This window comes from Simochromis diagramma, unplaced genomic scaffold, assembly GCF_900408965.1.
Source record: "Simochromis diagramma unplaced genomic scaffold, fSimDia1.1 OVJJ01000322.1, whole genome shotgun sequence".
Taxonomy (NCBI): Eukaryota; Metazoa; Chordata; class Actinopteri; order Cichliformes; family Cichlidae; genus Simochromis; species Simochromis diagramma.
The window spans coordinates 1255039-1326961 of record NW_024386731.1 but is presented as its reverse complement, the minus strand read 5'-3'; the positions used below and the strand labels follow the sequence as shown (position 1 = coordinate 1326961).

The 71923-nt window shown below is 41.5% G+C and overlaps 3 protein-coding genes across 7 annotated transcripts; all 3 read left to right on the top strand.

The window, feature by feature from the left end:
* The first annotated feature begins 2451 nt into the window (after positions 1 to 2451).
* nmi (N-myc (and STAT) interactor) lies at positions 2452 to 9928 on the top strand. 2 transcript variants are annotated; one of them, XM_040026549.1, is made up of 9 exons: positions 2452 to 2661; positions 2758 to 2820; positions 4017 to 4175; positions 4273 to 4389; positions 4974 to 5145; positions 5955 to 6061; positions 7174 to 7360; positions 7496 to 7599; positions 8978 to 9928. In XM_040026549.1, the coding sequence occupies exons 1-9, from the start codon at positions 2623 to 2625 to the stop codon at positions 9185 to 9187; spliced, it is 1158 nt and encodes a 385-aa protein (XP_039882483.1). In that variant the 5' UTR covers positions 2452 to 2622; the 3' UTR covers positions 9188 to 9928. The 2 variants fall into 2 exon arrangements, with proteins under 2 accessions (XP_039882483.1, XP_039882397.1); XM_040026463.1 differs by having other exon boundaries at positions 2454 to 2661; positions 2755 to 2820.
* A 9880-nt stretch (positions 9929 to 19808) lies between these two features.
* Positions 19809 to 27004, top strand: mmadhcb (metabolism of cobalamin associated Db). The gene is made up of 8 exons (XM_040026340.1): positions 19809 to 19986; positions 21124 to 21173; positions 22653 to 22797; positions 23078 to 23295; positions 23967 to 24075; positions 24201 to 24331; positions 24774 to 24860; positions 25738 to 27004. Exons 2-8 carry the CDS (start codon positions 21165 to 21167, stop codon positions 25930 to 25932), a joined length of 894 nt encoding a protein of 297 aa, XP_039882274.1. The 5' UTR covers positions 19809 to 19986; positions 21124 to 21164; the 3' UTR covers positions 25933 to 27004.
* Positions 27005 to 31337: 4333 nt separating this feature from the next.
* slc37a1 (solute carrier family 37 member 1) lies at positions 31338 to 54212 on the top strand. 4 transcript variants are annotated; one of them, XM_040026024.1, is made up of 21 exons: positions 31338 to 31487; positions 33711 to 33960; positions 37803 to 37884; positions 38926 to 39046; positions 39251 to 39329; positions 40138 to 40273; positions 40871 to 40947; positions 41599 to 41765; positions 42013 to 42065; positions 42269 to 42343; positions 42796 to 42834; positions 43718 to 43840; positions 44214 to 44304; positions 45731 to 45793; positions 46238 to 46323; positions 47129 to 47177; positions 47969 to 48042; positions 48173 to 48251; positions 48650 to 48747; positions 49420 to 49484; positions 52478 to 54212. In XM_040026024.1, the coding sequence occupies exons 2-21, from the start codon at positions 33905 to 33907 to the stop codon at positions 52491 to 52493; spliced, it is 1629 nt and encodes a 542-aa protein (XP_039881958.1). In that variant the 5' UTR covers positions 31338 to 31487; positions 33711 to 33904; the 3' UTR covers positions 52494 to 54212. The 4 variants fall into 4 exon arrangements, with proteins under 4 accessions (XP_039881958.1, XP_039882034.1, XP_039881788.1 ...); XM_040026100.1 differs by lacking the exon at positions 42796 to 42834 and having other exon boundaries at positions 31340 to 31487; XM_040025854.1 differs by lacking the exons at positions 31338 to 31487; positions 33711 to 33960 and adding an exon at positions 33967 to 37489.
* Positions 54213 to 71923: the final 17711 nt, after the last annotated feature.

Below are 71923 nucleotides of genomic sequence, written 5' to 3'. Positions count from 1 at the left end.
TGTGTTGTGTTTAGTATGTTGCTTTGTTTTTTGTTTTTTTTGCTTGTTTTCTATTCTTCTTCTCTCAACAGGTGATCCAGGAGATTTTTTTTCTCCCCCCCTTTCTCACTGTCCCTCTCCCGTTCTGTTTTTCTTTTCCTTCCTCTTTCTTTCTCCCTTTCCTATCCCTCACTCATGTTGTCCCGTCTGTAACATCTGAAAATAAATATAAAAATAATAAAAACAAAGGACGATCAAAGGGACCAATACGGCAATGCCACGATGATCCATTTGGCAAAGTAAACCATTGGGTACTTGTTGGGCTTCAACACATTCTTAGCTGCTTACACATCACCATCCAGGAAACTGACTTCTTTAGACTGTGCCACTCTGAGCAGTAACAGATGAGCTTATTGACTTCTTCTTATTTGTTGTTACTTCTGTAACATATTTACTTCTGGAAAAAAAAACGTCAACATTGTTCCTCCTGTGTGGCAGCAGAGAAGCAGACGTGAGCTTTACCAGAAGAAATTTTGCTGTAAAGTGCAGCCTGGAGCTGCAGAAGCAGCACATGTGTGAAGCACGAGCAGAATAAAAGAAAGGCTATGTGAACAGCTGAACAGTTTCCAGGGTCTCCCCATAACGGCCAGTGATACAAATATAAATTTGTTGTTTTTTATCAAAAAATTGATAAATAACTCTAACAATGTCTTATATTTTAGACTCCTGAGAGTAGCCACCCTTTGCTTTGTTTTGGCTGCAAACCCTCGGCCTTCTCTTAATGAGCCTCATTATACTGTCACCTGAGAGTCATGGTTCTGGGTCATGTTGACCCAGCATTCTGAGTTTCTTGTGTTTCGGTGTTAATTTGTAGTATGTTTATGTTTTAGGTTTGTCATGGTCCTGGGCCATGTTGGCCCAGTATTCTTAGTTTTCTTGTATGTTTGTATTTTGTTCCCTATTTAGGCCATGTTTCCTGAGTTGCCCTGTTGTGTTGTTCCCTAAGTGTTTTCCCTTCGTTTCCCCAGCCCATTATGTCTGTGTTTTCCCCGTGCTCTCTCTCCTCCTGTCTGAACCTCTGTACTTCCTGTTTGACTCTGCCCGTCTCCCGTCAGTGTTAGGTTCACTCCGCCCTGTCTCGTTATGGTTATCTGTGTCAGCTGTGTTCCCCGTGTGTTCCCACTTTCCTCGTTAACCCTCTGTGTATTTCTGTCTGCGTCTCCCTCTGTTCAGCGTCGCGTTCTCCCTCATGCTGCGTGGATTTCCCTGTGTCTCTCTCCGAGTATTAGTTTATTGTTCCCAGTTTAAGTTTTGTATTTTCCTGTCATCTTGTCAGCAATAAAGCTGCCTTTTGAGTTCATCCCTTGAGTCCGTGAGTTTTGCGATTGGGTCCTCATCCTGCCTGCCACGCAGCGATACATGACAAGGTTCATCAGTAGTCTTAAGTCTCGTCTGTTTTGAATTTCTTATATTCTTATATTACCTGCTTTCTAGCCTGAATATGTCTTAAAAGTATTTTGTCATCCAGAAAGAGTAATATTTCAGACACCGCCACTCTGCATTCCTCCACAAATGCCTCGTTTGAGCTTTGGACGAAATGCATACTGGGATGTTTGCCTGGGTTTGGCTACAGTAGCCAGTGAGCTGATGGTGACCAAAACAGCCAATGAGAATTTTTTTCATCCAAGTCTGTGATTTTTTTGGTTTTGTGGCACAAATATAACACTGTACAGATAGAGTTGAGCGTGCAGGGGCAGAGATGTTGAGAGCGTGAGCAACACATTGCGAGCATGTCCGCAGAAATCTGAGCAAGAGCAAATGCAAAAACTGAGCGAGAGGGGCTGCTATTGTGTGTGTATATGGATAATAGCAAACACTGAAATACATTTTTTGTATGCAGCAATGAATTTTGTTCACTCAAATTTAGATTTTCCTTGCTCAGGAATAAATTTCTCCTCAAAATGCAACACTTGTACTCGCAATTTCTTTTTACGTGTGCTCAATTTTTTTTTAATGTGCACTCAGAATAGTGACACAAAAATAATGCCATAGTCTTTGACCTCTGTGTCCCTCCCTGTGTGTTTGTGTTTATGTGTGCATGTGTGTCCTTGTGTCTTGTTTCCCTTTTCTGTTTTCATGTTTCTCTTCTTTCATTCCACATTCCCCCCGTCTATGGATTCTTTAAGTAACATATTGGTAACACATTTAAAATAAAATACATGTACAAAAAATAAGTAAAATCGTTTTGGGTTTTTTTGTAAAAACATTGCTTTTATTTGTTTGTATAATTAATTGGGTTAAGACTTTTATACAAATTTTTAGCCAGAAAATTGCGTGTTATCTGGCGAACATGTTTTGTCCTTTATCTAAAGAATCAGTAGCTTCTCACACACACGAGCCGTTTTTATTAATTTATTTGTTTAACTGTGAACTTTTGTCGCAGTTGGTCTTCCATACCGGGAAGCTCGTCACACCAGGCTGTAACTTTCACTTTTGATTTGGAGCTGTTTGCCGCACAACAGGGGCACTTTGTTTTTTTCTGACTTCGACAGAAAAGAGGCAGTGCAGCCACAGCTGGCTGATTTTTGGATCGTAGCTACTAAGTGAAGTTTTCATATCTGTTTCTTTTCTGTCAATCAGATCATGGCTGAGGTCTTCGGCAGTCGATCGCTAAATGATAAGGTGAGTAATAATCTGTTCGTCTGTTTGCTTGTTTTAGCCCGTCTAGGAAGAAACAAGTGCTCCACAGTTAACGATGTCTTTCTTTCTTGGCAGAAGGAAGGAGGCCTGGATAAAGACGGTGAACTAAAGGAGGCCAGGCGAGAGTTGGAGGAATGGAAGGTAGGCCGGAACTAATGCTGAACTACATTTTCCATTTTCAGGTGTGAAGTCGCGCAGCGTTTTAGTTCAATAGTAAAATAAGTTCACGACCGTCAGAATAAATTTATGAGAAAACGCAGAGAGCTGACAACTGCTCAGCCGGAAGTGTCTTCATCCTCCGTTTATAGAAGAAGGTGGTTTGTTTACTGAGTACTGTGAGTGATCTGAGTGATTTAAATAGTAATTACAGTTCTCAGATCTCTTATTTAAGTCGAGATGCAATCCTGCATCGTGAATGCAAGTCCGGAAGTATGTTCTACAAATAAACGTACTAGACTGAAAAGCCTGAGAGAATCTATCTAAATGCCCATATTATAATAGATGTCATTATTTTCATTGATATACATTTATTAGCATTGAGACATCATTGGATACATTTTATTTACGCATTTGAGCTTAAAGTTAAATGGTTACTTATATTTGGTTGCACAGAAGATGCAGTTTGCAGTAAACAGGGAGAAACCATAAAGCAGCTCATTTCAGCAAGTGAAAGTCAGACGGAATGGGCTCAGGCAACATTCCGTAGGTCTATATTTGCTCAACTAAAAACTATTTTGATGGCTCACACTTTAGCAAACGAAGCGCAGGTGAAGTGAGCACAACCAAAAATGAATAAACACTGTTTTAGTCTTTTGTTTGGGGGGAAAGATTGGTCATAGTTTGTAAAGGGCAGAACCATTATCTTGTGAAACCTACACAATTGCAATGATCAGTACATATCTTGATTAGTGATTGCTCAGGAACCTGTTTATATAGAAAATAAATAAAGGTACATAAGGTTAATGTCAACTAAAATACAGGCATACAACACCAGGGGGATGCAGCACGAATACTGAGTTTCATCAGTGAGTCAAGTGCACAACATTGTTTAGGATTTCTCTTTTAAATTTATATCAAATTTATATAAACGCTTCAGTTCTTCCATTTTTTCCTCATAAAGACAAAAACTAAGTAAAGCTTTGTTTCTCTTCCAGTTCTGTACTTTTCTTACTTACCAGCAGTGGTATTATATCATTCAGAATGACTTGAGTATATTTGGCCATGTTTAAATATCTGTCAGTGAGAGGATAATTTTATTTGAGCAGCTTGTAGTCTCTTTGTAGACTGCCCACAGCTCCAGTTGTATTCTCTCTGAACACCACCTATTGCTCTTAAAGGCTAGATTCGAAAAAGCGGATGATGTGAAAGCCAGGCTGATACTGGAAAAGCTGACGGAAGATGATGCCAAGACAAATGCACAGCAGGAGATGAACGCTTGTGTCAAAAACCAACAGAAGACCCAGGATGAATTTAATGAAAGCATGAGAACAGTTCAGGTACACTTATTGTCATCTGTGTAACATCTACACTACACTCAGAGAAACTGAGAGTACATAACTCTCACCAAATATTCCACTTTATTCTTTTCCATAGGATGAAATCCAGAAGCTGACTAGATACAATCAAGATTTGCTGGAGAAACTGAAGAGATGTCAGGATGAACTGGAGGCTAAGAAGACAGAGTCCCGCAAGTTAGAGCAGAAATTCAAGGTGAAAACCAGGAACACTTTCAGATCTGTCCATCTGCTCACATTTACGTACACTAATCACGGGCATTAATGTGATGGTAATTATGGGATTTCCACACATGGAAAATCCAAAAGTAATCTTATAAATACATCACCAAACATATCCAGATGTCTCTTAGCAAGTTGCATTGTGATGAGTTATTTTGAGATGGCAGCAAATTTACACTGTTATACAGGCTGTAGACTGTTACATTGTATCAAAGTGTCATATCTTCAGTGTTGTCCCATGAAACTATATTACAAAATATTTACATAAATGTGAGGGGTGTACTCACTTTTGTGAGATACTGCATAGACGTACAGGCTCGTATATATTCTTTTGAGTGTGTGTGGATTCAATTCAAACTTGTGCATCCAATCCCTGTTTTTAAAATTCCTTCAAGAGCTATGCTCTACAGTCATTCCACCCTGTGAAAGGCAGTTCACGGCCCCAAATAAAACTGTGACATTCATGTTCCTGATCAGTGGACACAAACGCCTGACCACAGCTGTATACACATTGAAACAGATAACGGCCTGTAACTCTGTATTGTCCCATCTGTCCAGATCTACGCCCAGATCCCAGACACAGAGGTGAAATTTATTTCTCAGAATAAAGAGACAAGGGAAGAGGGTGACGAGGACAGTCAGCCAATCAGAGGAGTGTTTACCATCAGCCAGAGAGCTGCTGTGCTTCTGCAGGGAGGACAGGCTCTCATCACCTTTGAGGAGGAGAAAGGTAGACGTCATTTGACTTCAGTACTCTATATGGTTCATTCTTACTTATGTTAATGTTAATAAAACCAAAAATAAGGAGTCCTCATGGTTTTCCATGCTTTGCTGTGTAAGATATTTATACAATGACAGTTTGCACTGTCACTTGGAAAAAGACACATACAAGACAGTTAAATGCTCAAGTGAAAAAACAGAATTTCAATTTCAGATATTAAATATGAAATTATGATTTCTTATTTTTAATATCACCTGAAAAGAGCAATTTAAATGAAGACAGACAGATGGGTTTTTTGGAGGTGTGGTCGTAAACTTTGGATCAGCTGTAAAACAGCCTGTTTCACTTTAAGCGTTATTTTCAGTACATTTCATGCTCAAGAAAATGTTTTGTCTCACTCCCATGGCTTCTTGTGGCATGCTGTAGCTCTAATTGGAACCTTGTGAAGATCCAACCATGCAAATTATGATTTTTATGCCATTTTCCAAGTGGTCTTAAACGTTTGATTGGGACCGTATCTGAAACTGCCACACGAATGTTCATCTCTTTAGTTTAACGTACATCATGTCAGCATAAAAAGATCAGATCAAAAATCTCTGCAACAACAGCTATAATAAAATCAAACACTTGAGAGACAAGAATAAAGAGACAATGTCAGCCTATCATAGTGTGTCTATACTACACCTAGACAGATTATTCTGTGATCAACCTGCTTAGCATGTCAAAATGAACCCGATCATGACTCAGACCTTACAACATGGAGTTCTCAGTACAACTGCAAATGATACACATCTTTTTGTCATATTCTTGGTGTGCAGTGGCTCGCCAGATCCTGAAAATTGCCAAGTGCTCTGTGTCCTGTGAGAACAGCAGTTTGGACGTGAAGCCGAGAAGAATCACCATGGATCCTGCTGTGAAGTTTGAGGTAGATGCTGCAACAGTATCATCGGGTTTTTTATGCTTCAGTTAGAAAATGAAGCCTCATGTTTCAAAATGAAAAAGCAACTAGAGCCTTATTTTTTATGTTGACTGTGTCTCTAGTTTCCTGTCTATAGTTTGTACAGTTGTAACACTGTCAGGTCATTAAAATCTGTCCACAGAGTAGGAGTGAGACAGTACACCTCTCCAGGGTTACTTATTGCTGTGATGACACACAGAGAATACTTTCCTAAAAATACTTCTTAACTAAAGCCAAAAAACTTTGGCTTTAGTTAAGACCCTAACAATACAGAACTAGATCCATCCTGAGTCATTCCCATGGAAAATATGGCCTTCTGTGCGTGTGTGTGTGTATGTGTGTGCGGCAGGGTCAGAATTAACAAATTAAAACAGGAAGTAACTAAACAAGGAACACAGGAACGTAAACTTGACACGGAGAACACAAAAGAGCAGGAAAAATGACCTCCTGGGACAAACAACAACTAGAACTACAACCTAATATCCAGAAAATGGAAAATTAAGCTGGAATATGAAAACCTAAGTGACAACATAAAGAACATACTGTACAGTAAATATAATAATTAATAAAACAAAAATAATAAACTCAAAGCATGAGGTCAGCAAACGGATATATAGGACTGCTTTCTTCCACTTATAATTTTTTTATATATATATATATATATATATATATATATATATATATATATATATATATATAATTTTAAAATCCTCACAAACCCTTGAATAATCAGGCCCCAACTTATCTTAAAGACCTCATAGTACCATATACCAAAGTACATCACTTTGCTCTCAGTCTGCTGGTGTACTTGTAGTTCCTAGGACATTTAAAAGGAGAATGGGAGGCAGAACCTTCAGCTCCCACTTTGGATTTGTGAGACAGACACTATCTCTACTTTTAAGATTACGCTTAAAACTTTCCTTTTGGATAAAGCATATAGTTAGGGCTGGACCAGGTGACCCTGACTCCTCCTTTAGTTATGCTGCAATAGGTGTAGACTGCTGGGGGACTATGTTACACTGAGTGTTGTTTTGTAATGATCAACACCCTGTAAACAGTGTGTGTTCACACCGATGTAGGTCCACCTTGACGTTTCCAGAAAGGAGCTGAAAGTTTCCAACGTCCCTGATGTCATGCCAGAAGAGAGAATGAAAGACCGACTGGAAATTAGTTTCTCCAGGCCCAGTAGAGGAGGAGGAGAGGTGGAGAAAGTGGAGTATGACAAGAACACCGGGACTGGGTGTGTCACATTTCTCCAACCTGGAGGTAAAACTCTATAAGATAATTGTGCGACATTACACATTATTCTTAGTTAGTTGTTCTAAGTTATTCTGTATCATTACAATAGTTGTAGCCAAGCTAAGTATGTTAATGCTCAAATGTATGTGCATTTGTGTGCAGTTACTGAGAGCCTTGTCCTGAGGGGAAGGTACGACGTAGAGCTGGACACTGAGGTGAAGGTGCAGGTTGGACCTATTTACGAATACCAGCTGCGCAGATTTCAGGTAAGTTACAGCACTGAGACTAAAAGCACTTTGTTAACTTAGTTAAAAGCACAATTTATCACTTGTACAAAATTTAACTGGACAGGCTGCCAGTCTGTTGCAGGACTAACACAGAGACACAGGCAACATTCATGCTCACATTTTAGACCGGGAGTCTCCTTGAAGTCACCAGTGCATGCCTTTGGACTGTTGGAGCACACAGGGGCCCACGCAGAGAGGCCCCACACTGGCAGTTTACCTTTAATTCCCAAGCTGACTCTTTCAAACCTTTTTATTTTTCAAAATACAAAATATAAAAAAAAATGTATTTATGACTCAGAAAACTATACTTACCAAACCCCACATACCTTTAAAGGTCATGCTACTAATAGAAATCACTAACTCAATTAACAAAATAGCCATTGCTGCTGGATAATTCCTTTCTTTTACTTAGCCTAGTCGTCAGAATCCACAACGTGTCATGAAACTAATTTCTTAAAATTTCACCAACAGAGACATATGGAGAAATTTTTCCTGTTTATTTTAATATTAACATTATCCAATAAAACCTCTACATTTAGGGAGGCTGTGTCTTTTTGCAATTATGTAAATGCATCCATGCAAGTTTAATGAAAGATAGTTATTTCACTTTAGCACTAAAAATGCTTAACTGGTATAAAACTTTGCATTCAGTTGCCTTCAGATTAACAGAAACAAGAATACTTCTAAAAAAAATAGTTATATTTTACTTCAAGCTATCTTGGTATTTGTTTTTTGAGGATTTTTAAGTTGTATTGAGAGCTGATGGGGTGTTACGCACACCACAGGTGCGGCTACCAAGTTTAAATCTTAGTGACCGAGACATCAAGTCAAGGTCAGAGATCAAGTTTTCTGAAATGCCATAACTTGAGAACAGGGTGGCGTAGGATTTTGAAATTGATACTATGGGTGTGTCAACTATGACAGTGAGGACTAACACTGGCAGTTGCAAGTCTTCTTTAAATTTAAAAGCCTTTTTTGTTACATAGTCATTGTGTATTATGACTTAAAACATTCATAATACATAATTATTATGGCTATAGTAAAATAATTATTCTCTGACAAAAATATGTAATTATTTCACAACTTGTAACAAACATATAATTATAGAAATATTATATTATAACATGTAAGTGTCAGTATTTGCATTTTTAAATTTTTTTGCAATTACTAAGTCTGTAGAAAAACAGTGTTAGCGGGCTTTCTTATGTGTTCAAATACACACGCGCCTACATGAATACGTCTTAACGACACCCCCCACCCCCACACACAAGTTGTTATAAAACTTGTGTGTGTTGTTGTAAAAGTTGTTAAAAGTTTGCAGAGCAACAATAAAGCAAATTTTTATGATTTATTTCAGACCTTTTGTGGCTGTCCGAAGCGAACCATCCTCCTGGATGACATTCAGGACATGGTTGATGAGGAAGACCTCCAGGACCATCTGGAAATCCATTTTCAGAAGCCCAGCAACAGTGGTGGTGAAATAGAGAGCATCAAGTACATCGCTAAACCGAAAGTCCTGCAGGCCTTTCTCTGTGAGAGCACAGAGGAGAAGGACGACAGTCTGTGAACCACCATGAACTGTCCTCTAATACATATAGGACATGTAAGACGAGCTCCACCTGTATTAAAGTATATTTCTAATCATTTCCAAATGTCTTGCTCAACCTGAAGTGATACATTGTAGAGATTTCATTTATTTGCTCTCCTGCTGGGTTAATCGGGACGATACTTTATCTCTGTGCATTTAATACATTTGATTACAATCTTCCATGTGGTAAAGTTGGGGGGTGTTTGAGTTATGTTAAAAGATAAAACCAAGAAATTCTGAATATCACTTGAAAAAGAACCTGTGTGATATTTTATGCAGTCAGTCAGTAAAATTAATGACAACCTACACAAAGACAGTACTACTTATAAGAACATGTAAACACTGGGATGGGTAGTAGGCTGATAGTAGGCTGAAAGCCTCACATCTCATTATCTAATCACTTATTTTAGTCAGAAAATTGTATTTCCTTTAGTTAATGTAACTAACTGTAAATCTGGGATGTCAGAAGACAAACGTGTAATGCGCTGGATGACATGATATTTTCTGTTGGTAAATTACCACTTGAGAGGTGAGAACTGCAGTTTTATTACAGCTATCTCTGAGCTAGTTGGCTTGCCCTTTTTAGCTCTATAAACCTGCAAAGGAAGCTTTCAGACACACCGTCATCCTGTGTAAAAAGAAAATCCTCGCAATTTGAACTAGTGCCTCAACTGTCTTCTATGCTGTGCTTAATAAAGTTAATGAATCCTGAAACAGTAACATGAGTTATATTTGTTATGTTGTGGCAGCTGCATTGGTAACCACAGTGTTAGCACTGCTGCCAGAGTCACGTGTTGTTTTATTGTGGCTCCTGGCTGGGCAGCATGATCATTAGCACATTATTAGTTGTTGCCTCACACCACTGTTCCCTCTGTAAATGGTAAATGGACCGCTTCTCATATAGCGCTTTAACTGACCACTCAAAGTCATTCACCCATTCATACAAGAACGTCTTTCTAAGCTCTTTCCAACATTCATGCACATTTATATTCCAGTGGATGCCTTGGAAGCAACTTGGGGTTAGTATCTTGTCCATGGATATCTGACATGCAGACCAACCTTCTTATTAGTAGGCTTCTGTCTTCCTCCCACATTCCAAGATCGTGCATGGACTAGGTTCATTGTGAGTAAATGTTAATATATCACATTTCATTACACATAAGCTCATAAAACCTCGTGTAGGTCTACGATGAATCAAACAAAAGAAAACAGTAAACTGCAGAAAAACAGAATCAACTTTCTGGGAGCCTTTCATAACATTTTTATTAGAAACTACTGTCCCCAAAGTTATATGGTCATATACTTTGAACCCAGAAAGAGGGTAACTATGTGAGAATGCTGTTTGTTGATTACAGTTCAGCGTTTAACACGATAGTGCCCTGCAGACTGTTCACAAAGCTGAGGGATCTGGGACTTAACAGCCGTCTGTGTGCATGGGTGTTGGACTTCCTCACTGGCAGAACTCAGGTGGTGAGGGTGGGTAGATGCGTCTCTTAACAGCATCACCATCAACACAGGAGCACCTCAGGGGTGTGTCCTCTCGCCACTGCTCTCCCCCCACTTCAGGACATTTACGCCAGGAGGTGCTGGACTAGTGCAGCGCAGATACTGAAGGACCCGTCCCATCCTGGCAACTAACTGCTCCAACTTCTGCAATCAGGCAGAAGGTTCCACACCATCCAGGCAAGGACAGAGAGGCTCAAGAGGAGCTTTTATCCTCAGGCCATCCGTGTGTTGAATCATGCCCCTCTCTTTTTTGCACAGTCGAGGAGTGTATCAGGTCCCATTACACTGCGTGTTATATCTGTATAACCATGCATGTGACAAATAAAGAACCTTGAATCTTGAAATATTTGGAAATTGACATACTTAGCCCTTGTCACCCAGTAACAGCTGGGACTGGCTCAAATAAGCCCAGGCTCTAGGAATATTTAGGGGTGGATTTCGAGCAACAGCTGTAATGTGAGGGTTCACTAGATGGTTGGGAATCTCTCTGAATAATTAGGAACAGCAAGACGGAGACGGATAGCTTTTTAGCAGCCTCTTTACTTTTAGCACACGGCAACAACAACCCACACTTCCTGTGTGCCGCCCTCATGAATACTTCAATGGCCTCTCAGAAGCCAGGAAATCTTATACTCAGATCAAAACAGGGAAAACAACCAGGTAGATATAACACATACTTATTACTGGTTTGAACATGCATGTCTACACATTCAAACATGTAAACATGTAAATATCAAAACACGTAACCACCAAATAGCTACATAACTAGCTTTATAACCTTTGTAAACACCTCTTTATATCAAATTAGATTTAAATTTACTTCTACACTTTACACAGCTATGAAAGCCATTAGGAATCACAAGAATTTAACTTCTGATTGTTTACCAGAGGAGAGCAGTGGATGAGGTAGTGATCCACTAGAGAAGGAGTTGGTTAACAAAAAGGAAAATGGTTGGAATACAGTGAACAGTAGTAAGAAATGTTGGAGACATACAGCAGCTTGCAAAAGTATTCGCCCCCCTTGAACTTTTCCACATTTTGTCACATTACAGCCACAAACATGAATCAATTTTATTGGAATTCCACGTGAAAGACCAACACAAAGTGATGTACACGTGAGAAGTGGAACGGAAATCATACATGATTCCAAACATTTTTTACAAATACTTTTACTTTGTAGAACCAGCTTTGGCTGCAGTTCCAGCTGCCAGTCTTTTAGGGTCTGTCTCTACCAGCTTTGCACATCTACAGACTGAAATCTTTGTGGTGTAATCTATATTGGTGAATATCATGCGCCACTAGGCGGCAGTACTTACCCTTCTAGACAGGAAGGATGCTATGTTTTGATATGGAGAGTAAGCTGGAAATAAAGATGGTGGTGTTCCACGTTATCGCCTAAACGAGGAGTTTTATTAAAAGAGCCCAACACAACATGGTGTCAGAAGTGCACTCGCTCTAGGCGGCGAAGAGAGACAGTGAAAAATAAAAAAATAACCGTCAGCTTGGCGAACGGCTAGTGACGAAAATGACGGAGCAAGCAGCAGCGTTACCGGCAACTCCTGGCCCGGTTACGGCAGCTCCACCAGCGGCTACTTTCACCATCAAGCCACCGGAACCGTTCGACTTCGCAAAGCCCCAAGAATGGGAGAAGTGGATCAGACGTTTCGAGCGTTTCAGAATGGCAAGTAATCTGAATGGTTCAACTGATGCTAACCAAGTGAACACATTAGTATACTGCATGGGAGACGAGGCTGACGACGTGCTAAGGGGACTAGACCTAACAGACGGGCAGCGCCAGCAGTACGATGCGGTCAGAAACGCATTTGACAGACATTTTGTCCCCAGAAAGAATGTGATTTATGAAAGAGCAAAGTTTAATAAGCGAGTACAACAGCCAGCGGAAACAGTTGACTCCTTCATAACAGCTCTATATGCTCTCGCTGAAAACTGTGAATATGGTGAACTCCACGATGAACTTTTGAGGGATAGGCTCGTTGTGGGTCTTAAAGATTCATCACTGTCGGAGAGAATGCAGCTCAACAAAGATTTGACGCTAACCAAAGCTATCACAATGGCGAGACAATCTGAGGAAATAAAAAGACAGCAAACTGACCTCAGAGGCGAAAGCAGCACAGGCAAAACAGCCATGGATGCCGTGCATGTCAGAAAGTCACAGCCCAATAAATTCAGAAGCAGAGAGCAAAAGCAGTTCAAGCCACGAAAACCACAAATAACAAAACAAGAAAATAAAACGTGTTTTAAATGTGGAAAAGCACAGATGCACCCAGCAGCACAGTGCCCAGCTAAAAATGCAGAATGCCACAACTGTGGGAAACGTGGACACTACGGGAGAGTTTGTAGGTCTACAACTGTGCATGAGGTGGCAGACTGTGCAGATGGACTCTTCCTAGGTGAACTGGATTCAGGAGAAGACCCGTGGCTTGCTAACATCTGCGTGAGAGGCAAAAGCATGACCTTCAAATTAGACTCGGGGGCAGATGTCACAGCTATCTCAGAAGAGACATTCAAAGACATTAAGCAGCCAAATGAGCATCTGCAAAAAGCTGAAAAGCCACTGTATGGACCAGGAGGTGCAGCACTGACCGTACTTGGGTCCACAAAGGAGGACATTTCCTACAGTGACAGGAGCACTACAGAGACAATCTATGTAGTCAGAAATCTGTGTGTAGCTCTCTTAAGCAGGACAGCTTCTGTGAGACTGAAACTAATTGCCCGAATAGACAATGTTGACCTTGAGACAGTGAAGAAAGCGTACCCGAAGCTATGGGATGGGCTCGGGCTTGTTCAAAAACCGTACACGATTAAGCTGAAGCCCGACGCTAAACCTTATTCACTGAAAGTGCCCAGGCGTGTTCCGCTCCCACTACTGGGCAAAGTCAAAGCAGAGCTACAGAGGATGGAACAGTTGGGGGTGATCAGTCGTGTGGAGGGGCCCACAGACTGGTGTTGCGGCATGGTCGTAGCCCCTAAAAAGGACAAAGAGACAGTCCGCATCTGCGTGGACATGACACCTTTAAATGGGTCGGTGTGCCGTGAAAGATATATCCTTCCCTCTGTCGACCAAACACTAGGCATGCTCACAGGGGCGCAGTATTTCTCCAAGCTCGATGCTAACATGGGCTTTTGGCAAATACCGCTATCCAAAGAATCTGCTCTCCTCACCACGTTTATTACGCCATTTGGGAGGTACCATTTCAACCGTCTGCCATTTGGTATTTCCAGTGCACCAGAGCATTTCCAAAACATGATGGTGACAGAAGTGACAGCCGGCCTCGCGGGAGTCGTATGCCACATGGACGACATCCTGGTCTGGGGATCTACGAGAGAGGAGCACGACATGAGACTCCACGCTGTCCTCGACCGTGCAGAGAAGGCGGGCGTCACCCTGAACATGTCAAAATGTGAGTTTGGCAGAAGAGCAGTGAAATTCTTAGGATTCATTGTGTCATCTGAAGGCATGAGTCCCGACCCTGACAAAACTAGCGCGGTGCAGAAGATGAAAGAGCCAAGCACTGTGAGTGAGCTTAGGAGCTTCTTAGGAATGGTGAACCAGCTGGGGAAATTCATCCCAAACCTTTCTGAGAAAGACAAACCACTGAGAGACTTGCTTTCAACTAAAAACATGTGGTACTGGGGGCATGAGCAACAAACCGCCTTTAACAGTTTAAAACAAGAACTGTCATCTGCACCAGTGCTACAGCTCTACAACCCAAACAAACACCAGAAGATCTCAGCAGATGCCTCTTCATACGGGTTGGGGGCAGTCTTACTACAGAAAGACAATGATGTGTGGTCACCTGTCGCGTATGCCTCGCGATCATTGACAGCCACAGAGCAGCGCTACGCTCAGCTGGAAAAAGAAGCGCTAGCGCTCACCTGGGCCTGTGAAAGATTCAGTGACTTTATTCTAGGGCTACACTTTGAGCTTGAGACCGACCATAAGCCACTAGTGAGCCTACTCGGAGGGCAAGCCTTGGATTTGCTTCCACCGCGGATACAGAGATTCCGAATGCGCCTGATGAGGTACTCTTACACTATAAGGCACATTCCAGGCAAAAGCCTCACCACAGCTGACACGCTGTCACGGTTGCCGTTGGCAGGCAACGTGATTCCCAGAGACAATGACCTTATGGAGGACACTGATATCTACGTTGACACAGTGCTGGAGGGCCTTCCTACTAGCAGCAAATACCTTTCAGATCTCCGTGAGCAGCTGCAGTCTGACAGCGTCTGTTCGCAAGTCATGAAGTACTGTGCAGAGGGCTGGCCGGACAGGAACCAGCTGCAGGGAGTGGTAAAGCACTACTGGTCTGAAAGAGCAGTTTTGAGTGTACACAATGGACTACTACTGAGAGGTACAAGGTTGGTCATACCTGCAAACATGCGAAACGCAGTTCTGGACAAAATACACGAGGGACACCAAGGAGTAGTCAAGTGTAGAGAACGTGCGCGACAAGCAGTGTGGTGGCCAGGCCTGAGTAACCAGATCGGTGAACTTGTCCTTAAGTGCAGGCTGTGCATTCAGGAGAGAGTTAATGTGAGGGAACCTCTTATGCCCACACGTTTACCTGAGAGGCCATGGCAGAACTTAGGAGCTGATCTGTTCACACTAAAAGACAAAAACTATCTGTTAGTAGTGGATTACTTCTCGAGATATGTCGAGATTGCTCAACTCAGTCCAACTCGTTCAGCCAGTGTGATTGTGCATTTAAAGTCAATATTTGCACGCCATGGAATCCCTGAAGTATTGATCACCGATAATGGGCCACAATTTGCATGTCAAGAAATGAGAGACTTTGCAAAGGACTACTGTTTTGAGCATGTTACCAGTAGTCCCAGGTACCCGCAGAGCAACGGCGAAGCGGAGAGAGGCGTCCAGACCGTCAAGAATCTCCTCAAAAAGGCTAGCGATCCATACAAGGCGTTGCTGGCATACAGAACAACAGCACTGGCAAATGGCTACAGCCCGGCTCAACTTCTCATGGGGCGCAGGCTTCGTACTACCTTGCCAATGCTTCCTGAAACCTTACAGCCCTGTCTGCCTGATTTTCAGCAGGTTAGTTGTTCGGAGAGAGAGAAACGGCTGAGACAAACCGAAAGTTTTAACAAGAGACATAGAACAAGAGAACTGGATAAATTGGTGCCAGGACAATCAGTCTGGATCAAGGATGCAAGAGCACAGGGCACAGTGACAGCAGTCCACCCGACTCCACGATCGTACGTCATCAGTGGGCCCCAAGGGACAATTAGAAGGAACCGCAGTCATCTTGTGCCGATCCCGCAAACAGAGGCTCAAACCGAAGCCACACAGATCCAAGCTACTCCTACAGAGACAGTTTCTGAGCCAAGCGCACCCCATACACCAGGTGTGGTTAGAACCCGGTCTGGTAGGGAGGTGATTAAACCGAAAAGACTTGATCTGTGAAGCTGGTTGTTTGAAAACGGAAAAGTGTGTTTCAAATGCTGAGTTGTGGTTTCGAGGGTAGCATGTTGAAATGAAAAAAGTGTTTATTCTGTTACAGGTTGAAAAGAAAAAAAAGTGTTTATTCTGTTACAGGAGGAAAAGAAAAAGTGTTTATGACAATACTGACTTTATGTTTCCTGAAATGTTGGGGTATGCCTGTATTGAGAAAACGATATGCAGTTATGTTTTGTTTGAAGAACAAAAGAATGTACCAGTCTGACTTCAGTAAGGGGGATGTGGTGTAATCTATATTGGTGAATATCATGCGCCACTAGGCGGCAGTACTTACCCTTCTAGACAGGAAGGATGCTATGTTTTGATATGGAGAGTAAGCTGGAAATAAAGATGGTGGTGTTCCACGTTATCGCCTAAACGAGGAGTTTTATTAAAAGAGCCCAACAATCTTTGCTCATTCTTCTTTGCAAAACAGCTCCAGCTCAGTCTGATTAGATGGACAGCGTTTGTGAACAGCAGTTTTCAGATCTTGCCACAGATTCTCGATTGGATTTAGACACCAGACAAGTCAAGGATAAAGATATTGATGTGCTGTGTTAGTTTTCTGCCACACATAGCGTTTTGCATTTTGGCCAAAAAGTTCCATTTTGGTCTCATCTGACCAGAGCACCTTCTTCCACATGTTTGCTGTGTCCCCCACATGGCTTGTGGCAAACTGCAAACGGGACTTCTTATGGTTTTCTGTTAACAATGGCTTTCTTCTTGCCACTCTTCCATAAAGGACAACTTTGTGCAGTGCACCACTAATAGTTGTCCTATGGACAGATTCCCCCACCTGAGCTGTAGATCTCTGCAGCTCGTCCAGAGTCACCATGGGCCTCTTGGCTGCATTTCTGATCAGCGCTCTCCTTGTTCGGCCTGTGAGTTTAGGTGGACGGCCTTGTCTTGGTAGGTTTACAGTTGTGCCATACTCCTTCCATTTCTGAATGATCGCTTGAACAGTGCTCCGTGGGATGTTCAAGGCTTGGGAAATCTTTTTTTAGCCTAAGCCTGCTTTAAATGTCTCAATATCTTTATCCTTGACTTGTCTGGTGTCTAAATCCAATCAAGAATCTGTGGCAAGATCTGAAAACTGCTGTTCACAAACGCTGCCCATCTAATCTGACTGAGCTGGAGCTGTTTTGCAAAGAAGAATGGGCAAAGATTTCTGTTAGGGAGTTTTTATTGTTTTATTTGCTTATGCTTCAAATGTTATGTTATACATATTTCACCAGACACAGTTTTCTGTAGAAACAGGAAGCTGACCCTGTGACACTGACAAGAGACCAGTACAGAAATACATATCTGCAGAAGTTGACTTGCATTATATTATTCTTAGAAATTGACTTGCAACACACATACTTTGTGACACACACAAATACAGCTTACACACACAGCTTACACACAGACAGCATCAGGACCTGCGTAACAGGAAATGTGATTATATTTGCATATTGACGATGTAACCTATAAAAATAAACGAATACTGCAGTTCGGTGTGATTGCTCTCTGAGTAGTTCACCCGTGCAGCACGTTAAATATCTCAAGTGTCTCAGTGTTGATCATTCACCTGACTGTTTGTTAACTTTAAATCTCTGACAATTTCAGTCTGTAGATGTGCAAAGCTGGTAGAGACAGACCCTAAAAGACTGGCAGCTGTAACTGCAGCAAAAGCTGGTTCTACAAAGTATTGACTCAGGGGGCTGAATACTTATGCACACCCCACTTTTCAGTTATTTATTTGTAAAAAATGTTTGGAGTCATGTATGATTTTCGTTCCACTTCTCACGTGTGCACCACTTTATGTTGGTCTTTCATGTGGAATTCCGATAAAATTGATTCATGTTTGTGGCTGTAATGTGACAAAATGTGGAAAAGTTCAAGGGAGACGAATACTTTTGCAAGCCACTGTAAGTTGCAAAAGGTATCCTTAAATACAGATGGCACTGATAGTGATCAGAGTAGCGCTGCATCGAGGAAGCAGAATGAGGAATCCAAGGTAATAATTAAACTCTCTCAGGAAGGTGCTTGATTGAGGACAAAAATATGTTTTTGGAGTCATTTCTGGTGTACCAACAGCTGTTTCAGCTGAACAAGTCAAAGGAAATATAGTAGGATCCAAGGTTATCGAGGCACAGTGTTTAAAAACTCTGAGAGAAATGTGACAGTGTAGCTGTAATTTAAAAATTTCTGGAGGAAAGGCTACCATCCAAACTTTTTTCATTAGTTATATGAATTAGGATGTTCAGCCTTATATTCCCCCTCCCTTGGTTTGCTTTAAATGCCAAAGATATGGGCATGTCACTGGAGGTGGACACGAGTATGGTAAATGTGAAAAAGAGCAAAGTTAAAGTGGTGCAATTGCGGAGGTGAGCATATCTCAGCTTTTCGTGGTTATGAGGCAAGTAAAAGGGCAGCAGAGATCCAGAGAGTAAAATCCATTGATGGCATGCAGAAGCAGAAAAGAAGCTTTGGTTATGAACAAAAATGATTTTGTGCTATTTATGGAGGCTGTAATAAACTGCACCACTCAAACAGACAAGAAAACTGAAAAAATCCAAATAATTGTGAAGACTACAGACAAACACCTGGGAATCACGGGTCTGTGTGGGAGACAGCTCAGGAAATGCTAAGTGGTAGAAATCCTAGCTCACAGCCAGGAGGTGGCAGTTCATTGTGGTCCTAAATATTCTACAGCGGGATGCTTGAAGTCTTATTGCTAATGGGCAGGAACTAAAACAGTATCTCATCTGCAAAGAAAACCATGTGTAATATGGAAACATGGATAAAAGCAGAGTGGTACTTTGTTTATAAATGAATATACAGCTATGAGGAATGATACAAAAGAAGGTGGTAGCCACATTTGTGTGAATTGGAATATGGTATAGATTAGTCAGTGTAAATATAGAGCACAAGACAATCACAGTTAAGGTTTGGATGGAGGAAAATGAGGCAGTAATTATCAATTACTATAAATTATGTAAAAGGATCACTGGGGACATATTAAACACTATAGGTGTTTAATATGTAGGTGTAGGTGTTCCCTACACCCCACACATGGGTGTAGGGAAAATAATGTTGTGGGGATTTTAATGCACTTTCTGGGGAAGCAGATGCACAGATGAAAATGATTCATGCACTGAGGATTCAAATCCTGTGAATTTGGCAGAAGCACTGGGATATCAGCGATACAGGAATTGATTTCTGCAACATTCAGATACATTTCGGTCACGGTCACAAAATAGTGAAATAACAATTACCCATCTCAGGATAGGTCATACAGGTCTTAATAAAACACTACGGCTAATAGGCAAGCACCCAATGGGATTGCAAAAAAATGGAATCTGCTCAGCATGTACTGTTAGTATGCCGGGCTTGTGTCCTGGACAGGAAGACGTTAATAGGAGGAGCTGAAGATTCATTCTACTGTAGAAACCCTGCTTGGAAAGGCACTGTCTCAAATCTATGGCCAACTGTTGAAAGTTGTGATAAGAAAGGGTTCAATACTGCAGATTTTTTTTTTATTTTTTATTCCCAATATTCCAAGTTCCTGATTCACACTCCTGTCCAGGAGGGGGCGGTAATGCACCTCTAAGCTCATTTGAAACTAAAACGAAGAAGCCCCCCCCTTTCCCCCGAGGTCAAAGCCAGAAATGTTGTTAGAGTGAGTTGCCCGCGTTCATTTGGACAGTGTCTTCATGTTTTCAAAGGTCGACTGTTTTTCTACGATTTTGTGGAAGTATAAATAGGAACAAACTAACGCAGTCATCTGGTTTGGACTTGTTAAAATCCTGTAAGTTATGTTCTGCTCTTGTTAGCTTATCAGCAGATAGCGTTTCTTACTAAAATGTATCGGTTGTCATACCGCTGTGAGGATAAACCGCGTGAAACGTGCTATTACACTCACTAGAAGTTCCCAGATGTATCTAAAGCCGAAAGATTACAGTAGTTAACTGGTTTTACTTTAACTGGTTAGATTTGTTTACACATTCTATCCGCAGATTCGCCATATTTACCGATTGGTCGCCTCTGTGTGCAAATCTGTCTCGGAGTTTGACAAGATTAAAGGACTCTCTCCATCTCCAGCTGGTGCAAATGCAGATTTCAATATTATCTGCTGACAACAATGAGATTATTTTAATTTATAAAACAGCTTCCGCTTGATGTCGTACCTCCGTGTTTCAAATCATGAGCTGACATTTTGCCCTCGACACACACCTGAATAGCTCGACGATGTGTCGAGTTCACCTGCACACACCTGTTCGCTCCGTCAGCTGCTGGTTTGGGAAACACGCCCACGTTTAACATCGGGAGCTTTCTGCTCAGTATAACGAAACATCACAAAGAATAAAACCATCTTTGTGAAGTAGCTGTAGTGGGATCAACCTTTTATCTATAAATAGCTTTTATTCTCCTAATCAAAATCCCGGTGCCTTGAACTCTTGCAGATTTCTTTTTTAATTTGTAAAATAATGCTAATGTTTGTTTCCACATACATCACCTGGCATAAGTTGTTTTTCACCATAACCATCGGCTATCAACAGTGTGTTTCTCAAACCACGATTGCTTCTTAAGATGCTTACATCCAGCTATTTGAGCAGATCAGTGGCAGAGCTATGCTATTGACGTACATTGATACCAATCCAGTGAGTGGATTTCCATCCATCGGGGCCAAGTCGTGGGGGCAGCAGTCCACTTAGCTATGCAAACATGCCTCATCTTTGATTAGGATTGCTGGACTTCAGAGTGGCTTATATGATTCATACATAACTTCCTTAATTCTGATTCAAAAAGAATAGATGAGATTTAAGAGGAGTGAAGCAGACTGAGCAGCGGATCAGTCAGGATGGTGTGGTAGTCGTACAGCATTTCTTCTGTGATGAATGTGTTTGGAAATGTTTCCTGATGACACAGTCTTGGACTCTTACAGAGACTTCACTGGATACTGCAGATAATCAGAAGCACGCTAGGATGACCAGTGTAAGTTTGTCAAACAGCAGTTTGTAATATTCTCATCTTATTCTGATGTTAATGCTCTGCAGTGATGTAATACAGTTCACCATCACAGAGCACCACTGTAAACACTGAATAACGTGAAATATTTCTTTCTATTTTAAATTTATTGCATAGTTCTCACATTTATGTTTTAGATACAAACATTTGTAATATCATACGAAGATAACCCAAGTAAATACAAAATGTAATTGGGGTACCGTATTTTTTTTTCAACCTGCTGGATAGACGAGTATGTGAATGTGATAACCAGAGAACGAGGTGATGTAGGGAGCTTCAGTTTGATGCCAGACCACCTCTGTTTGTTTTTGAATAAACTTAACAACTGGTTGGACTGTTTGCAATAAACGGCCATTAATGTTTGACATTCCTGTAGAGACACTTTGGAGAATTATTTTAACTTGGCAACTTTAGAGGGTATTTCAGTATGAATGGCCTGTTTAACATCACGCCACAGCATCTTCAGATTAAAGTCTGAACTTTGTCTAAGCACTTCAGTTTTTTTTATTTATTTTTATTCATTTATTAAAATGGGAATTTTTCACATCACTGTCCTGCTGCATAACCCAAGTGTGCTTGAGCTACAGGGTACAAACTTATGGCTGGACTTCAGGATTGTAGGATTTTCTGGTTGAGAGCAAAATTCATGTATCCATCAATTAACACTACCACCACGTTTGACTGTTGATATGTTTTTTTCTGTTCTCTATATGTAATGAGACCTTCCAAAAGTTTACATTTCTGCCTTGGGACCCTCATGTCATTTTAGCCCAGTCTCTTTTTGTCATTGTTGAAACTCTGACCTGAGGCAGATGAAGCTTGCAGTTCCTTTACGACCTGGATGAGTCATTGATCACTCCTGGAAAAACTTTGTTAGAATCCCAAAACCTTTGTATCACTTTCCAAACTGACAGATGACAAGATGAAGCTGTAAACCAGGGGTCTCAAACTCCAGTCCTCGACGGCCGGTGTCCTGCAACCTTTCCATGTGTCCCTGTTGCAACACACCTGAATGCAATTAGTAGGTCATTAGCAAGAGTATAGAACTGAAGTTGCTGAAGTGGCAACCTCTAACCCTACTCAAGTAAATTTAAGTAAATATAAGTGTTAAGGAAAATACACTTTTAACAGTACATTTATTGCACCATGTTCATTCACTCATGAACTGCTGTAACATGAATGAAATGGCTGAATTGCCACCTCAGCATGCAGTCAGGTTTCTTGCTAATGATCTACTAATTGTATTCAGGTGTGTTGCGTCAGGGACACACGGAAAAGTTGCAGGACACCGGCCCTCGAGGACCGGAGCTCGAGGCCCCTGCTGTAAACCTTTGACCATGTAGACCTTTGGTGGTGTTTCAGGTGTCTGAGTTCAGCATTATTATTGTTATTATTAGTACCTGAGAGACTGTCATTTACAGTTGTACTGTTTGTTTGCATGTGCAGGTGCTTTGCAGCAGAAGCAGGTTGGTAAGTTACCTTCCAGGGCTCCATGTGTTGGTGTATCGTGTGGCTGGAGGCAGAGCCTTCTCTGCTGCTGATTCTTCAGGCTTAAATGAGCCCACTTTGGCCACTTCTCCCTCTGCTAAAGGTATGGCCTTATTTTAAGTTTATACATTTGAACATTAATTAACTACAACATATGTTTTTCTAGTCAGTAATTTAATCTAATGCATCTTATGTATAGATTAGGTATTAGGTATAGACCTAATAACACAAAATAAATTGAGATATACGGAGGTTGACACAGAGTCGTTACCTCGGACTCTGATGAAGTGATATTGGCGTTGACCAAAATTTGTAATTTCTTATTTCTTTGTGTAAACTCAGTTTGTGTGCATGCTACTTTTCTTTGTTATGTTGTGCTTAAGGATTGCAGACACTACGGCCTGATGACACAATGGGGCTGTTCGGGCCCGAGGACCAGCGCTTCCCGCTGCCCGGTAATGTGGGCTTTGACTGCCAGCTGGAAGGATTGACAGAGCAACAGAAGAGCCTGACAGACAAAATGCTACCAGATGTGTTGTCTGCTCCATCCTGCTATCAGAAGCATGAGTGGCTTCTAGCCCAGTCTGTTAGAGAGCTCTCTGTAAGTCCAATAGGAACCTTATGAATGTTTTTAATAATCAAAACAAATATGGACCAAACTATGCTGTGTTATTACTACTAATGCTAATCTTGCTACAAATTTCACAAACACTGGTGCAATTTATGTTGAAGTATGTATAGATTATCCATGAATAATCATATGCAGGGATAGCTCAGTAGGTAGAGTGGTTGCCCCATGATTGGAAGGTCGGGGGTTTGATTCCCCTGAACAGCTACCCTGAGGTACCCCTACGTCCCTACACACTGCTCCTCGGTGGCTGCCCACTGCTTCGCTGGCTGAATGGGTTAAATGCAGAGGAGTCATTTCCCTACGCGGACTAACACAAGCACGTACACATGTTTAAGATAAAATGATGTGTGACACCATTTTTTTATGCATTTTTAATCAGTCAAAAATGAACTTTTCATTGGAGTGTGGTGTGGACTTTGTGGTGCTAACAAGTGTAAAAAATGTAACGCTAGCCAATCATCGTGGGTGTGACATGATTCATGCAGCCAGACCTCCAGCATCCGTCTGAATATTTTAGAATGAAGAGACATTAAAACAGTGTATGCTGAAACTATATCCAGGTTTTGTATCGTTGGCGTTGTTGCTCATACGCTGAGAGTGGTGACATTTGCTTTTCTGACAGCTGTGTGTTTCTTTCTTAGAACAAGGGCGATCCTGCGTCCTCTGGCAAAGTCAGCACAGCTGAACAGTACTTTGACAACTCGAGAGTAGAGTGTGCCACACAGGCGTGTCCTGAACTCTTAAAGAAAGGTACATCGCTGTAACTGCATCCTTCATACATTTATTTTTCAGCCTTGCATAACTTTGAAATTGCTTGTATTTCTCATGAGAAGCGGTGTTCCTGTCTAATGCGAGTGTTTCCTAATTATAAACAGATTTCCAGTCAATGTTTCCTGAAGCTCCATCCTGTGGTATGATGGTTGTCACGGTTACCCAGAAGACGCAGAACGATATGGCGTCATGGTCTGCTGAGGTGGAAGATGAGAGAGAGCAGATGCTTGACAAGGTTAAATGCTGTCTGTAGAACAGCTAAGCTGTTTTACATGTCTTACACTATAATAAGACATCACAGGGTTTCTCCCTACATTATCACAGCAAGTACTCAGAATAAATAAATGTAAGTGTTATTTTAGAAACCTTTTACAACAGCTAAGCACTGCAAATATTAGAGGTCTGTAAAAGAAACACTGATGATGAGCTGAAGAGTTTATTAGAAAAGCTGTCCACCTCTGGAGAACTACAGAAACTGTGCATTATATGAGATGTTACTAATGTTAAAAACAGTAGTAGCACATCCATGTAGTACATCCCATCTGTAGTGTAAAAAGAAGTGAAAATGAAACAGATAATAAATGCGTGAGTTTCATTGAGAAAGGGGAGGAGACACTTTATTATTTATTTTACAGTAATTAATGAAGTAATTAATGATTGTGGTGTCTGCTGTGTAGTTTGTTGCAGGTGCACGGGAGATCTGCTGTGCGCTGCAGCGAGAAGGATTCTGGGCAGACTTCATCGACCCATCGTCAGGCCTCGCTGTAAGTTATCTCTGACTCTGCCTGTCAACAACTGTTCAGTGTTTTTACGATATTTTATCACAATAACAACAAATGAAATGGCTGATTGGGTGTAGACATCACATGGCATCAAATGACAAAGTATAAATCTGAGAAATCTGTTAGAAGCTCATGTTACATGGAATTAACTCTGAATTAGCCACGATCAGCACAGTCAAGATGCAGGTAGCTGTCTGTGACAGATGCATTTAGATATGCAGTTACAGTGTGGAGCTTTTAGTGATTCCTTTAAATTCTTCTTTTTATCTTTAGGTATTTTGTCTTTGGTGCATACATTTAGATTTATTTGGAGTTTTCTGAAATAAGCACATGATCAAATGTAAACACGTCCATTGGAAGCTGCACCATGATTCTGGTTAGATATTTGGTCACCAGACAGAAGCTGATGTATTTGCTTTTCTGGCACAGGCGTGACTTTGTGCTTAACTTCACATGTTTCAGTAGGTTTGAAGACAGGACATCATAAAAGCTGTTTCTAAGTCCACAGCTAGCTTGGCAGGCCGCTGCCTTTCTGGATTGTTCCACAGTCATTCAGCTGCAGAATAACAAACCTTCAAAGTAACTGTCCCTGGGCTGGTATTTAAGGGTGATTCATTGTGGCAGTGCGCTGTGTGTATAACAAATGTACATTTCTGCAGAAGAAAACTGGTGAAAATTTCTTGGAAGCTGTAATGTTGGCAGGACAAACTTGTGCAGACAGCGGTGTGCAATTGCAACTCCCCATCCCCCACCCAACACACACACACACACACTATAGATGGAGACTATTGTTGCTTTTCAGGCGATGGTCTTGATCAGATAACTGTCTCATATTTGTGTGTCCCTTCTTATTTCTCAGTACTTTGGCCCGTACACCAACAACACACTGTATGAGACAGATGACCGATACCGTCACCTGGGCTTTCAGATTGAGGACCTGGGCTGCTGCAAAGTGATCCGACACTCGTTGTGGGGGACACATGCTTTTGTAGGGACAATATTCACCAGCACACCACCTGATACTCCTACTATGAAGACGCTGCAGGGTAGATGAACACAGGCTCTGGGATACCGAGTGTAATATGCCTCAACACTAACAGAGTGGTTAGTGGTTTTGACCATATCTGTAATCATATTAAAGCTTAAATAATGCTGACACCACAATAAAGCTTGTGAATGTTTTGTCTTTGAAATTAGTCATTTATAGAATGACACATTCAATAAATGAATAACCCTTGTATTAATTACCTCGGCTGCCCTTTTAACCGCAGTTGTGTTAAACCATTTTTTTGCTGTACTTAGTACAGTTTGAAGATATTGCGCTGCTGCACAAGGAGACAAGTTCTCAGAAGATAGTTCTCCGGTTTATCAGCCTCAATTTTTCTTAAGAACAACACGAACATCCTCAGTGAGAAGTGAACTCATTTTACAGTTAATGTTGAACTCCTTTCTAATCCTTGAAAATATTTTAGAATCATCACTGGACTTACTTCTTGATCCCACCATAAGCTGAGCCGTCTTGTTTTTGTGGCAGGGACACGCTTTCACCTGAAGTGCTCACAATCTTGAAAAATGAAATTTAAGGATTAAAATGTGCTGAAATGTTGACATAAGTAAAGGTAGAAATAGTTTAACTCTAAACTCTAAGATGTTATTCAAATATTATGCAAAATGATTAGTATTTTTTAGATAAACATTGTTTTGTTTTCAAGATTGCAACAATGATGAGCAAAATAAACCAATGAACAAAATTAAATCGTTAAGATAGTATTTCATTATCTTTACCCTCTGAAATGTAGGTACTGAAATATCTACTTATTGCAACCAAGTACTGATGGCTAAATCAAGCTTGTATTGAAAAAAGCTTTATTACTCGAAGCTTTTCAACACAGCACTTTTTGGTGACATCTAGTGGCCGATAATGAAGAGCAGCTTGAGTCTACAAAATGAACAGCTTTATCATGATTGCCCACTCTACTGAGCTGACAGCTTCAGTTTAATATCACGTGACATGTCTGTGTGATACCGGACTTGGTGCCTTGTGAATGTTTTTGGGTGAAAATCTATGTTCTGTCTATTTGATTCATAAATCGTTTTAATGAATAAACTTCCCTTGTTTAAACATGTGCCATGCTGTGTTCCCCCTTTGCTTGTGACTTGATGTTTTGTATCAGTAGATAAAAAAAAATTACACTGTATATAATATTTTACAACACGATCTTATACTAGGTTGGGAGCTGGGACTAATACCCCCGTGCTGTAGAGCCTCCCTGAACTGCCCCTCCACTGGCGGATCTAGAAAATTGTATTTAACCGGTGGACAGGCACAATTATACAGGGTGGGCCATTTATACGGATACACCGTAACAACATGGGAATGGTTGGTGATATCAAAGTCCTGTTTGTGGCACATTAGTATATGTGAGGGGGCAAACTCCTCAAGATGGGTGGTGGCCATGGTGGCCATTTAGAAGTCGGCCGTCATGGATACAACTTTTGTTTTTTCAATAGGAAGAGGGCCATGTGACACATCAAACTTATTGGTAATGTTACAAGAAAAACAATGGTGTGCTTGATTTCAACGTAACTTTATTCTTTCATGAGTCATTTACAAGTTTCTCTTTGTTCACAGCCATTGACATGTCGAAGAGGTTAACACATGAGGAGCGGATCGAAATTGTAACCGGGTCATTGCAGCAGATTTCAATGCAAGACACCCTACGAGACCACCCATCTCCCATGCTACAGTTAGCAAACTGCTCGCTAAGTTTCGTGAAACTGGTTCAGTGTTGGATTTGCCAAAATGTGGACACAAGAAAACTGTCACTGATGAAGAAACATCAGTGGCTGTCTTAGCTTCATTCAGCAAGAGCCCACAGCGTAGCACTCGCCGCATGTCACTGGAGAGTGGCATTAGTCAAACATCCCTCCAGTGGATGTTAGCTACTCACAAATGGCACCCTTACAAACTCCAAGACCAAAAAGGCTAGGCAGCGCCTGTATCACCTACGACAACTGAGGAAGTTCAGGGTCTCTCCAAAGATCCTCAGGATTTTCTATACAGGCGCTGTGGAGAGCATCCTCACACAGAACATGACATCGTGGTTTGGGAACAGCTGTGTGAAGGACCAAAAAGCTCTCCAGAGAGTGATCCGTACAGCAGAACGCTGCTGCAGGATTGCTCTCCCCTCGCTTCAGGACACCTACACCAGGAGATGCCGGACTAGAGCAGCGCAGATACTGAAGGACCCGTCCCATCCTGGCAACAAACTGTTCCAACTTCTGCAATCTGGTAGAAGGTTCCGCATCTTCCGGGCAAGGACAGAGAGACTCAAGAGGAGCTTCTATCCCCAAGCCATCCGTGCCCTAAACACACACACCCGCCCTCTCACATCATCTATAATTGACTGAGACAGGACTCTTCCAGACACTAAACCAAGGCACAATGTACATTTCAAATTCCTTTAATTTTAAATATGTTTATATTGTCTCCTGTAAAATCAGCTACTGCAGCATCTCAACGAGGATGACCCAGATCGGCCACAGAATTTGCAGAATGGGCAAAACAAAAATTGGAACAGGACCCTCAGTTCACGCAGAAGATTTTGTTCAGTGATGAGGCAAACTTTTATGTGAATGGTGAAGTTAACAAACAAAACCACCGCTATTGGTCGACACTAACCCACATTGGATGGATCCCTCCAAGACTGCTGGAACAACAAAAGTGATGGTTTGGTGTGGTATATGGGGTACAACGATAGTGGGTCCATTCTTCATCAATGGAAACCTCAAGGCCACGGGATATTTGAAATTGCTACATGATGATGTGTTTCCCTCTTTATGCACTGAAGCTGGCACGTTCCCTGAGTTTTTCCAGCAAGATGGTGCACCACCACATTATGGGTGCAGGTCCGAGCATTCCTAGATGAACAGTTTCCTGGAAAGTGGATTGGTCGTCGTGGGCCAGTTGAATGGCCCCCAAGCTCTCCCGATCTGACCCCCTTAGACTTTTATCTTTGGGGTCATCTGAAGGCAATTGCCTATGATGTGAAGATACGAGATGTGCAGCACCTTAAACTACGGATACTGGATGCCTGTGCTGGCATTTCTCCTGCGGTGTTGCTATCAGTGTGTGAAGAGTGGGAGAAGAGGGTTGCATTGACAGTCCAACACAATGGGCAGCACATTGAACACATTTTATAAGTGGTCAGAAACTTGTAAATAACTCATGAAAGAATAAAGTTACGTTGAAACCAAGCACACCATTGTTTTTCTTGTGACACTACCAATAAGTTTGATGTGTCACATGGCCCTCTTCCTATTGAAAAAACAAAGGTTGTATCCAAGATGGCCGACTTCTAAATGGCCACCATGGTCACCACCCATCTTGAGGAGTTTGCCCCCTCACATATACTAATGTGCCACAAACAGGACTTTAATATCACCAACCATTCCTATGTTATTGCGGTGTATCCATATACTATACCTTATATAATTATAACTATGTGGGTTTTAGACCTGGGCCCTATTTCAGGAAGCCGGTTTAGTGCAAACTCTGAGTAAGTATACCCTGAGTTAACGAAAACTCTGGGTTTTCGGTTTCACAAAGCGAGTTTAGCTTAATTCTGAGTGAGTTACTATGACGACACACTCCGTGAAGCTAACCTGCCCCCTAGTAGGTTTACTACAACTAACCCTGACTGTCTCCGCCTCTTTGTCAGAAACCTGACTGTAGGAAGTGTCAGACATGGCGTGTCCCTTCCTTGAAGAGCCAGTAGATGTTGAAGCCCAAATTCTCCGCAGAGCTCTCCGCCGGGAGAGAGTGATTAGAGCGCGTTCGGACATTTTATCATTTCCTGATGATTTTCTGTGTGAACGTTACCGTTTTTCAGCACAATCTATAATTCATTTGAATAACATCCTCAGGCCTAATATTGCTCATGTGACACATCGCGGACATTCTCTCAGTTCTGTACATATTATTTGTATTGCACTTCGGTTTTTTGCAAACGGGAGCTTTCTGTATAATATTGGTGACGCTGAGCACGTTTCCAAGGCTACCGTCTGTCGGGCAGTCAGGAATGTTACAGTTGCACTGAAACGTCTCCTGTACTCGTTTGTGGTGTTCCCCGGTCATAGACCCACAAGATTTATCAAAGAGGGATTCCACAAAATTGCAGGTATCAGGATGAACGAAACTTAATTCATGATGTGGTGATATTTGAACTACCACTTAAATTTTACATTTATTTTCAGGGTTCCCAGGCGTGATTCAATTGAATTGAATTCAATTTTATTTATATAGCGCCAAATCACAACATAAGTCGCCTCAAGGCGCTTCATAGATGATTGGCTGTATAGATGGCACTCACATTCCAATCATTGCTCCTTCAGTAAATGAAGGAGACTATGTGAACAGGAAGTCTTTCCACAGCATTAATGTACAGGTACATAGTTCCCTGTGGCATTTCGAACTAACAAATTATTTCATTATAGTAATGGATGCTAATTTGTGTTCTCTGCACTGTGAAGATCATATGTGATGCTGCCAACATTATCACAAACGTGGAAGCCAACTGCTCAGCCTCTGTGAGTGGTGGTGGTGGAGGACCCCCACCTGTTTTTCGGGCCTCCGCTTTTTTTTCTGTTGGCTATAACGGGTCACATTTGAGCATACAGAGTAAGCAAATATGTACTTGTAATGTGCTCAGATAATTTCAATAAGTGCTTACAGAAAGAAAATTAATGTAGCCTCTAACTGCAATTGATTTACGTAGGATAAACAGGCCAAGCACTATGGCTCATAATACAATTACACCTTACCTGTTTGGACTATATTTTTATATTTCATTTTTACTTGCTGCCAGGAACGTTTGGGGCCTGTTGGGTTGCACCTGCGCTCACATCACATCACAAAATAAAATGTATAAAATAAAAAAGAAAATATAATATAATAAAATAACGTGTTACATGGGTGGAAATCCCTAGATCAATGTTTAAATTAACACTCACGCATTGACTCTGTCGGCTATGTTTTGCCATGCACCCTTTCTTTTGCAGCTGAGGCTGTGTTACTTTTTTTCCGCGGAATTTGCATGTTATCGGCAAATGCTGCCATCAGAATTTCGGCCTCAAGCGCTGTAAAATACATTGACCGCGCCTTCTTTCCCTCCGTCTCCATGGTGACTCGCTTAATCTGTGCTCCACTAATCAGGGCTTTATGTATCCTCGTGCGCGCGCTTAATTTGGGGTTAAAGCAACTCCGCGTTGACTGAACTAATTGTTATTAGCCTTTCTGAAACCGAATATTCCGAGTTGGACAGTTCGGGGTTACTCAACCCTGAGTATCGTTTTTCACTCTGAGTTTTCTAAACCGGCTTCCTGAAATAGGGCCCAGGTTTTAGCCCTGAAGCAAGCTAGACAGGGTCATCTGAACACGAGCGCGAGAGAGCGATGATGACGTCAACGACAGCCCGGGCAAGCCCAGCTGTGAGCGCGCGCGCGAGTGTGTGACAGTTCGTCGCCTGCTTTCGTACAACAAGGAAGTGGAGGGTATGTCACTGAAGGGAAACCTGCAACGAACGTGAAGCGCTAGTTTCCCCCTCCGAGGTAAGCCTCTGAGCAGCTATGGCGTGTTTGTTTGCAGTTGGATGTCTGCTGCTGCCACAGTTGTAGCGGTTTAGCTAGCAGTCTTTACAATGAATCGGAAGCTCGGCTATATTCACCTTGCTGTCTCCCACATGATCAAAGGGCTACTCCGAGACGTTGGAGGCTCTCGTTTTTGCCTTTGTTAATGGTTTACAGATAACAGGGCGGTTTTGATATAGCTACAAATAGGAAGGGAAAATATCGCCAAATCTCACAGTCGGTGCATTAGCCTGTTTCTCATCAGTGTCCGAGTAAGCGTCGCCGGGGGCCGACGTGTTGTTTGATACAAAACACCGGAAGCACGTTCTCCTTTCTGGCCATATTAATTTCTTTCAAGGAAGCAGAAACGGTGACCGCGCTGTTAGGAGAGTTGTGCCTGTATAGTTGGATGTTAAAATGTCAGAAGATTGTTAAACCTGTGAGCTATATCATGTGATATTGATGTCACTTGAGATTTGTGAGTGTTTATGGTGATTGTGATTATGAAAGGCTAGTAACTAATCGAGATCTCGGCAGTGAAATACATTGATTGCTTTGTTGTAAGTGAAGATGCACTCCCATTTAAATATCGGTTTTCTGGGTTTTCCGATCACTCAAAAAAGTAGTCTGACATGTCATGACATGACTACTTTTTGCTTTCTGTTTCGGGAAATCGTCTCTCTGACGATTCTTTACAGACCTTTGCATCTTCATCAGCTTCATCTCATACATTCTGCATGCAGACGTGGATGATGACAGTTCTCTGCATTGTTTTTCTTGCCCAGTTGAGGCACTGTATCCACTGTATCTTGAATCATCCCAGTATGATGCGAGTGAATATTCTAATAACCACTTCTCGTGTTCTCGTCTTCCATATCTGGTAAAGCTAAGAGTCTTAAGTGCCATCTCCTTTTGGACCTGGCATTCTCGAGGCACCTTTCCTTTAAGAATTTTACCTGTGTGGTGGGAACGCCTGGCAGAGCCCCTAGTCTGTAAAATCTTCAACTCCCACCTCTGGCAGAACCTCGACAGCATTCTGGGGGGAGGCTGGGCACATGAAGACCTATTGTAGACCATGTTCTGCAACTCCTTTGCTGAGGCGGCTGCAAGGTGGTTGACCATCATGGTGGTAACCAACCCTGAACTAGAGGTCAAACCTCTACTTCAAGGATTTCTAACATCTCTTTGAAGGGAGCAGTCAAGTTGGAGTCCTATTGGCTTTTCTCAGCCTGTAGGACTTAGGAAGCAACTGACAGATACTGGCAGGCCAAGTGGGATCCAGCCCAGGATTCCACTTCCACTTCCACACCTGAAGCAAAAAACTCAGGCGTGGAAGGAGTTTGGGGAGGCCATGGAAAAAGAATTTCAGCCTGCCACAAAACTATTCTAGCAAACTGTCAAGTGACTATAGAAGGTAAAGCACGGTGTATGATGGGGGCGAGGTGTTGCTGACCTCAGGATACTGGGTGTCTGGCTTGTTACTACTTTGATCCCTGTATAACCATTGCAGGAGCTTAGTCTGCTTTGCCAGCAATAAGTCATACTCATTCTTGCACACGTGTTTTACTCTACCAGGGCTGTCCTGGTGTCCTGTTACAGAGTCTGTTCATAGTTTTTAGAGAAGCTTTTATGTGAGTATGTGAAGTGGATGATGATGATAATAATAATATAATAATGATCCATTAATATTGCCCAGCCCTAGTACAGAGTATTATTATATCGTTGAATGTTCAGCCACAGAAAAGGCTTGAAAATCGCCCTGTGACCTATCGCAAAAGTCTTTTTTATGATCAAACTAATAATTTTATAGGTCTACAATTTGCCAGTTTTCCTATTAAAAAGTGTATCATCACCCTTGAATTTTGTTCTGGAAAATCAGAGGTGGTCAAACTGGGAATTTTTGTGAAATTTGGTAAATTAATATGGAATGACCCACGTGTCCTCCTGAAGTCAAGTTGACCAACTCAGTGGACTGAATGGGCTCACACATCTTACCCCAGGCAAAGTTGAGACTTCATACTCGTTAGCAGCTCAGAGTTTGTTTGTGAGGTAGTATGAAGCTGCGGACCACATCTGAATTAAGCTGTGCAGTAAAAACATGTCATATTGTAAACTAGGCTTTTTCTTGCCCTCTTAATATCTTTATTATTATTATTATTTATTATTAGCATTATCTCTTCTTCACTGTTCTATTCATCCTTTCAGACTGCTGACATCTTCCAACCAGCTCCATGGCTTTGTGGATCAGCTGACTGTAGTTTCTTTTGAAGATGGATATGAACAGAGACAGCAGGGCCATGTCTGCATGTACTTCATGATTTCCTTCAGCGCGAAGAGATTTGAATGCTGAGCCCTCATTAGCTGCCTGTTAGTGGGATTGTCCATACCTGTGTTCAAACATGGCTCCTGTTCCTCCAGGGGTCCGCCTGCTGGTGTCCTTTGACAGGGACCAATGGTGAGTTTAAATTGGACTGGCTGTCTAAAGGTGCTATTGACATTAAATTCTGACCAGATGTTGGTAACAACCCACCCAGTCCACAGATGTAAAGAAATCAAACCATAGATGGCCATAAATTATATGTAATAATGAGAAGTGGAACAGGGAAATGGTACAGAAACACATAAAGAAAGAAAGGTGCAAAAAGACCTGGAAAGATTTTACCAGCTGAAATCTATCAGTAATTACAAAACTAACCTCTCACTTAGTGCAAATTAATATCAACTGGTTCAGTCCCAACTGGTGAGCTCTCATTACCAAGGTGTCACACAAGAAACATCTCATACTGGACAAAACCAATGGAGAGCTCCAGAAATATCTAGAACCAGCAGGCATGATTGTTTCAAAGAAAACAATAAGTAATGTCACATTTGCGGTGGGCTGTATGCAAGCTCACATACGTGACTGCACTGCTGAGGAAAAAGCATGTTGTGAACTACTGAGAGAACATAGTGTGGTCAGATGAGACTAAAATTAAACTAATAGCAACGCATGAGACAGTTTCCTCACACAGGAAGTGTGTTGAAGCTGTCTTCACCAACAAAGGCTTTTGTATGAAGTATTAAATGCATTTCACTAAGCGTGAGTATTACATTATTACACATAATTTATGGACTTCTATGGTTGGATTTCTTTGCATGTGTGGATTGGATGGGTTGCTACCAACATTTAGTGATAATTTAATGTCAATAGCACCTTTAGAGATATATTTACTTAGAAATTTGGTGACATATTCAATATTTATTTTACTTGCTGCATACGTTGAAACCGATCTTTCTGATCACCCTGTAAAGTTTACTGTACAAGGTCGAGCAGTGAGTTTCTGCCTCTTTGACGTAGTAGTTGGCCGTTGAGGCTGCAGCCGGCCAAGTGGCATTGTTGGAGCTGCGTCAGCAAAAATTCCCGGCAGGTAGTTTTACCTGTGCTTACACCTAGTTTCACATACCTGATGCTTTGTGTAGACTCGACTTTCAGGTTTCTGAAAATATGTTGGAATGTTTGTTATTTTTGGTTGTGATTGATTTATTTATAATATTTTTGTTGAAAAGATTTTTAAAAATCTTTCCATAATGCTGAATAAGCAGAACAGCAGTAACTTTGATCTCTTTCTTTCCTTTTTCTTTTTTTTCTTCTTTTCTTTTTTTAAGAGATCAGGATTTTTTTAAAGTAGGCTTTAAGTTGTTTGGGCTCATCTTTGGCCTGCATCCAGAAATATCATCTAAGTAGTTACGTTGGAATGAACAGGAACAAACCCATTTTTTGTTATCCTGACTTTGATTTAACAATTGATTTATTAACAAACGTGTTCAATAATTTTTCAGCAAAAGCAGGAGGGCACAGACTTCATAGGAAACATATCTTATTTAATGTTTCTGAAACATCCGAAGTTTTCTTTCTACTGCATGACAAATGCAGTAATAAGGTACACGTTTAAGACATTTGACCCTGTGTTTGGGTTTGTAAAGGTTTCATTAGTTACACTGTCTTCACTAAGCCTTTGAAAAGTTATAGTGGGATTTTGTTTTTTTACTTACTTGTGTGTTTATATAACTTAGATTAATTGTGCACTCCTCTGTGAACAGCTAGTGCGTTGGTCCCGGCCACCTATTATAAATTACCAATTTAGGGTAACACTGGTGATACAGAAAGGGGCAATGATGTGACACTCCATGCGTTAAATGTAGGGGTCATTAATCATCAGAGCAGCTGGTAGGAAGCACAGCTGCTCTGCTCATCTACAAGGTTGAAACTGTTGGTGGAAGTGGTTGTTATTCACTTGAGCTACTTGTAATTCAGACTGCTGTGCACTGGATATATCTAGCTTTTATTATTTGAAGGAAAAAAAAGACAAATTGTTGCCCACTATGTTAGTTCAAGAATGAATCAGGTTTAAACATAGAAGTCATCTCATTTAAATGTAGCACACATTTTGGAGGAGTTGTTAGGTCTGTTGGTCCTAAACTTTGGGAGAAGCAACCTGTCACTGAGCAGACTCCTCTGGTTGTTTGCACTGAGAGAATTGCACATATTGCACATTGTTCAGTGTTTTGTTGCTACAATGATAATAATGATTCTGATTCTGTGGATACTTTCCAGACGCACTGTGATTCACATCAGGAACATTAATGTCTTATGTTACCCTTGAACATTTCTCTTCATACAGTTATCATCTTATATGTCTTAGTGAGACATTTGCAGCCTAACACACCTGGTGGTTTGTGAGCACTTTGTATCTGTCAGGTTTCAAGCTGCTTTGTCAGATGATGGATTTGGTCATCCTGCTGTACCTGGGATGCACTGCTGCAACATACTAACCACATGCTGTCCAACTACTGGATAAGAGTGTATCTAACTTTTTTTCGGCCCATTTTGAGTTTCTGCTGCACAGCCTGGCAAAGCCAACCATAGTCTGTACTGCGGGTCAAATGAAATGTGGATTTTGGGCACAGCCACACCTTCTCTCACGTCTTATTTGACTGCATTTGACTTTCTGTCTTGTGCCAGCCTCTGCTTAGAAAATGACCTTACACTCAAGTCAGACGTGTGTGAGCAAAGACGAGCGTAAATATGACTGACGTAACGCAAACAGTAAAGTACACAATCCAGGTACAGGATATCAGGATTCTATTACAGGGTGTAATAGAATTTGTTGGCTCCTCCTGCTTATTGTAACACATGATACATTTAATCAGTTGATGCCAGGTCTCTCTTGGAAATGAGATTTTTAATCTGCCTAAATATTTCACAGTACTTTTGCCTGTTTATTTACATATGTTGTAGCGTTGGTCAGCTAGGTTTGGGGCATCAAATCAGTTTGCAACATTTCCTTGTAGGGCCACAAAATGTCTGCAGTGAACCTTTGTGCATTTACAGTTTGAGATGTGGACTTTCTTAGTAAAATAACATCTAAAAATACAACAACTGCAACAATGTTTAAACTTGGGCTGGGCGGTCGACTCCATAGGCTAATGCTAGATGACTGATACTGTTACTGCCACCAATGACAGTCACCAGTCACCAGACTGGGCGAATAGATTCATGTATAACCATTAGAGTAGCACTTTCACTCTCCTCCACCACAAATGTAAGCACACTGCACACAGTGATGCCTGATTTACCGTTTCCATGATTACTTAACATAAGCTGACAAATATCATCCAACAGGTAATATAATAATAATAATAAGTTATAACAATTACGTGTTCTTTATTGTATTGTAAATGTGCTCACTTATTAAGTCTATTTTTTTTAAATTCACTCCAACCAGCCAGCTACTGTATACATGGTGTTTTTCAGCCTGTCCATCTCTAAGCGCACTGTACCCCTGTTCTTCAAACAGTCTATTATTAAACAAAGAAGAGAAATGGCACTGGCCAAGTTACCTGCACCTCTCCACCCTCATCCCCAACAGTCTGAAGAAAGGTTTGATACTCTGCTCCTCCAGACCACATAGGCCAGATACTGAACTCCACATTGCCCCATCAAGGTGTGAGTTTGTTGGTAACAGCTAGAAAGCATTTAAGCACAAAATAAAGCACTGTGACACTGTTACTCTCACAGCAGGGGGCTGTGCTACATGAACACAGCCCCAACATCCTTTTGTTAAGTATAATTTCCCTGGGGGAATTCAAAGTTGTGAGTTTGGTGTCAGTTACATCTTTTTTGTAGCCCACTGTATCTGGGGTAGTGCAGATGACTCATAATTATGGACATCTCAAACCTGTGATCAAAACCTGTGATCTCCATGTTATGAGCTCCCTCATTTCTCAGAGCTGCCTTCCTGTGTGCTCTCCCTTCAGGTACAGAGCTCTCACCTTCATCCTAACCTTCTTGCTCTACACCAGTTTCCACCTGTCCAGGAAACCAATTAGTATTGTCAAGGTAAGATATGGTATTCCAGAAACAGTACATGGCATTAATGATTGTACTAATAGGTGCTGCACTGTTGTGCGATGTTTGTACACTGCTCCAAAAGATTAAAAGAATACTTTGAAAAAATAGCAAATCTCAGATGTTTGTAGCAATTATTTATATGCCAAGACCTCCGTATACATATACACACACGGCCAAAATAAACTCATCATTCCAGTCTGTGCTCCATCACAGCTTGTTTACAGCCTTCGCTGGTTACGACCAGCTGGTGTACATTGTCCTAATAAACACCCGCAGCCTTGGGCTCTGTCCAAATCTCCCCCAAAGAAAAGAACAGGAGAAAGCTAAAAGAGGTAGCAAAGGAGCTTGATTTGTAATCAACCCCTGAGCCACGGTCGCACCGTGGCTCAGGGGGTTGGGAAGCGTATCTGTAACCGGAAGGTCGCCGGTTCGATCATGACCATCAAACAGCAGTCGCTTTCTAAAACATCGGATATGTATCGGATTCAGCACCACATACGAAAGTGACCCAGATCGGATTTGAAAATATCGGATTTGTGCCGTTCACACTGTCACACCATGTATGTATATAGATGGGTCGCATAGGGTCAAAAAAATCGGATTTGATGCGCTTTCGCCTGCAGTGTGAACGTAACCTTAGTGAAGGGCAGGTAAGACCATGCCAGTGGAACAGGGAAGACTATATTCAATTAAACAATCAAACTGCCAGAGAAGTGAGCAGGATGGTTTTCACATCAGGAAAGTGACGCTAAACACACCTCAAAAGAGCAGTGTGTGGCTCCCTGTGTCCAAGAACCTCAGTAAACTGGAGACCTTTAACTGGCAGACTGAGTCTAGAAGAACTGAAAAACTCTCAGCTGCTACTTTTTTATTTTGAATCTTGAAACTGTTAGATGCTTGATTTGAGATATTCATTAACATTTTTGTTTTTTAAAATTCTCACCTCTTAAACAGTTACCCAATCACAGTAAAGACCCCTGTTTCTTCTTCCTGTGTTTTCTGTGTGGCTTAATGGTTTTGTGCTTACAGAGTGAGCTTCATAAGAACTGCTCAGCTGTCAGTGAAGCAGCCATCATTGCATCCAGCAGCAGCCAGCAGCCCTCCCTGCTATCTCTCCACACAGATGTCGACTGCGGCTGGAAACCTTTTGGTCTGTCTTATCTTGAGATGTTTTCATCTTTTTAGAATGTTTATAATGTTACAAGTTTACACTAAAGCATCAGCAGCAGCAGGTTTCTTAATACTCATGCATGCAAAACATAGATGAATGTGTCGAGCAATTAGTAAAAACCTCGCAGATAAACAAAACCTGCTGTGCTGTCCTGAATTAAACACCTGTTCCCCATATTTACAGATAAAAGCAATTACAAACAGCTGCTGGGAGCCATGGACTACTCCTTTCTGTGTGCTTACGCAATTGGAATGTACTTGAGGTAAGATGGCAAGGTGTGGAGGAGGAAATGATTTTACACAGTAAATGTGAACTGGTGATGAAGAGAGAAGGCCGCAGCTGGCCAGTGGATTTGAATAAGGCACCTTCTTGTAACCGGAAGGTTGCCGGTTCGATCCCTGGGCTCTCTGTCCTGGTCGTTGTGTCCTTGGGCAAGACACTTTACCCTACTTGCCTACTGGTGTTGGCCAGAGGGGCCGATGGCGCGATATGGCAGCCTCGCTTCTGTCAGTCTGCCCCAGGGCAGCTGTGGCTACAACTGTAGCTGCCTCCACCAGTGTATGAATGTGAGAGTGAATGAATAGTGGCATTGTAAAGCGCTTTGGGTGCCTTGAAAAGCGCTATATAAATCCAATCCATTATTATTATTATTATTATTGCTATGAGGCAGCAATACTAACCATCTGCCACCCGCCGTTATTAGTCGGATTATTAAAAATTCTCTGGTCTGTTTGTGTCAATAATTCCTACATATTCCTCCATCGTTAAATGTGCTGTGGTTTCACTGAAGTCCAGCATGTTTTCCATTTTTCCATCGATCTAACGATTCCCAGTCTGTCCTTCCGCAGCCCCTTGACATATACCGCTGGAGTGAGTGAGTGTGTTATGACCACTAATTTAGCAAGTTGCCAGAATAAAACGATAATTATTCAGTGTATTTATCCTCTTTATCCAACCCCAGAAACCACAACAGAACTTTTTTTCTCTCAGTAACTCTCAAATATTTAAACTACTTTATGTGCTGAAATGTGTGATGGTTAATATGATGTCATCACTGTGCATCCATCTAGCGGCATTATCGGGGAGCGCCTGCCCATTCGTCTGTACCTCACGGTGGGCATGCTGGCCAGCGGTGTGTTCACTTGCCTATTCGGGCTTGGCTACATTTACAACATCCACAACCTGAGCTTCTATATATTTGTCCAGGTGAGGTGCAGGATGATCATTTTATAGGATGATATGTTCATTTACACCGCTCAAAAAATTAAAGTAACACGTTAACACACATCAGAGCTCAATAGTAAAGAAAAAGAACATCAGATATGTCTGTACTGATATAGACTGGGTATGAATAGGAATTAAAAGACTTCGTTTGATGAAAATGACAATTATAAACCTACAGAGGGATAAATTTAAAGAAACAATGAAAGTGAAAAAAGTGTAAAAATAATGTGGCAGGCTAGTCCACATCAAGGCCTGCTCCTAATGAAGCAGTGGGTGATATCCTGGGCATCTCACCCCAGATGTGGACCTCACTGTCAGCAGCATCACTGAGCTGCTGGAGGGTGAGGTACAACCTCACATGACACTAACTTGGCTCAGAGACATTACTACGACTCCTACTTTTACAAGGACATAGGAGTGTAAGTGGATATACACACGAAAATGCACAATGACAGGTTTATGTAGCAATAAACTTGCCATTGTGTATGTTTATACAGAGGAAGTGCACATGTGACCCTGTAAGGAATGCACAACAACAAACTGTTCTGCACAGTGATTCACCTTCTTGTCATTTTGCAGGTGGCCAATGGCTTGGTTCAGACCACTGGTTGGCCTAGTGTAGTGACCTGTATCGGCAACTGGTTTGGAAAGGGAAGGTAATGTCTAAGAATTCCTGGCTGTATAATGCACACTGGCTGTTAGCAGAACAAAAGAAATAAAAAGTTGGACTTTATGACCGAACAAGATCCATCCATCTATTTTCTTCCACTTAGCCAGGAGAACTCACATTAGCATGTCAGTGAAGAGATATAATCTCTCCAGCATGTCCTGGGTATACCCTGAGGCCTCTTCCCAGTATGACATGCCTGGAACCCCTAACTCAGAAGGCATCCCAGTCAGATGCCCAAACCACCTTAACTTTCCATGTGGAGGAGAGCAGCTCTACTCTGAGCCCCTCGAACTGCTGCGCTCTTCACCCTGTCTCTAAGGGAGAAGCCAGCCACCCTTCAGAGAACGCTCATTTCAGCTCGTCTGCACAGCTGAAAAGAGCAGAAATATCTGTCCATAGGAGTTAAATAGCAATTGATCTTTGAATACATGTCCTTACTTTAGTCATGTCTTAACTGCTTCAACTGTGGGGGCATTCGGAGGGTAAAACTCTTTCCAAATATCCTGGGATTTCCTTACCTGGAAAGTTCAGCATGCATCAAAAAAACCCCAAACAACTGCCCAAATACTTGTGGAGCAGACTGTGTCTCTGTCAGGGTCAGCACTGTATGAACCGAAGGTCTCTGTTTCTGGGTCAGGCGTGGACTCATCATGGGGCTGTGGAACTCTCACACTTCAGTGGGAAACATCTTGGGCTCTCTGATTGCCGGCTACTGGGTCTCCTCCAACTGGGGCATGTCCTTCATCGTACCAGGGCTCATCATCATCATCATGGGCGTGGTTTGCTTTCTCTTTCTCATTGAGCGTAAGTACAGCTTCATCATGTTTTTCTGATGAGTGTTATAAGGAGTTTCTTGTTTTTCTAAGTGCACACATTCATTGCTCAAAGAATGCTTGCTATCAAATGAAATGAATGCATTTAGATTCAGTTAGCTGAGGTAGGCTGCTTCCTGTGATTGTCTTTTCAGTACGTTGGCTCTTTGAAGAATGGACTTTATAGCTGTAAATGGATTATGTTGTATTAACCTGATGGCACTGTTTTCATTCTTCAGATCCTAATGACCTAAAAACCATCTATACACAAAATTCATCTCTAGGCAAGACTGTAAGTACACAATTTTTGTTTGTTTTAATTTCTTATAATGAAGACTAGTTTGGTTCATTAAGCATGAATAATATTTCAGTGTAATATTAACTCTGTCATTTATAATTAAATGTGGAAATGAAGGAAAAAGTATTTTATTTTTATTTGGATTTGCATTATCAATCAGCAGCCCTGTTTAGCTGTGAATGTCTCTCTTTGATTAGGTCCCAAGCAAGAGTTGGAATGGAGTGAACGGACACACAGAGGTGTATCTACAGTACAAGGACAACAAAAATCAGGTGTGTCTCACAGTTTAACTTAAAACTGAGATTATTTACTGTACTTACTGTAAGGCCACGCCTTATTCCATCACACATCACATGGTCATGATGGATAACCAATCCTACGCACGCACCACTGAACTAATCACCAAGTATGTTGTGTGTGTGGACTGCATGTACTGTATTTCCAAACATCTATCATCGATCAGACTAGAAGATTACAAGATTATAAGCTTGTAATCTTTTTGCTTTACTCTAGAACAAAATCAGCCTTCTGTCCATGTTCAAATAAAACGTTAATACTTTGTCAGTGAAAAGTTTCTAAGTGGCACATTTCAGACTGTTGAACAATAAACTGTACAGGCCACATTTTGGAAGCAAGAAATGAATTTCATGTGTGCATCTAATAGGACCGATTGTCATGCAGCACCACAGAAACATGTTCTATTATGTCATTGTAATCCATTCAGGTCTGCTATTATTACAAGGATAGTATTCAAAACAGGAAGGTCAGTTCTTCAGAGATCTCTGCTGGTGGTCAGAGCTTTGGATGCTGGGTGAAATCACTGCTAGGCTGAATCCAAATGTCTGGACATGAGGAATGACTGGAGCGCTGAAGAATGCTTAGGGTGAAACTCGTGTTTTAACCACTCTACTAAGGAGGCAGAAAGGGTCAGCATTAAAGGTGATGGGGGGTTGCAGTCAAGCACACTCTGACTGCAACAAGGAGCTCTGACTGATGACCATGATTTTTTTTAGTATTAATGTAAGGAGATGTTTGAATTTAAATATAGTACTTATCCACATCTGTACAGTGTCATCAAAGCGAGTCCTACCCTGCAGAGCACAGTGTGTCTGCACAGACTTAGTTTTAGAAAGCAAGTCTGCAAATATGAGAAAAATCAGGACATTGGGATTCAGCCGCAGGGTTTCTATTTTTCTCCTTTTTTTCTCCTTGTTTGGAAGGTAGTTGGGCGAGGTTTTCCAGCTCCTGTTCTTTCAAAACTTATCAGTGGGAGTTTTATCCTTAGGTCCTTTACATGAATGCACTGCTGGCAAACATCTACAGTATAACACCAAACTGCTGACATAATCGTACAGTTATACTTCACATACATGGTGACACAACGTGTGTTGGTCTGTACCATCTGAAGGGGAGAAATATTCCTTGGTTATTTAATTAGAAAGGAGAATCTTTCAATAATTGGTCTTAAATTGCAGGTTGACTAAGTTCACTCTTTTCCATTTATTTATTTATTTTTGTAATTTTATTTATGAAACAAAAGTCCAGTCTAAGTACTGTCAGTGCTGACCCCTCGGGGTCCCCTTTGTTCTTCAGCTGTCCGGTGGTCTGGGTATGGGTACAGATCTTTGCTCTGCTCTCTCCCTCAGAGCTACGACACAGAGCTCCTGTTGCCTAGAGAGAGCGAGCGCATCCCCATGCAGCCGGTTGTGGTGGTGAAGAGTGAGTCGGAGCCGTCTGCCATCAGCTTCATGGGAGCGCTACGGATACCCGTAAGTCACACATGCAAACCTGTGTCCATCACCTGCGTCACTCTGATGCTTTCACTGCAACAAAGTCTGACCAAGTCTCCTATCAGGCAAAAGTCTTGTGATGTTGTTTTAAGAGTGATGCTCTAAGTAAGAGCAGGATGTGTAAGATTGTTGTGTAAGTGCTTTAAGATAGAAAATCAATTCAGAAGAATCATCTTGTTTAGTTGCTCTGGTTTTTAGATCTCTCAAAGTGAGAAAGAAACAGCACTGAAAGGGTTATATTTGGACAGCTTTTGGAGCGATTAGCTTGCAGTTATCTGAGTTGCAAGCTGAGGCAGATCTAACGTAACTTATGAAGTAAGTCTGATTACTGTGTGCGTTTGTTTGTCTGCAGGGAGTGGTGGAGTTCTCGCTGTGTCTGCTGTTTGCTAAGCTGGTCAGCTATACTTTCCTCTTCTGGCTGCCGCTCTACATCACCAAAGCAGGTGAGGAGCACATAGAAACCCGTCAGGCACGACTTCATGCATAGATTTTGACTGTGGATTAAAAAAACAGATTACATTAACAGACGTCCAATATGTCTAAATTTATACGTTGGCTATCTGAAGCAGGACACTGAATTATGGTTAAATTAGCAAAAAAAAAAATCTGCAAAAATATTGGCCAACTGAGAGACTGGAGTAGTGTTTACAGCAGTATTTATCCTGTCAAAAAACATGACATCAGTCAATAGCAACATTTGAACTTCATTTATTGTCATTGTACAGTGAAATTAGCCAACAAGACCACAAAGGTGCAAGAAAGTGACAAGTTTAAAAACAACAATATAAAAAAAACACTATTTACACAATGTATAAGATACAAGAACATTGTGAGGGCGTAGATAAGGCATCATTTAATAAGTAAGGGTGAAGGAGCTCTAGTCATTAAGATGGTGAAACTGTTGGGTAGGATGATAATTGCACATCTGCCAGCATATTGCACAGGACACACACAGCTGCAACAGAATGACTGTAAGGGAGGAGTCTGCTCACACACACACACACACACACACACACACACACACACACACACACACACACACACACACACACACACACACACACACATTACCATAAGTTCAAAGTTTGGCTACTGTGCTGCAATTTAATACATACTAGATGTGTTGTTAAAAACAATAGGTAATACTGATAATGTCCTGTAGGTGTGAGAGCAGACAGTCAGCCAGGTCCTTACATAAACTGAACAGTTTTTGTGAGCCTGATTTGGTCAACAAAGGCCAGCTCACACTGGAAAAAGAGAAATCTATAGGACTGTGTGAAGATGGATTCATTTTGGTTTCTTTGGGTGCTGCTTGAAACTTGTTTTTGTTACTCAACGACCAATGAGCTTATGAATGGGCAAGGCATTAAAACCCTCCACAGCTGTTAAGACTCGTCCCAGAGTGTTGGTCAGTGAAACAAGATTAAGTTGTTCTGAAGATGAATGCAAGCCTCCTCGACTTCTCATTATTTGTGCAGTACAGCCAGCAGTGGCAACAAAACATTCTTTCAGTCCTTAAACATGTAAACTGTGGTGGACCTTGGGCTTCATGAGTTACTGTGACCTTCTGGTTTCATTTGTAATTAATCCACAGAAACATTGTCAGCATGTAATATAACATAGTTAAAGACTTTTCTATTGTCTGTTTGTAATGTAGTAACTGGGTTATGTAGATATAAAACCAGTATGTTAAACTGAAAGAGGCTGATACAGAGTGTGGCAGAGTTGGACAGGCTTCTCACAGATCACGGAGCAGATGTTTTGTCCTCAGGATATTCTACAGTGAGCAGTCCACTCATGTGTCAGACTGTCAGCAGACTGCTGAAGAAGGAGAACTGACATAATAGACTCTGTGTTTGTGTGTTTCAGCTCACCTGGATGCCAAAAAGGCTGGAGATCTGTCCACACTGTTTGATGTGGGAGGAATTGTGGGTATGTGCTGTTTGTGTGTGCTCGTCTGTCCCAGTGGACCTTCAGCCTCACTGTTTAGCAATGCTTGGGGACAAAATTGATGTCCCAAAGTTAGAGACTGTGTTTGTTTTTAATATTATATTCAGATTTGTGATCTAGAAAATGAAGCCATGCAGTTTACAGAGCAAAAGAACAGAGGGACATGTTCCCGTAGACATGCACACTGTGCATACACAGAAAGAGTCTCTCCCTGCTGGCCTTCAGACAGAATGCAGGTTTAAAATCTATTCAGCTTCACTTTTCAGACCTGGAAGCTTCGTGCATGTTTTGCATGTCTGTGGTTTTAGGTCTGTGATAATTAACCCTGATAGAGACCAGCTGTCAGGGTTTATGAAGCAATGTACAACATGATCACCATGAAGTATTATGATGATTAATGACTGAATGTGTCTTTCTGTCGTATAGGGGGCGTCTTAGCAGGTGTGATCTCTGATAAATTGGGGAAGCGAGCCACCACCTGTGCAGTCATGTTACTGCTAGCTGCTCCTACAGTAAGTCTTCACTGTACTGCAACAGTCAGGAAACATCGTCCACTGTGTGCTGCAAGACTGAAAACACTCTTTGATTATGAAGCCTGCACAGGGGAGATTAGACCAGGTTTTTGGCTCCCCCTGCTGTGCAGCACTTGACACAGTCACTTCATTAGGTGGTGCAGGTTGGCTCCGTTTTGCCTTCAGAACTACCGCGATTCTTCATTTCATAGGTGCTCAAAACATTCTTCAGTTGTTGGCTGATTGTCTTGAAAGTATATTTTCTGTCCCAGTACATCCTGAAGGCACACTGTCAGGTGGAGATCTGGTGACTGCAGAGACCCTTTGTGCACAGTGAACTCACTTCACATGTGAAAAAACTAGCAGACAGAAACTGTCTCAAAATACCAAATTTGTGCAGTTTTTTGTTGTCCAAATTTTGGACAGTAAATGTAGCCTCAGTTTACTGCTGAGAGGAGTGACCCCCATCTGACATCAGCCATCATCAGCGCCGAGCAGCCAACAACCACGCCACGTTCACAGACACTTATATCACCTCTTTTCCCTTTCTGATGCTCAGTTTAAACATCAGCATCTTGACCTTGTCTACATCCCTAAATTGAGTTACTGCCATGTGATTGGCTGTGTATTTGCGTTAACAACTTGTTGAACAAGTGTCCCCTATAAAGTGTCCAGTGAGTATAATTGCTGAGGAGCAAAGATTACAACACATTTCATGCTATTTTTTTATAGTAAAAGGCTTACATATAAGAGGTGATATTAGACATGTGAGTGTTAACTGTCCTGTTTTATTCTTTTCCTGCAGCTTTACGGCTTCTCCATGATCAGTGAGTTTGGTTTGGGGCCAATGATTGGTAAGAACCAGCTAGCACTGAATGATAGTTAATCAGTAGGTCTGGAACAATTTTCTGTTCCTTAATTGTAATACATGTAAATGAAAGGATAAAGGCATGTTAGCATATGCTTCAGTAGTATGGCTCTGCAGTAAAAGGTGCAAAAGCGGCCTGCAGTCCAGACCTGTCATGTGTTGTTTGTTCAAACAGAAGCCAATCAAATTCCTCTCATACTGCAGGCTTACTCCTGGTTCCCAGGTTACTTAACAGTAGAATGGGAGGCAGAGCCTGCAGCTTTCTGGCCTCCTTCTGTGGAACCAGCATCCACTTTGATTCACGAGACAGACAATAAATAAATTCATATCAGCACTAGAGTTATCTCCCCCTTTGTCTCCAGGTGCTGAGGTCCATACAAATCTAGTCACATGAGCTGGTTGCATTTATTACACTAGGTTATCAGTCAGCGATTGAATGTCCAATCAAATCTAAATAAACACAAGTGACTTGTTTACTGTGGCATGAATGACACCTCTTGGTTATTCCCTCTGAGCTGCTGATGGTCAAGGGAAGTTGGCATTATGGGATACAATGTAGTGCCTTCAGAGCAATATCAGCTCACATTTACTGTAATTACATGAACACACATTCTAATGAAGAGAAGTGCACATGCTAGTAAGACACTACCGGCAGGCTTGTGGAGGACACAAACACCTCAGCCTGCATGCATTTGTTTCCAGCAGTAAGATTTCAGTGGCTGCAGAATTTCCATTCCTTACAACCAGGATAAAACTTCCTTAATCTGTGTGCTTCAGGGATGCTGTTAGTGTGCGGAGGTCTAGTGAATGGACCGTATGCGCTCATCACAACTGCAGTGTCTGCTGATTTGGTAAGGATGTTTAACACTACTGTAATTCGAGTGTGATTGTGTTTGTAAATCATCATTTATTTCATTTTGAAATCACCTTTCTCCCCTTGTCGTCTTTTCCTCTGCCCCCCTTTTTTCTATTTGGCTGTAGGGCACCCACAAGAGCCTGAAAGGCAACGCCAGAGCACTGTCTACAGTCACAGCCATCATTGATGGCACAGGATCTGTAGGTCAGTACTGCTGCTCAGCTTATGTTTACGGCTTGTTTGGATGAGAATGAGGGGTCTTATTAGGGTCCTATTAGTGATATGTATGATAGTAATAATTGTTAATAATTACATTTAACAAGTGCATGAATCCTCAGCCAAGAATTGATTTTAAATTGGTGTACAATGTAGTAGTAATTCAGAGTAATGAGGGCATCTCATTGGCTCAGGCTAAACAACGAAGCTCTGGCTTTGTTGGATTTGATGATAATAAACGATACAAATATCAGTTTAGTTACCATTTAATGATGATTACGTTAGCATGCCTTGTGTTATTTTTACTCATTTATAATCATCCCATGTAGAAATGTGAAGAGAGGATTCATGTACACGAATAATCTTGTTCATGTTTGTGATGTCAGGCGCAGCACTCGGCCCGCTGTTAGCTGGACTGCTGTCTGCAGGCGGCTGGGATCAGGTCTTCTACATGCTGATGACTGCTGACTTTCTTGCTCTGTTGGTAAGGCCTTTAACTTGCATCATATAAGAAGATTACAAAATGATTACAAAGTGTTCACTGCATCATTCCATGTTTGGCACTGGTCACCACCTGCACTCATGTATATATCATGTATATATCTATCTATCTACTTAGCACTTTTAATTCTTATTCTCATTTTTATTTTCATGTCTATTTAAGCTTAATTTATAACAGTATTTATAACAGTATGTTTGCACTGAAGCACTGCAGCAATTTCCTAATGTTGTAAACCCGCTCAACATTTGGCAATAAAACCCTTTCTGATTTCTGATTCTGATTCTGACAAAACGAAAGCAGAAAATTGGCACCTATGTGCACATTAGCACAGAATACTGGCCTCTTTGAACACACTGATAGTTTTCCAGCTCTTTGGTTCAGTCACTGCTGCTGTAAAGGTTTTTTGTAACAACAAGCAGCTGTTTTCAGAAAATCCATCAGTCACTACCTGCTCAGCAGCAAAGAGCAGACAGATGCAGAGACCAGCTGGTGAAGCAGTGAAAAGTCAGATATTTAGCTCAGGAGCTAGAGACGAGAAAACTAAGACAATGTTGTGTTTTTACCCTTGTTTCTGATGAATAAAATGAACTGAATGACGAGTGGTCTTGCTTGCTATAGAAAAACAGATGCTCATACTAATGTGTAACCTTGCAGCTTTTGCTACGGCTCGTGACAAAGGAGCTGGCCTCATCTAAATCCCATCCTATCTCCACTGTAGAGTAAGTCCTCCTGTTATCTCGATCATGATTATACTCAGCCTGACTGCTGCTTTTGGTGCTGTACTGTAATTCTTGTGTATCTGCATTAATTTGATGTTCAAATGTTGGGCTGCTGTTTTTGTTTTGTTTTTGTTTTTATAACAAAACAGTTATAATACACTGAGAAGTACTTCAATGTTTATATTATATCTTTCAAACATGCAGATAATAAAGTTGAATTCTACTCATATTATAATCCATATGTATCCACAAGAATACAACATGATGAGTGTGAACACTGGCTTTGCCCCCAAAAATAAATAATCTACGATCACTATGATCTTTTTTTAGTTTACAATCAGAATCGCTCACATGGAGAAAACAATGCTTCTGATTGTGTTGGTAGTCACATGACTCAAAGCCATCATGGAGCTTCATTCCACTCATTGTAGCTAATGTAGTATCAGTGGGCAAAGATGACAGATGGTAATGAATGTAAAATGTCTACAACAATCAGATGTAAAACTCTGTTTTAACAATGAAAGAGAGCCGCAGATTAAGAATAACTAAGGATTAAATGCAGCGTGGGACACCAGTGCATCATGGGAAGCCCTACCAGACTAGGTCCATTCCAGTGTTGCCACAGGAGTGATCGGGTCACCTGATCCAGCCCAAACTATATGCTTTATCAAAAAGGGAATTTTTAAGCTTAATCTTAAAAGTAGTGAGGAGAGGGGTTTGAAAGCCGAAGACTCTGCATCCAGTTCTACTTTAAAATTTCCTGGGAACCCCAAGTAAGCCTGCAGTCTGCGAGTGAAGTGCTCTACTGGGGTGATACGGTCGTATGAGGTCTTTAAGATAAGTCTGGGCCTGAATATTCAAGAGCTTATATGTCCAGGTTTCTTAGGCAGTCACTGTATTACTGCATGTTTAAACTACAGCAGAGGACAGACTGATGTTTATAATGGCAAGAACAGACTGCCTTATACTAGGCTGAATTTCTTTTTAAAAAATCAGGGATGAGGGGAATATGAGGGCTTAAAATGGGAAACCACATCCTCTAAGAGGGACAAAGTCACAAACTCAACCTGAGTAAAGACAGCAGCACAGAGGGGTCAGGAGAGCTGTGATAAGAGCCCTGGTGGTGGCAGCCTTTTAATAAAAACGCTCAGGAAATTATTGCATATATCAGGAGAAGCTTAAACAGACATTCTGTGGAGCATTAAGGACAGAGTCAGTAGTGTTAAATGACACATGTGAGTTATGGCCTTTGGAGGAAATGATATTTGCAGAATATTTCTTTTTTGGCTTTTTGATAGCGTTGCAGTAATGACACCGGCAGTATTTTAAAATGTAAAACGACACCTGCAGTTTAATCTTTCCTATCTGCGCTGTGCTCTGCGACATTTCCTCCTGACAGCATGAGTCATTAAACCAAGGCTCAGGTTTAGCTTTAGGCTGTCTGGTTTTTAAATGGAGCCGCAGAGTCCACGATGGTTTGACAGCAAGAATAAAACCAGGAACTAAACTCCTTTCAGTCAGAATGGCCACAGAGCTGATTGAAAACAGCAGAAAACAAAAAAGGGAGATAATAACCTGAAGGCCAAACAGGAGCACAACATGTAACTGCAGCATGTGTAAAACCAACAGGCCTGCCTGTGACCAACATATCCATGCTCATAGAGCCGGTACAGAGTGTACCAGATTTAAAAAGTCAGTGAAGCACAGAAAGTTCTTTATGAAGTTCTTATTGGGGGGGGCATGTTTCAGTCACACACAAAACATCGAGATCATGGGAACTGAAAAAGTCCAGAAGAATAAAAGTTTTCCTTACTAGTGATCTGGTGTTCACCAGGCAGGAGCTGGAGCTTTGGCTTCGGAAAGCTGAGAAACCCGGTGCAGCAATCTCAGGTTTCAGAGATATTCTCGTGCAGGTTTAGCCAGAGCAGGGCCGGCAGGGCCGGAGAGTTCATTACAGCTGATCATGGGTACCAAGCAGGTATCAACAGAATCCGGGGAAATGGAGAGGCACAAAACAATCTTTGGAGCCATCCATGTGCTGGTCAGACAACAGCAGAATCATACCTCAGGGAAAACCTCACCTTTACCTGTTGAGTGCTCAATATATAAACACAAGCAATCTGTGTGAGTGGCAGAAGAGCAGCCACACACACCGACATCATCTTAATATCACTAGTGGAGAATGAAAATAGCAGACATGTCTTCAGTTAGACATGCCGAATATACAGTTGTGGCCAAAAGTTTTGAGAATGACACAGATGTTGGGTTTCACAAAGTTTGCTGGGATGAGTTTGAGTTCAGTCTAATAACAGATAAAATGATGCGTTTCAGCTGTTGTTTTCATTATCTACATGCATGTTAGAGTCACCCACAATAATCATTTTAAAATGATTTGAAACTCTTGAGTAAGAACCAGGTGGACGATGGATTACAGCAAATAAAACTGTTTTTCCAATTTTCTGGCTAAGATGCACAAACTAAGTGTCAGGCTTTCAAAAGATTTAAAACTCTGTGTGTTTGGTTGGTTTGGGCTGGCTGTCGTTCAGGAGGTTTACACAAGAACTGCACATCTGAAATAACTCAGACATAATTTAAAATTATGTTGCTGATGTCTCCGTGCCAAATTCTTCTATGGTCCTGTAAGTTTATGGAAGACCAGCATCAGACATGTTACACATTAAAGATCTTATTCTCTTTATTTTTCTTATTTTTTGTGTGTGTGTTTGGTTGAGCTTATACTTGAGTTTCTTAAAAACCAGTCCAAACTTGGTTCATGACTGGAATATTCTTGTCCTTGTACGACTACAGTCAGTGATCGACTATGTGTTCTATCTCGGGGCTGAATGTGAACATAACATGTGCAGATTGATTTATTTCCTAAAAACAAACCAACTGTAATGTTCCCTCGTGGGCAGGAAGTTCACTGGTGTTGACTGTAAAGCTTAATGACTCAACTTATCAACACAGCGTTAATGTTTGTCTCTTATTCACAGGTTGAAGGAACACTGAGCACTTTGATTGCACTGCGTACACACATACACGCAGAGTGCAATGAAACCACTTAAGGTTGATATGGATTGTGACTGGACTGCCCTGACAGAAGAAACTGATTGTTAATAAACCAGCGTGTATGCTTGTGTGCGCCTACAATCATGCTGCAGTGCTTTACTGATGAAGAGCTATGACTGAAGCTGCAGCTGCTGCGCTGAGCAAGCAGCGCGGCACACAGTTTAAAAGTCTCATGTGCACTTACTGTACTTGCTTAACTTCCCAATGTCCCTCTTAGCCCTTGAATTCAGTTTGAACTTGATGACTGGTATGTCTTGCTGCTCACTTGTATGTTGGAACTTTTTCAACCTTACCTGTCCAGTTAATTTAAGGGGCTATTTGTAATTTTGTGCCTTTTACAGTGGTACCTAGATTTGATAGTTGTTTTTTAAAGCTATCAATCACAGAATTAAGAAGAGCTTCATCAAAGCTGGGGTCGTTGCCGGGACTAAAAAAACGTCAGACCTGCTACAAAAACAGCAAGCATGCAGTTTTTACACTTTACTTCCTGTGTAGTTCTGTAGTAAATATACAGAAAACATACATGATAGAGTCTCAGGTAACACTGTACTCGCCCAGGACTTCATGATAAATAGCACTTTAACGATTGTAGTTCTGCCAATTAGAACCACTAAAACTGGAAACACCACAGGTTGCTAGGTCTTTGTGTCCTTACTGTCTTTTTTGTATGAATAGTGTTTTATATTGTTGGTGTTTGTATTGGCAAAATTTTCATACAGTTCATTTATTTGGTGCCATGTGAGCTGTCTGTCAAAGTTTGAGGCTTATGAGGAGGGCTCTATGCCCATACTGATATTTTTATTTTTATTGTTGTACTGGGATAAATTCATATACCTCTACCCAAAACCTGGACAGAACCACTTCTTGATATCGTGCCTAGAGCTGTTAACTTTTTTGAAACATGAATTTAATCAGATAGCAGTCATCTAGAAACAGTGATGCAGAACTAATTCCATCATATCTGTTGAAGAGAAGAAGGAAAACAAAGACCAGCTCGTTGAACCAAAGAGATGATGGGATTGGTTTCGTTTACATGTGTATTTATTTTGAAAATCATTTTTGTTTCCTTTTCCATTGTCCTGTGGTAGTTTGTGATTTAGTAATAAAATGAATGTAGCTGATCTCTCTCTCTCTCTTTCTCTCTCTATACACACACACACACATCTGTGTGGTGATTTTTTGGGGGGGGGGGTAATTTATGTTAGATGAATAAGACTGTTTCTGTTTTACGGTGGAAAGAATATTTAAAGAATATTTATTGAGAAGGACTGAACACTACATTTAATTCTTGTTCTCGTGATCTTATACGCATTAAAAATTCACAAACTGTATATCATGAATTAAAACATTGATTTATTTTTCTGCAGATTTGTGTTTTAATCATTAAGAGTGATATCTTGTATGTATTTAACCTATGAAATAGGTTTATGTAACTGTATTTTAAAGGGGATCTTGGTGGTACTCTTAAGACAATATCCTTGGAACAAGACCACATGTAAATATTATGTGTCAGTGGTAAGATTAATACTTGAGACCTTGTGTGCCTTTCTTGGTTTTTGCAGGGCAATTTTTTTTTAAGTTTCCATGGAAATGAACTTGGTTTGAAGTTGATTTATGTAGAGAAAACAAATAAATCATGTGCTTTTTTCACTGGTTGAACCTTGTGTTGCCTGATGCCTGTTTTGTAGTATGCTACTGCAAGCCAGCTTTTACATTAATTTGTACATGATGTGGACTCACCTGGAAGTGGCAAGTGTTGTGGAAATGGTAAGCTGACAAGGAGAATCCCACTCAGTGATACATACAGACTCTAAGTTACACAGAAGCACATGAACAATAGAGAAAAGCCAAAGCTACATGATGATCCTTGAAATTAGCTAATAACACATTTATTCCATTAGATCCACCTTTCAGGCTTTGATTTCACTTTTCTTTGATGGTTGATGGTTACTACAAAGATGAGTACACACAAACAAAATTCAGTCCATTGGTAATATATGAAGGAAACTACAGTGAGGAAGACTAAGATACAGTATGGTGGAAGCAAGAGGCGTTTATCTGCCCACATATCTCTAAGGCCATTTCAAGCCTCATAGCACAAACAATCAGGCCTAAATACTCTCAGCTGTTAAGGACTAAACCATTATTTTACTGTCAGGCAAGTTTTCCCAATTCTAACCTTCCCCCAACATTGTACAATACACCATTTGAATAAATAAATAGACTTTTTTTTATTTAAACGTATGTTTATTTGTTTTTTCAACAGTATCAACACCAACATAAAATGAACGTATGGCAGTCATTAAAATAATAATAATAACAACACTAATAATAATAATAATAGTAGTAGTAACGATAATTGAAGTGTTAATCCTAAAAGGTTCCAAATAAATGCATAGTTAAATAAATTAAATTAAACCATACAAATAAATACAATTAAAAAAAAAAAAAAATCATAATATAGGTTACATAGTATATTCCCAACAGCAAGTCAGACATTATTCATTATCTAGTCGTCTTATTCACTCCCCCCCCCCACATCCCCACTCCTCAGTAGATCCAGAAAAATCTTCCAGATGTTGTAAAATTCAGAAGCCTTCTTTCTAACAATATAGGTCAGTTTCTCAAGAGCTAAACTCGATGTTAAGTTATTTAACCAGTGGTTAAAAGAGGGGCAACCAACATTCTTCCAGCATAAGGCGATACAGCGTTTGGCCTGTAGCAAACAAAGATCGACCATTTTTCTTTCCTCACAAGACAGAGTACAGTCATCTGGATACAAGCCTAAAATGCATAACTTAGGGCAAAGCGGTACAGGAGAAGTTGTGATCTGAGAGATATATTTTAACACAGAGCTCCAAAATTTTTGGATCTCTTCACATTTCCACAGGCAGTGATATAGTGTACCCTGATGCCTATTACACTTATAGCATAGATCAATTATATTAGGATCAAATTTATTTAATTGTACAGGGGATATGTATGTTCGCATTATCCAATTAAATTGTATCATTCTCAAACGAGTGTTAATGGTTTGAGTGTGTGTTTTTGAACATATTTTACCCCATTCAGTATATGAAATATCTTCTTGTAAGTCACTAATCCACTCCCGTCTTTTACTATCAGAGTTATCCTTATGGTTTTCAACTAACATGCTATAAAACTGGGACACCAGTCTTTTACCAAAACAGTTTTTTGTAACATGAGTTTCTAGGATGGAGAGTGGGGGTTGGTGCACTGAATTGTTTAAGTGTGCCAGAATAAAACTTCTAAGTTGCAGATACTTAAAAAAGTGTTTCTGCGGTAAATCAAACTTTGCCCTTAATTCACTGAATGACATTAGAGAATATTCCTCATATACGTCCTGTAGTTTCGCAATGCCCTTGTTCAGCCAAGCTTTAAAGCCCATGTCATTCTTAGCCGGGGCAAAGAGTTCATTACCCCAAATTGGGGAGAAACAGGACAACCCAGGAGAGTCATTCAACATTTTTTGTACTTCATGCCAAACAACAACAGTGTTTTTTACAAAGGGATTAGTAGTAATTTTCTTTAAAGTTTTAAAGGGTGCTGAGTATAAATAGCTATTTAACGACAGACCCTTTGAGGACATTCTTTCAGTTGCTAACCAGGGAAGGGAAATATCGTTTGAAAACCAAAACATAGTGGTCCTCAGCTGAGCAGCCCAATAGTACCATTTTAAATTTGGAAACTGTAGTCCTCCCCTATCATATGGTAAATACAAGAGGGAGAGTCTGAGTCTTGGCTTCCTATTGTTCCAGATGAAATTAGAAAGAAGCTTTCTGGTCTTGGAAAAAAAAGAAGGAGGAGGGGCCAGCGGAATTGACTGAAAGATATACCGGTATAGGAATTTAGGTAATATAGTCATCTTTACTATGTTTATTCTTCCCAGTAAAGAAAGAGGCAATGATATTAATCTAGTGATCTCATCCGACAACCCTACCACCAAGGGCTCATAATTGGCTGAACTAAGATTGCTTATCGTTGGGGTTACTCTGATGTCTAAATATTTAAATCCCTCTGTGGCATTCACAAATGGGTGGGATACAACTGGTTTCAACCTCTCGTTCATATTTAAAAACATAATGGATGATTTTTCTTCGTTCACTTTGAACCCAGAGAAACTGCTAAATTGATCGAATAGCTTCAGGAGAGATGGTATTGATTCTGCAAGGTGTGATAGAAACACAATAGTATCGTCAGCGTACATTGCAATTTTGTGTAGCATCTCCCCGATTTTAATACCATGGATCGAGGGATGTGATCTAATTGCTATCGCTAAAGGTTCCATGGCTAGTACAAAAAGCAGAGGTGAAATCGGAGACCCTTGCCTGGTGCCTCGAGATAGCTCAAAAGGACTAGAGATGAGATTATTGGTAGATACCATTGCAACCGAATCAGCAAGTAAAATTTCAATCCATCGGTGGAAGTGATCACCAAATCCAAAACGCTTAAGCACCTCAATTAGATAGGGCCATTCAACTCGATCGAACGCCTTCTCCGCGTCGAGTGATAGTATTGCAGTATCAGGTAACTCTTCACATTCATGGATTATATTGAGAACTCTCCTCACATTGTGGAACCCCTGGCGATTTTGAACGAAACCATTTTGATCTCCGTGTATAATGGCTGGAAGAGCCCTCTCCAGCCTCATAGCCAAAGCCTTAGCTATGATTTTGGAGTCAGAATTTAACAGCGATATGGGTCTGTAAGAACCGCTTTCGGCTGGCGCTTTGCTCGGTTTTAGAATGAGAGTGATCAGGGCACTACGAAATGTAGCAGGGAGGCGACCTGTTTCATAGGATTCCAAATAAACATCTAATAATGGGGGAATTAATTTTGCTTTAAATAGCTTGTAAATATCTATCGGAAGCCCGTCAGGACCCGAAGCCTTACCACCTCTCATGTTCGTAATTGCATCAGAAACGTCATTGAAATTTATTTCTCTCTCCAATTCATTTTTCATATCCTCAGAAATACAGGGAAAGATCAATCTATCCAAGAAAGCATTTTGGCTTACCAGGTCCAGTGGGCTGTCAGATTTATATAGGGTTTTATAATACGAGACAAAGGTGTTATTAATTTCTGTGGGATCTGTAGATAATTCCCCTTGATCGTTCCTAATTATATTAATGGCTCTGTCAGATTCAAGTTTCTTTATCTGCCAAGCTAGTAGTCTACCCGGCTTTTCACCCTGATCATAAAACGTCTGTTTCAATCTTATTAAACCATCTTCAGCTTTAAGCATAGACAGCTCCTCGTATTTAGCTTTAAGGGTCAATAACTCCTGTTTTTTCTGTGTTGAATCATCTATGTTAACTTCTCTCTCTAATTCTCTAATTTTATTGTCTAATTCGTTCATTGTCTGTTTGAATTTGTTAAATTTAGAACTGGTGAAACTTATCATTTGTCCTCTAATATATGCCTTAAAAGCTTCCCACCTAACGGCTGCAGTTGTTTGAATTGTATTAATTGAGAAGTAGAGATCAATGTGTTCTCCTACAAATTTCATAAAGTCAGAATCATGTATCCATTTAGGGTGCAAGCGCCACTTGTTTGAGCAGCTATTCACTTGTTCTACCTCATAAAATAGTGAGGTTGGGGCATGATCTGACAACACAATGCTGTCATATATACACTTAGTTATATTGGGTAGCAACGATGAGGAAATTAAAAAATAATCTATTCGGGAGTGGGATTTAAATACTGCTGAATAGCATGAGAATTCCCTTTTATTGGGGTTTTGAATTCTCCATGGATCACAGAGGTTCAGATCTTTCAAATATTGTTGTATTTTTTTTCTTGTTTGAGAGTGTGAAGTGTCTATCCCTGATGAGCGGTCAAGCTTCGGGTCCAGAGTACAATTTAAGTCACCTGCCAATATTATCCTACCAGGAAGGGTAGCTATCAATAGAAATAAATTCTCAAAAAATGAAGGGTTATCATCATTAGGGCCATAAACATTAACTAAATTGAAATTCTCTTTCAAGAGAGTTCCTTGAACCACCAAAAATCTGCCAGCTTTATCATAAATAGTGTTATTTACTTGGAAAGGCACTGAATTATGAATTAACACCATAACCCCTCTCGCGTGCGAAGGGCAACAGGATGCTAGCACTTTGCCTGGCCATCTCCTACGTACTTTCACCAGATCCTCTCTGAGTAAATGGGTCTCTTGGATAAAAGCTATTGATGACTCAAGTTGTTTAAGCCTGGTAATAACCTGTTTTAGTTTAACCACTTTTACCATTCCTCTCACATTCCAAGAAGTAAATTTAAAAGTCTTATATGAAGTCATCTATTCTTATTAATACAACAGATTGTGCAACATAGTATCTTCATTTGGTTGTTGGTAAACCTTTCAGTGTCTCTAACTGTTGTGCTGGGAGTAAACCAGTAAAAAGCAACACGTTGTGAAAAATACAAAAACACAAACAAATAACACAAAATCTGCCATAAATGAACCCCCTTAGCTGTCAACCTGAACCGGACAGCCCCTCGCCCTACCCCGCCCTCCCCCTGACCTTGGGGTGCAGTTAGTGCACACGCTGATCCAATGTAAACAAGGGAGCAGCTAGACCAAACCAAGCTGACATGGTCAAACAAAACCAAACCACCTGGACAATTGCGTCTCCTGACGAAAATGTATATCCTACATGAACAAGTATGTATACAATGATCATTACAAACTTTCTTGTAGCATAACTCTCATCCCGGAGAGCCGACTGTATGTCGAACAACCAGCACTCCAAGACACAAATGAAAGCCCAATCAACGAGTGGGCGTGGCTAGTTATCTATAAGGGATAAATAAAATGCCCAATACAACTGAGGAGAACGAAGGAACGGTAAACCAAAGTAAACACAAAAAAGAAAAATACTCTCCCCAAAAAATTCAACAGTAAGGATGAGCGATATTGACCATTAAATCCAACAATTTCAAACTACAGTTGTTATGGGCAGATAGTGAAGGATTTGGCAGTTCCCATCAGATATTCTGCTAGTCCTCTGTATTCTGCAAACCTCGGATGAACTTTTCCGCATCTGCTGGGGTCTCAAAGACATGCGTATGTCCACCAGATGACACTCGTAGCTTCGCCGGGTAAATTCATCCGTAACGTACGTTCATCGCCCTGAGCTGCTGTTTCACCCGGTCGAAGCCCCTCCTCCGTCGGTGGAGATCTGTAGAAAGATCCGGGAAGAACATGACCTCTTGACCCCCGCAGATAACTTTCCCTTTGGCCATAGCCGCCCGCATCACCCAAACCTTGTCTTGGAAGTTTAAAAACTTCACGATGAGGACTCTCGGTGAGGGTGGTCGGTTGGGTTGCATCCGGCCGGGCAACCGGTGAGCTCTTTCGATGAGAGGTTGTCTCGGGAATGTTGCTGGTCCCAGCGCTTCGGGGAGCCACTTCTCTAGGAAAGCCACCGCGTCATGTCCTTCTATTTTCTCCGGCACATTAACTAGTCGTAGGTTGGAACGACGAGAGCGATTTTCGAGGTCCTCGAGTTTGTTCGTGAGGAGAGCCACTTGTTTAACTAGCGCATCTATCTTGCCTTTCTCTGAGTTAACGGCGTCCTCCACGCTGCTAATGCGCATCTCTGCCCCATCCATGCGCACCGAAAAGTCCTGCACGTCTCTTTTAATATCTTGGATCGCTGACAGGACCACATCAAGTTTTGTGGAAAAGTCATTTCTGATTCCGTCGAGTATTTGAATAACATCCATGTTATGGGCCATTCCAGTACTCACGTCCAGGAGACTCCCAGGGCTAGCATCACCTGCAGAGTTAGCTTGACTGCTAGCATCAGAGACGTCGTCTTCCTCACTCAGAGAAGAGTGTGCCTTAGATTTATTTTGTGCTTTCTTAGCCGGCATAATGTCGCGGATATACGATAATAACTCGTTACAAGCAATAGTTATCACTGTTCACGCAGTTAAAGGACAGTTTTCAGGAACTTACTAAAATATCGCCAGGAGCTAGCAAAAATACGTGTGCCTAGTTCAGCGCCATAACCACGCCCCCAATAAATAGACATTTTATCATTTTTATGGGATTGAATGTTTTTTATTTCACCCTTACACGTTAACAATGTTACAAAAATAAAACCCACTAAAAACCCCATGCACAGAGAGTTCCCACCCTTGGCCTCTCCCAGAACCTTTAAATGGTGTCTGGATCCCTGGGGAAACATTTGGGAGAGGACACTTAAAAGGCAGGTGAGTGATCACACCTCAACAGCAACATTTTGCACCAACCTTTACCTCTAAGCTTTGCACACACATTTGCCTAAGTTTTCCTTGTGTGTGTGTGTATATATCTATATCTATATATCTATAAAAAAAACAAAACACCCAGCACGCCCCTGCGGGCGGTTTATCCTTCAAGCTCGGGTCCTCTACCAGAGGCCTGGGAGCTTGAGGGTCCTGCGCAGTATCTTAGCTGTTCCCAGGACTGCGCTCTTCTGGACAGAGATCTCCGATGTTATTCCCGGGATCTGCTGGAGCCACTCGCCTAGCTTGGGAGTCACCGCACCTAGTACTCCGATTACCACGGGGACCACCGTTACCTTCACCCTCCACATCCTCTCGAGCTCTTCTCTGAGCCCTTGGTATTTCTCCAGCTTCTCGTGTTCCTTCTTCCTGATATTGCTGTCATTCGTAACCGCTACGTCGATCACTACGGCCGTCTTCTTCTGTTTGTCTACCACCACTATGTCCGGTTGGTTAGCCACCACCATTTTGTCCGTCTGTATCTGGAAGTCCCACAGGATCTTAGCTCGGTCATTCTCCACCACCCTTGGGGGCATCTCCCATTTTGACCTCGGGACTTCCAGGTTATACTCGGCACAGATGTTCCTGTACACTATGCCGGCCACTTGGTTATGGCGTTCCATGTATGCCTTGCCTGCTAGCATCTTGCACCCTGCTGTTATGTGCTGGATTGTCTCTGGGGCATCTTTACACAGCCTGCACCTGGGGTCTTGCCTGGTGTGATAGACCCCAGCCTCTATGGATCTTGTACTCAGAGCTTGTTCTTGTGCTGCCATGATTAGTGCCTCTGTGCTGTCTTTCAGTCCAGCTTTGTCCAGCCACTGGTAGGATTTCTGGATATCAGCCACCTCCTCTATCTGCCGGTGGTACATACCGTGCAGGGCCCTGTCCTTCCATGATGGTTCCTCGTCTCCCTCCTCTTTCTTGGGTTTCTGCTGCCTGAGGTATTCACTGAGCACTCGGTCAGTTGGGGCCATCTTCCCAATGTATTCTTGGATGTTCGTTGTCTCATCCTGGACTGTGGTGCTGACACTCACCAGTCCCCGGCCCCCTTCCTTCCACTTAGCGTACAGCCTCAGGGTGCTGGACTTGGGGTGAAACCCTCCATGCATGGTAAGGAGCTTTCTTGTCTTGATGTCAGTGGCTTCTATCTCCTCCTTTGGCCAGCCTATTACCCCAGCAGGGTACCTGATCACGGGCAGGGCGTACGTGTTGATGGCCCGGATCTTGTTCTTACCATTCAGCTGACTCCTCAGGACTTGCCTGACCCTCTGCAGGTACTTGGTGGTTGCAGCTTTTCTAGCGGCCTCTTCATGGTTCCCATTAGCCTGCGGGATCCCCAGGTACTTGTAACTGTCCTCTATGTCTGCAATGTTGCCTTCTGGTAGTTTGATCCCCTCAGTTCTGACTACCTTCCCTCTCTTTGTTACCATCCAACTACACTTCTTCAGTCCGAATTACATTCTGATGTCATTGCTGTATATCCTGGTGGTGTGGATCAGTGATTCGATGTCTCGTTCACTCTTGGCATACAGCTTGATGTCATCCATGTACAGGAGGTGGCTGACAACTGCTCTATTCCATAGTCGGTATCCGTAGCCAGTCTTGTCAATGATGTCACTGAAGGGGTTCAGGCCTATGCAGAACAGCAGTGGGGACAGAGCATCTCCTTGGTAGATCCCGCATTTGATGGTTACTTGTGCTATGGGCTTGAAGTTGGCCTCTAGTGTTGTCCGCCACATCCCCATTGAGTTCCTGATGAAGGCTCTCAGGGTCCTATTGATCTTATAGTTCTAGGCATTCCAGGAACCAGGTGTGGGGCATTGAGTCATAGGCCGTCTTGTAATCAATCCAGGCAGTGCACAGGTTGGTCAGTCTGGTCTTGCAGTCTCGGCTGACTGCTCGGTCTACCAGTAGCTGGTGTTTTGCACCTCTGGTATTCTTGCCCATCCCTTTCTGCGCCCCACTCATGTATTGACCCACATGACAGGAGCTTCCACGTGATACTGAATCAGGTTATTGGTCGGTAGTTGGAGGGTAACCAGTCCCTTCTGGGGGTCTTTGAGGATCAGGAATGTCCGGCCTTCGGTTAGCCATTCTGGGTGTCTCTCGTCAACTAGCAGCTGGTTCATTTGTACTGCCAGATGCTCGTGGAGTGCAGTCAGCTTCTTCAGCCAGTAGGCGTAAACCATGTCAGAGCCGTGTACTGTCCAACTCCTCATACTGGAGACCCTTTCTTGGATGTCTGCCACTGTGATTGTTACTGGAACCTGTTCAGGAAGGTTGCTGTGGTCTGCCCTCAGATCAACTAACCACTTCTCGTTATGGGTTGCGTCCTTCTCCCATATGCTCTTAGAGTATTGCTCCGTCTCCAGCCTTAGAGGTTCTGTTCTCATATTGTTCCCCTGCCACTCAGAGTATACCTTGGCTGGTTCTGTGGAAAACAGCTGGTTTATTCTCCTGCCTTTGATCTCTCTGGTGTGCCTCTTCAAGCGGCTGGCCAAGGCTGTGAGTCGTTGTTTAGCAGTTTCAAAGGCCTCAGGTATGGATAGCTTGCTGTACTACTTAGGCACCTTTTTCATCGCACCTTTCTGCACCTCTGATAGTTGGCTAACCTCCCTCCTTGCTACTTTGATCTTAGCTTCTAGCCTCCTTTGCCATGGAGGGAACTGCTCCTTGTGGCTGTTCAACTTGTAGCCAAGCATCTCACTGATCACTGCTGCCGTAGTGTAGATCAGCTTGTTAGTCTTGGTAGTGGTGGCTGTAGGTATCGTCCGTAGTGCTGCATTAGCATCATCTAGCAGACCTTCTGAGGGTACTTCACATAGTCTTGGTAACCGGCTACGGGGGATCCAGGTTTCATGCTTGGCCATGATTTTATCTTTCAGGTCAGTTCCTTTCACACTCAACGATCCTTCTCCTATCGCACTTGGGGCTTGGTACCCAATCTCATACCTGGTACCCAACCTGGCGTCCTGGCTCCCCCTTGCCATAGCATTTGTTTTGTACCTCGTCAGTCTCTACCTGTGAGAGCAGTCTCAGTGACCTCAGTGAGATTGGAGATATACAAGCTCTCCCCCTCGTCCCCAGACTCTGCTTCCTACATGGAAGACGAAGGAGGTCCTTGAAGCAGTCCTTCCACTGCCTGGCAATGTTTTCTGGCAAAGTCAGCAGCAGTCTACCCACACTATACACTGTGCAGGCAAAGCATCGCTTTCCCCTCCTGAGTTGCCTGATGGTTTGCCATGATCTCAAGGCAGTCTTTTTCAAGTTCTCTTCCCACACTTGGGTTTTTGCTATAGCCACTGCCTGAGCTGCGTTCCACTTGGCCTGTCAGTACCTACTGGCTGCCTCCAAAGTCACACAGGCTAACCAAGCCTGATGGGACTCCTCCTTCAGCCTTATATAGCCTTCAGGCTTATTTTATCTCTGGCGTCCACTATTTCATTCGGGTTTACCACCATAACAGACACCAACCACCTTGTGGCCGCAGTTCAGAGAAGCTTCTTGAGCAGCAGAGATGCTGATCATGGTCCCTTTGGACTCAGTGTCCCCAGTCTCCCTCAGAATGCTATCGAACCTCTGACAGAGGTGGACCGCGGACCGGGGCCTCTGCCAGGTGTCCCCAGGGCACCCTCACTATACATTTAGGTGCGCCAGGTCTGTGTCAACCATCCTCTCCTGCCACCTGATACAACTCACCACCAGAGCACCCCGCTCAGGGACTCCAAGAAGACCAGTACTCGAACGCAAATAAGCTCAGATGACAGTCAGGACATGTTCCCTGATCGGAAGCCGCAGGGAACAAACCCTCTCATCCACAAGTAGCTGCGTTAACAGGGTTGGGCCCTGATAACCCTATCCCGATCAGCATGAACTGTTCAGTTGATCGTCTTCTCGTAGGGGTTTTTTGAATCAGTCTTTGTCTGATCCCTCACCCAGGATCATGTGCCATGGGAGACCCTACCAGGGGGCAAAAGCCCCCAGACAACATAGCCTCTTGGATCTCTGGGACATACAAACACCTCCACCATTATAAGGTAGCGATTCACGCAGGGGGTATGACCAGCATTTGTTAAGTTAACCAGTTGGCTGATTGAAAGGCACATTCCCTAACTGACTATATTTCTCAGTCTGTCTCTTGCTCCTTCCTCTGGCTACAAATCACCATAAAATGCCATCAGCAGGTTTAGTAGCTGTGTTTATCAAGAGCGTTTTAATGAACATTTTCAGTTAATAATTTTAAGTAATTAAAATATTCAATTCACTGGATTTTTATTTATACAGCACTGAATCCAGGGTCACTTTTGCAGGAAAATTATGTAAAACACTTTATCCAACAACCACGTTATAGAGGTCCATCTCTTTCACTAGCTTTCCAGTAGTGAAAGTCTAGTCAGTTTCTTCATTACTCATGCAAATGATTTACTAGGAAGTGGAAAATCACAAGCTTCATCATAAAAGCGCTCATGAAACTTCTCTTTGCAGTGTTCTTTGTCAAAGTAAAGGAGAGCACCAATGATGGGTATGTGCATCCACACACTCTGATTTCAGTTGTGACTTGTTACCAAAGTAACTCAATCACTTACATTATGGTGGCAAATTCATACATTAGTCAGTTATAACCACAGGATCCAAGATTAGACTGCATGAGTAGTTCACCAAGTATACTGTACCTTCAGCTTCATGTTGAAATGGCTACTTGCAATTACTGGAGACTTTTAGGTTGGAATATTTTCTAATTTCTTAATCAGTGCGTTAGTTTGTAATGGTTCACTTAGCAAATCTTAAATATAAAATGACAGCTTTTTCTTTTCAGTTTGTTTTTAACTAGGTGTCTTGCATGTTATGCTCTAAAGATGAGTGGAGTATCTAAAGCAGAAAGTAATGAAATAACTAGATTATGCAAACTGAAAATATTGTAACTCTTCATTCGGAGGAGAAAATTGTTCTTTCTGGCATTTTATTATCTGGTTAAGAAACTCTTAAACTTCTTGGAAGTTCACTTCCTCAGTTCAAACACTTTTTGACCTTAGGAGCTCTCTTAAGGGCTGAGATGCTTTGAATAACTTCTACCCCAGGATTTATTGCTAAAGCTTGAGGGGAAATTCTTTTTCTAATTCTAAGAATTTTGTACTAGATTTCCATCACTAAGCGCAGTTCTTCATACTAGGAAACTGCGTGATTATAGCCCTTGCTCGTGGAATTCACAGAGGTGATTCCTGGTAATGTGTTCATTTCTCATTTCTTTTTATTGTGATGACATTTTATGCATGATATTATTTAACAATTCTAGGTGTCACCTGTGTCAGATGCTGCCGATAGCCCTGTCAAAAACAAAATAGGGTAGAAAAACCTTCACCTTTGTTCTGCTGCATTTTTCATATGGTATACATATTATATAAATCCTTGTCTGGCACAGCTTTTTATAGTCAAACTACTGATTCACCTGCAAAGGTAATTTACTCCCATACTGTAAGATTGCTTGGACTGCACTCTGAGACCTAAATAAGATTAATTTATGGCTATGGCTTTAATTCATCTTAAGTCATCATGAAGTAAATAACTAGAGCAATAAATGTTTTTTCCTGCTTCCTGCTTTAATTCCTGCTTTAATTAAATAAAAAAAGTTATGCAATAAAAATGTACTTTATATAATTATATTCTGTTATAACAGTAGAAAATGTCATGCATAATGTATAATTAGAAAGCTGACACAAGAGCAGTTTGCTTTAATTATCTAAACACCTTATTTCTGTAAACAAAGGCCTCAGTTCAAGAAATAGAATTGAATTGAAATTGGAGTACAGGGTACAGAAACAGAAATCTATCACCAAATAACATGACATGAAGTGAATTCTCACTTCAAAGAAATGAAGAAATTCAATTTCTGAGAAAATCATACATCTCAAAGCAAGACACGTTAACACACATCAGGCTGGAAACGATTACAGAACCAAAACATTTGGACCCAACCAGTTCACAGTCAGAGGTTGAATAAACAAATGCAATTCAAGACCATTGTTACACTCGAAAGAAGAGGTAAACAAACAAAATCGCTCCAAGAAAGAAGACATGATCGTCTTGGAGGTTGCAAAGGACGCTATATAACTTTTAAGAAGCTAAAAGCATTTGTCACATACTTTAAAAATCGCTAAACTTCAAGGGTCCATCATAATGAGAACAGGGAACAACCATCCTGTGCAAACTTGACCAGATGACACCTAAACTAGAACTGTCTGATTTGAGAAGCATTTCGTTTGGAGACAGTAATAACACTAACCCATGAATAGCCTCAGTGCCATAGATTTGATCTTTATCTTTCTAAGACTGCTCGCTATCACGGATGGAAATTGGTTCAGTAAGACAGCAATGCTCAGTATACAAGATATTCCATCAGGAATCCAAGAGGAATAAAGTCAGTGTTTTAGAACAGCCAAGTGCTGACTTTAATCCAAGAGAAATGTAGAAAAATGAAGCGAGCAGGTCATTTGAGGAGACCCTCCTCAATCCCAGAGTAAAAGCTTTTGAATTCCTCCAAGCCCAGGTTTAGGACTGCCCAGCGGTTACTATGAATGCTAGTTTCAGTTGTGCCTGCACCAGGATCTCTCACCAGATGCTAAAAGCAAATGTTCACATACTTTTGGCCCTCGGTGATATGGATAATTTTGATATGGTGATGTGGAAAGGTCAGACAATTTTCGGCAATGAATAAAAACCACGTCTAAAATATAAGGTGGCGGTGATGCTTTGAATCACAATTTTGCAGAAATATTTGAGAAATGTAAAGAAACTTTAAACTTTTTAACAGTATATGTTAGAACAGAAGAGAGAAGGGAATACTATGGCATTAAAGCAAAGGAGAAGATAACCTGAAAATTATAAAGTCACCAGAGTGCACTTGAACTTTTTACTTAAGTGAGGAAATAAAATATTCACAGTTTGCTTTGCTTAATTGATGATGGGATTCCCTGAAACTTAAATGCTTATTAGATATGTACTCCTGGCTACATTATATCTTTCTGCCATTTTCTTAACTCCTAAGAAAAACTAAAAGTCCACTTCCTCACGCCTAACAGTTTTTAACCTTTCAGAGCTCTATTACAGACTGAGATACTTTGTGAATCACTTTTAGGCTTACCAGGATTTACTGCTAAATTTAGAAGGAAAATTATTCTAATTCTAAGAATTTTCTTAGAATCCATCACTGGGAGCAGTTCTTAGTACTACCTTACAGCCCTGGCTCATGGAATTTGCAACTATAGTTTCTCACAAGATAGTTCCTGGTAATGAGCTAATTTCCAATTTCCTTGTAGTGCGGTGACATTTTATGGAGTAAGTAAGCAAAGTTTATTTAATTACCACTTTTTGTAGACAGCCAGTCATAAAGCGCTGTACATGAAGGTTAAAATAAACAGAATGTTAAGTAACAAAATAGACAATATAAACAATACAAAAGGTTAAATGTAAATAAAAATTCAATGATTTTTAAAAAAAGTATATTTAGCCATTCTCAGTGTCACCCGTGTCAGAAGCCACTAACATCAAGATCGAGAAGAAAATCCCAAACTTTTCTTCTTCTGCATGTTTCACATACACACGATATAAATTCTGGTCTGGTGCAGCTTGTCACAGTTAAACTACTTATTCCCCCTCAGAGCTGCAAAGATTCCAGTGTACTGTAGTTTGTACTGTAATCTACTTGCATTTATTTAGTGTTTTTCTAGTCTTACTGACCATTGCTATAGACTGCAAATCACATTTTAATCAGTACATTTTTTATTTTAATTGTTTTACTTAATTCTACACACTTTAAGTATGTGACATCACATTTATAGCCAATTTAGAAAGACAAATCTACATATTGTGCATATTTTTGGACTGTGGATGGAAGCTCGAGAACTTGGAAGAAAGCCACATAGTCACAGGCAGAACATGTAAACTCCACACAGACAGGCCCCAGTCAGGCTTTAGGACTCTTCCTGCAGTGGGGCACTCCACCAATAATGGAGAAAATATGATGGGGTTTAGCAAATACATGTACAGCCAGTATGATAGGTGCCAAGACAGGAATGATGGTACTGCATAAGTCAGGAGTGGCAGAGAAATATGTGAGGGTGGTGCAAGACATGTATGAGGACAGCGAGACAATGTGAGGGTGTGGTAGGAATGACAGGTGGGTTAAAGGTGGGGTTGGAATTATATCAGGAATCTCCTCTGAGTCACTCCTTAGGAAGGCTGGCTCTGTGGTCGACAGTGGCAGAGAAGAGGACACCAAAGAAACTGATGGAAATTATGGGCAATGCTGGGCATCCTCTGCATATGGTCATAATAAACAACCAGAGGAGTCTGTTCAGTGACAGGTTGCTTCTCCCAAAGTCTACTACCAACATACTTAAAAACTCCTTTGTCCCACACGCCATCAAACTGTTTACCTCCTCACTGGAGGGGGACAGGAGGACAAAGGAGGGCGGGGACAACTAAGCTGTAGCGTTTGCACAACCAAACACTAAATAAGAACTAATCACTGTGCAGTGGACTGAAAAAATGTGCAGAAAATCTGAAAAAATACTAAATCAACACTTTAAGTCAACTTTGAATATTATGCCTGAGTCATTTTTATGAATGTGTTTCAGCACTGCATTTCAGCCAGTGTTGTTGGGGATCTTCTCAAATTTGTATGAATTATGAGTGCAGAAGAGTGAAGTCAGATTTTGATCCATCATGCATTACCGCCTGGTAAACATTGTTTTTCTAACTGCTCTTTTGTCAGCATGACAGTGATCCCAAACACACCACAAATACAGAGAAAGCATAACTGAAGAGAAACATGCATGATGGAGCTCTACTAGTCACAAGCGATCTCCCCAAAGACCAACCTCAACACCATCGAACCAGTGTGGAATCATTTTGACGAAGAACAGAACAAAATGACGTCATGTGTCAAAGAAGAGCTTTGAATGTCTCTCAGGAAGCCTGGAGAACGATTTCTGAAGACTACTCACATAAATTACACAAAGCTTGGTTGAGGTACTTCAAGCTATGTTGAAGAATACAGTCGGTCGTACTAAACATTGACTTTTAAACTTTGTTGCCACAAACTCTGTTTTTGTATTCTATACAATATATCCCTGAATATTTGTGCATCCATCCATCTTCTTCCGCTTATCTGGGGCCAGGTCGTGGGGGCAGCAGCCCACGCGTAGAAGCACAGACCTCCCTCCTCCAGCTTGTCCAGGGGAAAACCAAGGACTTCCCAGGCCAGCCAAGAGATATAATATATGTCTATATATGTATATGTATATGTTTCAATAAGTTGCTGAAAGTATTTCCCATTTTCCTGGCTAAATATAAAGACTTGAGACTTTTGCACAATGTCATAGATCAGTGATCAACAAACAAAAACAAATTCCACTGGAAATGGTCAGGTACAAGGACGGTCAGGTACTGGACTGAAAATAAGTGAAAAAGCAATATCGTTGTTTTTTCAAAGTTGACCTTTACTCTAAAAGCTACAAGAAGGTCTTGTTGCTTGGAAACAAAAACTAAACAGAAAAGAGCAGTTTCAGAATTTTCCACAGGACTGTACAGGCATAAATATCCGTCACACAGCGGTACCGTCCGGTTTCTCTCCTAGCTGTACCATACTTACCTATTAATTTCTTAATAATAAGAGGGTAAAAATGCACTCTTTGGAATTTCAATGTAGTGGTAATATCATAATAATGATCATTGCATTTACTGTGTTCATGGAAAAACAAGTGAAAAATCACCTTGACTGGTGAACTAATGCATCCACTCTATAACTGATCTTCATCACCATCGTTGAGCTCAGAAAGCCGTTCTTCCAATCCGATACCTTAGAGCGGGGCTGGCCCACCGAAGTATCCAAACTGGTCCACTGGATATCTTTGGAAAAACTGGGAATTTCAGACAAGAAGGGCATAAATATTAGACCTGTAAGTCTTCTTTTGGACAGAGTAAGTAACAGACAGATAATTCATTGACTTATGAATTATGACTGTTTTCCTCTCCTGAGTTAGTTTGCCAGAATCTCATCCAGGACGACTGCTGTGGTACCGGCCTGTTTCAAATCCACCTCCACCGTCCCGATACCCAAAAACTCCAACCCATCAAGCCTCAATGACTACCACCCAGTAGCACTCACCCCCATTATCACAAAGTGCTGAGAGCAGCTGGTCAACAACAGCTGCCAGAATGCTGTTTATAGACTTCAGTTCAGCATTCAATACAATCCACCCCTCACAACTCATCAGGAAACTGACAGACCTGGGCATCAGTTCCCTCATCTGCAAATGGTTACTGGACTTCCTGACCAACCGGCCCCAACATGTCCGGCTGGATAACCACTGCTCATCTACCATCACAATGAACACCGGTGTACCACAAGGCTGTGTGACGAGCCCTTTCCTCTACTCCCTCTTCACCCACAACTGCAGACCTGCTGATGGTTCCAACACCATCATTAAGTTTGCAGATGACACCACGGTGATTGGCCTCATCAATGACAAAGATGAGGCCGCCTACAGGGAGGAGGTGGATCGTCTGGCTGAGTGGTGCGACACAAACAACCTGCTGCTCAACGCCGAGAAGACCAAGGAGCTCATCGTGGACTACAGGAGGAATGCTGACCCACATCCACCCATCCACATTAAGGGGACGGCTGTGGAGCGTGTGAGCAGCTTCAAGTTCCTGGGAGTCCACATCACATTTCTGTATAGTTTTCATATTTATATCCTTTTCATAGTCTGTACATAGCTTCTACACCACTACAGCCTGTACATACTTACAGTTATAGCATATTCATAACTTCCTACTGTGTACACTATTACATACCATAATAGACCCATTTCTGTAATGTATTTATATATCTATACTATTGCTAATATATATTTGTAATATATCTATATCATAGCTAAAGCACTTCTGGATAGATGCGAACTGCATTTCTTTGCCTTGTACTTGTGACACGTGCAATGACAATAAAAAATTCAAAAGCATCATAAAATTCCTCTCACACCACAATTTTGCTTTAGCAACTGATACCTAAGAGGTAT

Coding starts and splice junctions, on each gene's coding strand:
- nmi (XM_040026463.1), top strand. CDS start 2,623: ATGGCTGAGGTCTTCGGCAGTCGATCGCTAAATGATAAG. Junction 2,662..2,754: donor GTCGATCGCTAAATGATAAG/GTGAGTAATAAT, acceptor CTTTCTTGGCAG/AAGGAAGGAGGCCTGGATAA. Junction 7,361..7,495: donor CACATTTCTCCAACCTGGAG/GTAAAACTCTAT, acceptor ATTTGTGTGCAG/TTACTGAGAGCCTTGTCCTG.
- mmadhcb (XM_040026340.1), top strand. Junction 24,076..24,200: donor TCCTGAACTCTTAAAGAAAG/GTACATCGCTGT, acceptor AATTATAAACAG/ATTTCCAGTCAATGTTTCCT. Junction 24,332..24,773: donor GAGAGCAGATGCTTGACAAG/GTTAAATGCTGT, acceptor TCTGCTGTGTAG/TTTGTTGCAGGTGCACGGGA.
- slc37a1 (XM_040025854.1), top strand. CDS start 37,224: ATGTGCTCACTTATTAAGTCTATTTTTTTTAAATTCACTCCAACCAGC. Junction 44,305..45,730: donor GCTCTACATCACCAAAGCAG/GTGAGGAGCACA, acceptor TGTGTGTTTCAG/CTCACCTGGATGCCAAAAAG. Junction 48,043..48,172: donor CTGCAGTGTCTGCTGATTTG/GTAAGGATGTTT, acceptor ATTTGGCTGTAG/GGCACCCACAAGAGCCTGAA.